The sequence below is a fragment of the Nomascus leucogenys genome, chromosome 2, assembly GCF_006542625.1.
Source record: "Nomascus leucogenys isolate Asia chromosome 2, Asia_NLE_v1, whole genome shotgun sequence".
NCBI classification, from domain to species: domain Eukaryota; kingdom Metazoa; phylum Chordata; class Mammalia; order Primates; family Hylobatidae; genus Nomascus; species Nomascus leucogenys.
The window spans coordinates 140,826,308-140,897,921 of NC_044382.1; the positions used below are offsets into that span (position 1 = coordinate 140,826,308).

Below are 71,614 nucleotides of genomic sequence, written 5' to 3' on the forward strand. Positions count from 1 at the left end.
GCTGGTGAGGGTGCGATCTTAGACTCTTGACAGAACCCGACATAAGGGCCGCGTTCCAATGGCGGCCTTCTCCCCTACCGGCCAACCTGCCCCGAGAAGAGCAGAAAGCACCCTGTGGGATCTGCAGATCAGCTTGCGTCTCATTCTGGGGGACCGACACGGTGGAATGCAAGGCACCCTAAGAAAAACGGGGGAAGTAGGCGGCAGCACTTTCTCAGTATAGTGCCTCGAGCTGGCTCGCCTACTTTCTACGGTAAAGGGAGGTCCTCCACATCTCTATGCAGCTGTGCAGCGCCGCAGGTTCCATGCGCAAGCTCGGTTGGCCAGATCCGCTTCCCAGCCATCTTTCAGCCACCCAGCCCTTTCCCAAGTTCTCGAGCCAGGACGTGACGTATTCATACGTACTGGGGGCGGGGCCTGAAGGGGAAAAGCGTCTGAGCCGGGATATCGCGAGAACACTCTGTTCTTTCGTAGCTCTCGTGCTGCGGCTCAGCTCTCGTCGCAACGAGATCTTTCGAGATCTTCTCCGCCCCCGCTACCGGCGCCTCCTCTGCGGCCAGTGAGCCGGAGCCGGCCTGAGCAGCGCTCTCGGTTGCGGTCCCCACTGGAAGGACTTAGGCGCTCGCCTGGACACCGCACGCCCTTTAGTAGCCTCGGCCCAAAAGGCCTGCTTTCCACGCGCTAGCCCCGCCGGGGGTCCGTGTCCTGTCTCGGTGGCCGGACCCGGGCCCGAGCCCGAGCAGTAGCCGGCGCCATGTCGGTGGTGGGCATAGACCTGGGCTTCCAAAGCTGCTACGTCGCTGTGGCCCGCGCCGGCGGCATCGAGACTATCGCTAATGAGTATAGCGACCGCTGCACGCCGTAAGTGTGGGCCGGGCCGGCCGCGTGCACTGGGGTGAGGAGCTAATGCTTGTTCCAGTCTGGGACCCTCGCTGCTTGGGGAACGCCGGCCGAGGAGTCACCTCCGTTCCGAGCCGAGGTCCCGGTGGGTCAGGGACCCCAGTAGGTACTAGGACACTAGGGGCCGCGACCCACCATCAGCGTGGGTGTGTGCTACGTGCGAGGCCTTTTCCCCGGTGGCCCGTCGGCCGAAGGAAGGGCTTCTGGCCGGTACTCGGACCAGCGGAGGGCACGGGTAGGAACTGGAAGGACTGCAGGCCTAGGGTGTAAACGGATCGCGGTCCTTTTCTGGAGGGCGGAGACCAGGCCCAGGTCGTACTGAGTCTTTTGAGCCCAACAGAAAACTCAGAACTTTGCACACAGCAGGCCCTTAATAATAGTTGAATTGAACGGGTTCTGGGGCTTGCCAGCCGCGAGACCGTGGAGCGGTGAGCGTCCCACGTGAGTGGGGGCGGGGCAGCGCCCGGAAGAGAGCGAGCTGGAGCAGCCTCAGGCTCGGGTTCCGGATGGACTCGGGCTCTTGAGATTGGGGTGGCACGGATAGGAATTTAATAAAATCGGTGCTCGTATGATAACTTTGCAATCGCTTTTGTTTTCCACATTATTTCGGGATATTGTACTATATTGGGTCATTCTCTGTTTTGTGCGCGTTAACCCCTCAATAGGGTTGCACTTTAACGATAATGCATTCTAACCAGCGTGTTGGCCACAATTGTTAGTGGCTCAAGGGCCCGCCTTGACTTCTAGAACCCATAGTAAGTTTTGGGACCAGCATAGACACAGCTCTAAAAAATGGTGAGTCACTCAGGTCTTTCACTGGTTACAGTAAGAGTCTGCCTTTTGAATACATGTAGATACGTTTTAATCCATTGTCATGTTCTTAGGCAAAATCTTGTAAGAAGTTCTGTATTATTTGCCATTCAGGGTCTCAATTCTTTTTTTTTTTTTTTTTTTTTTTCTTTTTTGAGACAGGGTCTCACTCTGGCTGCCCAGGCTGGAGTGCAGTGGTGCGATCTTGGTTCACTGCAGCCTCGACCTCCCTGGCTCCTGGCTCAGGTGATTCTCCCACCTCAGCCTCCTGAGTACCTGGCGTTACAGGCGTGGCTAATTTTATTTATTTTTAGTAGAAATCGCTATGTCACTCAGGCTGGTCTCGAACTCCTGGACTCAAGCAGTCCTCCAGCCTCGGCCTTCCGGAGTGCTGGGATTACAGGCATGAACCACCGTGCCCTGCCCAGGGGCTCACTTGTTATTGATTGATTGAGATGGAGTCTCGCTCTGTCGCCCCAGGCTGAAGTTCAGTGGCATGATCTTGGCTCATTGCAACCTTGGCCTCTGGGGTTCGTGCGATTCTCCTGTCTCAGCCTCCTGAGGAGCTGGGATTACAGGCGCGTGCTACCGTGTCCAGCTAAATTTTGTATTTTTAGTGGAGACGGGGTTTCGTCGAGTTGCCCAGGCTGGTCTTGAACTCCTGACCTCAAGTGATCCTCCTGCCTCGGCCTCCCAAAGTGCTAGGATCACAGGCGTGAGTCACGGTGCCCGGCCCCAGGGGCTCAATTCTAAGGTCCATTATTTTCACCCTCAATTTTTGTCACATTTCTTCAGCAGTTTCAGCCAAACTAGATTGTTCAGAAGTCTCACATTTCCCTTCCACTTGTCAAATTTCTGCACCCACCACCTCCTAACCCAGGTGCTTCCCCTGAAAACTCATCCCAGAAGCCAAAACTGTAGTTTGCTGTCCCTTTGCTGAGTTTAGTCTTGTTAACAGCCCTATTAAGTTTGTTTGTTTTTTTTTTTTTTTTTTTTTTTTTTGAAAAGGAGTCTCACTCTGTTTCCTACGCTGGAGTGCAGTGGCGTAATCTCGGCTCACTGCAGCCTTCGCCTCCTGGGTTCAAGCGATTCTCCTGCCTCAGCCTCCCGAGTAGCTGGGATTACAGGTGTGTGCCACCACGCCTGGCTAATTTTTGTCTTTAGTAGGGACAGGGTTTCACCATGTTGGCCAGGGTGGGCTCGAACTCTTGACCTCAAGTGATCTGCCTGCCTTGGCCTTCCAAAGTGCTGGGATTACAGGGGTGAGCCACCGCACCCGGCACAGCTTTATTAAGGTTTAATTCATATAGTATAGAATTTAACCAGTTGGATTGATCGTTTTTAGTGTAGTCACAAAACAGTGCAACCATTACTGCAATCAATTTTAGAACATCTTCATCACTCCCCCAAAGCCCTGTGCCTTTTAGCAGTGTATTTTCCCTGTTTGTACTTTTTAACAATGGGTAGTCTAACTTGGCATCTCCAGGGGAGTGTATTGTGCCCTGAAGTTTTTTCTAAGCATTGAAGTTGGTTTTTAAGCATTTTAGTATTTATTTGAGAATATCTTTGGATCCGTGTTTTCTTGGTCTGTAAAATGTCTCCCATAAGGAATTGAAAAGGCTAAAGCGCTGAGTTAATATATTTAGTGTTTTGGTCCTTTCCTGCCCTGTGATTGAACACACTTTAGCTCCAAAGGGCGCACAGGAAGAGAATCCCAAGTATTGGGAAGAACAGTGTTCCTATCCTTTCTTTTAGATTATTATGACATGCTCCTGTTTTTCTTTTAGAAAGACAATAGCTACAACAATTATACCATGAATTCTATTTGAAACTGAGTTGCTTCAGATAAAAAGTTTGCCTCAAAGACACTGTGATATATGACCCCATACACCATGGAATTGTGATAAGAAAATTCCATTTAAATAATTTTCCTTACATGTTTTCTTTATATTTTCCTTCATAGTTTTCATTAACTTACAGGCATGCCATACATTTCAAGTAATTTCTGAACTGTATGATTCTGATTCACTTTGATTACTCTGTTTTGGAGTCTTGGGCTAAATAGAAAATGGTAGCAGGAAGGTTGAATTTTTTTTTTTTTTTTTGGTAGCGGTTATGGAGGAATGGATTTGGAGCTCATACATACAAAAAGACTGCGTGTTGTGGGTTTGTTTTAATGTGAGAGTGGAAACGAGATGCAAGTCTTAGAGGGTTTATGATGGTGGAAGTGCCTTGTTTCAGATTGTGGGTGTAACAATCTGGATTAGATTTTTGAGGAGCCAGAGGAGTCTCATCCAGAAGAGACCCTTGATTTTCTACCCAATTTAGGCTTCCTTCATTTTATCAGATGTTGAGTGCCTCTGATGTGGTAGCCATTTTTCTAAGCACTGGAGGTACTGTGGTGAACAAATAAGGTCATGCCATTATGGACATGGCTGGTGGATTAAACCAAATACTAAACAAAAATATATAGTAATTACTAACTGTGGTAAAGGGCAAGGTGGAAAAGTACAGAATACAGTGAGAGTATAGAATAAGCGGGTCTAATTTAAATTGGATGGAAGGACCTGGCACGATAGCTCATACCTGTAATCCCAGCACTCTGGGAGGCCGAGGTAGGAGGATCACTTGAGGTCAGGAGTTTGCAACCAGCCTGGCCAAAATGGTGGAACCCTGTCTCTACTAAAAATACAAAAATTAGCTGGGTGTGGTGGTGGGCGCCTGTGGTCCCAGCTACTCTGGAGGCTGAGGCAGGAGAATCGCTTGAACCTGGTAGGCGGAGGTTGCAGTGAGCCGAGATCATGCACTGCACTCCAACCTGGGTGATAGAGCGAGACTCTGTCTCAGAAATAAGTTGGATAGAAGGTCCTTTGAAAGAAATACCATCTGAGACCTGAGGATGAGTAGGATTTTACCTTGGAGGTCACAGTAGGTTTGAGGAAGAGTTGTTCCAGGCAGAAGGAACAGCAAGTGGGAAAGACCTGAGCAAGAAGAGCTGCATCCTTGATAGATTGAAGAGCAGCCATGACAGCTGCTTGAGAGAATGCTGTGAGATGAATCTGAGGAATTAGGCAGAGCCTTGTAAATAATAATAAGGATTTTTACCTAGGTGCAGTGGGAAGATTATTTTTTGAGACGGAGTTTGGCTCTGTCACCCAGGCTGGAGTGCATTGTTGCGGTCATGTGCGTACACGCGGCTAATTTTTGTATTTTTAGATAGACGTGGTTTCGTCATGTTGGCCAGGATGGTCTTGAACTCCTGGCCTCAAGTGATCCACCCACCTTGACCTCCCAAAGTGCTAGGAATACAGGCGTGAGCCACTGTGCCCGGCCTGTAAAATTCTTTATTATGGCTCTAACACGTTTTCTTCAAACAAGTTATTTCTAACTTTTTGCTGTTATAAATAGTTCTTCAATAAGTAGCCTTACATATTTGTGTTATAATGTTAATGCTTTTATTTTTGTTGTATAGATTTCCAGAGGTGAAGTTGCTAGGGTAAGGGATATACTGTATATACTTAAAGTTTCAGTAATATTGCCAGAATTCTTTACACAAATATAAGGGATTAATTTGCAGTAGGAACAGATGTGATTTCTCTACTTCATTGGAGATTATGAGAATTATGAGTTCAAACTATAACTCATACCTTTTTTTTTTTTGCCATAGTGCTCGGGATTCAGTAAATACTGCCAGAGTATTTGCTACTAATACTATTACTTTTTGTATTTTTTATTAATTTTTTATGAGATTAGGACAGTAAGATGAAATCTATGGAAGTTTACCTTTTGGGTTCTACAACTGTGTACTTTTAAAGTGCAAAGGTTAATTACTGAGGAATTTGCTGTTTTTAGGAACTGCAAATCTCAAAAGTATGAGTTGTTTGGTCTGTTGGGTATCAGCTCTTTTTGGTACTTTCTAGTCCATGGCTAATGCAGTAACCAGAGAGTACTCTGATTAATGTCTCTATTTCCATTCCAGTTTTGCCTGTCAGTTGTATTTGATAGTCTGATTATTGCGGTTTCTCTGAAAAGTTCATTTTCTCCTATTGTTGAAGAAAGTGAATTAGAGCAACGGCTGTTGTAATATCCTGAGAGTAGTTCTGCGTACCTTTTTTTTTTTTTGAGACAATGTCCCACTCTGTTGCTCAGGCTGGAGTGCAGTGGTGCAATCTTGGCTCACTGCAACCTCTGCCTCTCAGGCTCAAGCAGTTCTGTTGCCTCAGCCTCCTGAATAGCTGGGACTACAGGTGCATGCCACCGAGCCTAGCTATGCATACACTTATAGAAATGAAACTATACCTTTTAAAGGACCTATGCCAATTGCAGCTGTTCATAATATCCTCTCAGAGTGTGCAGAAATATTTGGTCAGTCTCTTTTAAGAAAGGGAAAACAGTGATATTGTCTGGCTGAAAAAGGATGTAATTTCTAGGACTTAAAGATTAGAACAGAGGGATCTTAAACTTGATTTGAATTGAGTCCCTGCAATTTGGAATGGAGGAAAAGCAATGTCAGTCAAGCAGCAAATGTGTGAGTACTTCTTATGGATTAAGCAGCATTGACTTTGCATTGTGTGTAGTATAGAGGAAGTGTAAGATAGAGATTCTTGCTGTCTAGTTGTAATCAATATAGTTAAAATATGAATAACATCAGCAGTAAATAGAATGAGTCCAATTATGGACAAGGCTGTGTGATACAGACCTAAAATATCATGTTCAAAGGAGATGTAAGCAGTGGAGGCTAAACTGATGAGGAAAGGCTGGAGTGAGACTTGAACAAATAGGATTAGATAATACATGGAATAAAGGATTCAGATAGTTTGAGTGAAGGATAGAAGTAGGAATGAATTAAGGCTGGCTGTGGTGGCTCATGCCTGTTATCCCAGCACTTTGGGAGGCCGAGGCAGGAGGATTGCTTGAAGTTAGGAGTTTGAGACCAGCCTGGGCAACATAGCGAGACCTTATCTCTACAAAAAATTTAAAACATTAGCAGGCTGTGGTGGTATGCCAGCTACTTGGGAAACTGAGGTGGGAGGATCACTTGAGGTCAGTGATCAAGGCTGCAGTGAGCCATGATCGAGTACTACACTCCAAGCCTGGGCGACAGAGTGAGAACTGTCTCTTAAAAAACATAACGGGGCTGGGCACGGTGGCTCACACCTGTAATCTCAGCACTTTAAGAGGCTGAGGTGGGCGGGTCACCTGAAGTCAGGAGTTTGAGACCAGCCTGGCCAACCTGGTGAAACCTTGTCTCTACTAAAAAATACAAAATTAGCTGGGTGTGGTGGTGCATGCCTGTAATCCCAGCCACTCAAGAGGCTGAGGCATGAGAATTGCTTGAATTCGGGAGGTGGAGGTTGCAGTGAGCTGAGGTCATGCCCTTGCACTCCAGCCTGGCCAGCAGGAGTGAAACTCCATCTCAAAACCCCAAAAACAAAACCAAAACAAAATAGGGCCGGGTGTGGTGGCTTACATCTGTAATCTCAGCACTTTGGGAGGCCGAGGTGGGGGGATAACTTGAACTCCGGAGTTAGGGACCAGCCTGGACAACATGGTGAAACCCCATCTCTACAAAAAGTACAAAAATTGGCCGGGTGAGGTGGCTCACCCTTGTAATCCCAGCACTTTGGGAGGCCGGGGTCGGGGGATCACTTGAGCTCAGGAGTTCAAGACCAGCTTGGACAACATGGCGAAACCCCATCTCTACAAAAAGTACAAAAATTGGCCGGGTGTGGTGGCTCACGCCTGTAATCCCAGCACTTTCGGAGGCCGAGGTGGGTGGATACCCTGAGGTCAGGAGTTTGAGACCAGCCTGGACAGTGTGGTGAAACCCTGCCTCTACTAAAGATACAAAAATTAGCTGGGTGTGGTGGCACACACCTGTAATCCCAGCTCCTCAGGAGGCTGAGGCAGGAGAATCACTTGAATCCAGGAGGCGGAGGTTGCAGTGAGCTGAGATGGTGCCACTGCACTCCAGCCTGGGTGACAGAGTGAGACTCCATCTCAAAAATAGTAATAATAATAATATAATAATAAAAGAGGCTGGGTGTGGGTGGCTCGTGCCTGTAATCCCAGCACTTTGGGAGGCTGAGGTGAGCGGATTGCCTGAGGTCAGGAGTTTGAGACCAGCCTGGCCAACATGGGGAAACCCTGTCTCTACTAAAAATAAAAAAATTAGATGGATGTGGTGGCAGGTCCCTGTAATCCCAGCTACTTGGGAGGCTGAGGCAGGAGAATCACTTGAACCCGGGAGGCAGAGGTTGCAGTGAGCCAAGATTATGCCATTGCATCCAGCCTGGGTGACAAGAGTGAGACTTCGTCTCAAAAAAAAAAAAAAAATTAGCTGGGCATGGTGGTACACACCTATAGTCCCAGCTTCTTGGGAGGCTGAGGTAGGATTGCTTGAGCCTGGGAGGCGGAGGTTGCAGTGAGCAGATATCGAGTCACTGCATTCCAGCCTGGGTGACAGAGTGAGAGACCCTGTCTCAAAACCAGAAAAAAAATCCAAAATGTGTGTATACATGGGGTTTGGAGTCTGACGGTCCTAATTTTGAATCATAGACTCTAATACGTTTCTGGGCACACTGACTTGACTTGAATCAGCTCTTCCTCTATACTAATCCCATTTCTCAGAGAATTTAAGATTATCAAGTGTAGGATGCTTAGCACACCACCTGGCACCAGAAGGCTCTGTAATGATAACTATGAAACAAGGGAGCTTGACCTGCTTATGGGGATCAGGGATGTAGACTGTGAAAAATTTGAAAGTTCTTGTTGACTGGAAAGTAGTAGATATATTTCCTTTAAATATTCTTGTCGTGCTTATTCCATGTCAAAATCCTCAATAATTCAGCCATTGAAGGCTTTTCAGAGCATTTGTTGAGGAGAAGCAACCTGATTGTGGTATATCAGTTTTACTTTTTTTTTTTTTTTTTAGGACTTACTAGATTTATTAGGATTACATAGGAGTATTTACCTAAATAGTGGCCCTCTATCGTGGGGGGAGGGGTGTGGAAGTATATATAATTTTTATTTTTTTCTTAATACTTGTCTGTTTTCTAATTTTCTACAGTAAACTTGTACCAAAAAGCATTAACCTAGGTTCTAGTGCTAGCGCTAATATTCAAGTTAATCTTTTTGAGTATTCATCTCATTTAAATATTAGGTTTCTTTCCGTAAGCTTTTAGTTTTCAAAATCCTTCAATTTGCGCTGTTTTACTCTTTTTTTTTTTTTTTTTTTTTTTGCGACGGAGTTCGCTCTGTCACCCAGGCTGGAATGCAGTGGTGCAATCTCGGCTCACTGCAATCTCTGCCTCCCGGGTTCAAGTGATTCTTCTGCCTTAGCCCCCTGAGTAGCTGGGATTACAGGCGCACGCCACCATGCCTGGCTAATTTTTGTATTTTTAGTAGAGACGGGTTTCACCATGTTGTCCAGGCTGGTCTCAAACTCCTGACCTCAGATGATCTGCCCGCCTCGGCCTCTCAAAGGGTTGGGATTACAGGCCCCGAGCCAGCGCGCCTGGCGCTGTTTTACATACTGACCCAATTCAGCAAATTGATCGTATTCTGTTTTCAGTTGTTGTTTTTTAATTGAAGTAGGACTTTTTTTTTTAATCTCACATCAATAGATAATTTTAAAGGTAGCTGACTGGATTTCAGCTCCAGTAGGTGAAACAGGACATTTTTTTTTTTTTTTTGAGACAGGGTCTCAGTCTGTCACTCAGGCTGGAGTGCAGTGGCATGATTATAGCTCACTGCAACCTTGACTGCAAGAACTGAGTTTTAAATTTTATTTAATTTAAAATAATTTAAATTTAAATAGCCACACGTGGCTAGTGGCTACTTCATTAGACAGCATCTATCTGTAACCGAAGACCTCAGATTTTACATTTTTCATTAAGACTTGATACGTGCACACACACAACTGAAAAGCTTCATTAAACAACAATACTTTCACATGCAATGCATGCATGTGTTTTCTTTTTTTTTTTTTTTTTTTTGAGACGGAGTCTTGCACTGTCACCCAGGCTGGAGTGCAATGACGTGATCTCTGCTCACTGCAAGCCCCACCTCCCGGGTTCACGCCATTCTCCTGCCTCAGCCTCCCAAGTAGCTGGGACTACAGGCGCCCGCCACCACCACGCCTGGCTAATTTTTTGTATTTTTAGTAGAGACGGGGTTTCACCGTGTTAGCCAGGATGGTCTCGATTTCCTGACCTCGTGATCCACATGCCTCAGCCTCCCAAAGTGCTGGGATTACAGGCGTGAGCCACTGCGCCCAGCCGTGTTTTCTATTTAAGTTGCTGTTCATGACTTTTTCCAACCCCTGATTGATTTTAGACCCACACATGGGTTGTGACTTACGACTTATAAAACGTTGTTTTAGCAAGGGAAATAAGTGTGTTAGCATTGATAATGTAATTCGGTTTGTGGTTGGTGTTAAGTAGAAATTAAACCAAGTCCAATCAGTTTTAAGAGGTAAAAAGGATTACCACCCCTACCCCCCACCCAATTGAGTCTTGCTCTCTTGCCCAGGCTGGAGTGCAGTGGTGCGATCTTGGCTCACTACAACCTCCACATCCTGGGTTCAAGCGATTCTGGTGCCTCAGCCTCCCGAGTAGCTGGGACTACAGGCGCATGTCATCACGCCTGGCTAATTTTTTTGTTTTTTGTTTTGTATCTTTAGTAGAGACAGAGTTTCGCCATGTTGGCCAGGCTGATCTTGAACTCCTGACCTCAGGTGATCTGCCTGCCTCGGCCTCCCTAAGCGCTGGGATTAGAGGTGTGAGCCACCGTGCCGGGTAAACAATTACTTTTTATTTGGGAGTTGGGGTGGGTTGAGAAGGCTTTACAGACAAAATAGGTGGAATTTCTAGAGAATACGTGAAGGTACTGGGTATTTCAGATGTCAAAAGTGACATAAGCAGAGCAGGAAGATTGAGATATTTTATTCAACTTACGTTGATTGTGTGGATGAAATACAGCTGGAAAATGGGATTGGGCTGGGAGAGGCCTTAGGTTCCATATTAAGGAATATAGGTTTTATTTGTTGGTAGTTGGTTTTGTTTGGAAGGTAATTAGAAGCAAGACAGTTTCAGAGTTACTGATGTAGAATAGGAAATTAACCCTTCAGAAGGATTTGCAGGAAAGTTGGGAATTGTAATTGTCTTGAGGAGATAAAGGTTTGAAAAAGGGCTGCAGGAAACAATGGAAGATGAGTAACATTGCCTTTTAGTTATGTTGTGATTGGGGTCATGGTAGGATATACCTTAGAAATTTAGATGTGGTGGTATTTAGAAAGATGGAGGTATGCCAATTATTAGGCTTATGCTAGGCAGCCTTTTTGAGGTGGAGGAAGTGGGTAAGATTGCCTTGGGCAATTTCCTAAAGGGTAATACCGGCTTTGAGAGGAGAGACATTTACATGGTACTGAGGATTTTTTTTTTTTTTTTTTTTTTTTTTGCATCTAGTATCTAAAACAGAGATTTTGTTTTAGTGATTGGTGGCGTAGTTGCAGAAAGGCTGAGCTTGACAACCTTTGCTTTTGAGGGGCTACTCCCAGCACTTTCTAGGCCCAAAAGCTTAGGATTTGGAGGAATTCTGATGAGGTGCTAGGGTATACCATGTTTGTTCTTCCTGTCATTTAATAGAAGTCATGGCTTCCTGTAGCTGCCCTGGGAGATTGGCTCACAGGGGTTCTTATCCATTGGTTGTAAAGGACCACTGAAGCCCAGGGAGGCCCAGCATTCTGCCAGTTTCCACAGGGCTCTTAAGTTTATGTTTCTACCAAATCAATAGTTCATCTAATTTAGTCAGATTTGGACCAAGGCAGTATGGTTCCAGAGCTCTTATTTACTCTGTTGACTTGGAAGAATTAGGAGTTCAGGGAGGATAAGAGTCAAAGCTTCAGACATCACCTAGAGTCCTGACTTCGTTGCTTTCAGATTGCATGATGCTGGATAAATTTATTTACTATCTTTTTTTTTTTTGAGACAGGGTCTCGCTCGCTCTGTTCCCCAGGCTGGAGTGCAATAGCATGATCACAGCTTACTGCAGCCTCAGTCTCCTGGGTTCAGGTGATCCTCCTGCCTCAGCCACCCCCACCCCATGACTCCCCCATAGCTGGGATTACAGGTGCTCACCACCATGCCCAGCTAATTTTTTTGTATTTTTTTTTTTTTATAGAGACAGGGTTTCGCCATGCTGCCCAGGCTGGTCTTGAATTCCTGGACTCAAGTGATCCACTTGCCTTGGCCTCCCAAAATGTTGGGATTACAGGCTTGAGCCACTGCGCCCAGCCAAATTTACTCTTCGTTTTGTTTTGTTTTTGAGACGGAGTCTCGCTGTTGTTGCCCAGGCTGGAGTGCAGTGGCGTGATCTTGGCTCACTGCAACCTCCGTCTTCCAGGTTCAAGTGATTCTCCTGCCTCAGCCTCCTGAGTAGCTGGGATTATAGGCGCCCGCCCCCACACCCAGCTAATTTTTTTGTATTTTTAGTAGAGACGGGGTTTCATCATGTTGGCCTGGCTGGTCTCGAACTCCAGACCTCAGGTGATCTGCCTGCCTCGGCCCCCCAAAGTGCTGGAATTACAGGCGTGAGCCACCACGCCCAGCCAAAATTTACTTAGACTTATTAATGCCTTTTTTTGTTTGTTTATTTTGATTTTGAGACAGGGTCTTGCTCTATTGCCAGGCTAGAGTGCAGTGGCACGATCTCGGCTCACTGCAACCTCCGACTCCTTGGTTCAAGCAGTTCTCCTGCCTCAGCCTCCTGAGTAGGTGGGATTACAGGCACATGCCACCATGCCCAGCTACTTTTTGTATTTTTAGTAGAGACAGGGTTTCATCACGTTGGCCTAGCTGGTCTCGAACTCCCGACCTCAGGTGATCCGCCTGTCTCAGCCCGCCAAAGTGCTGGGATTACAAGTGTGAGCCACTGCGCTTTTTAAGCATAAGCACAGAGTTTTTATTTAACCTTCAAGCAGGTTTCAGTTTCGCCTTTCTAAAAGAAGCAGCAAATGGATTAAATCAGGAGATAGTGTATGAATTGGTGATTTAGAAGAATGTTCAGAAGTGGGGTTAAAGATTCTTGTCAGAAATTCTGAGTCCTGGCCAGGTGTGGTGGCTCACGCCTATAATGTCAGCATTTTGGGAGTCCAAGGTGGGTGAATCATCTGAGGTCAGGAGTTGGAGACCAGCCTGACCAACATGGTGAAACTCCATCTCTACTAAAAATACAAAAATTATCTGGGCGTGATGGTGCATGCCTGTAATCCCAGCTACTTGGGAGGCTGAGGCATGAAAATGACTTGAACCTGGGAGGTGGAGGTTGCAGTGAGCTGAGATAGGGCCACTACAGTACTGCCTAGGCGACAGAGTGAGATTCTTAAAAAAAAAAAAAAAAAAAAAAAAAAAAAATTGAGTGCCTGCAAACTAGTTGTAGAAACATTACTTTTTTACTTATTTAATAGGGCGAGAGTTGTTTTCAGGGTTTGTAGACTATATTCTTGGTGAAGTTGTGAGCTGTCTTAAAAATGTTAATTGATACATTGATGCGAGGGTACATTATTTTATACTGGGATTTTGAACAGGAGACTTGAAAAATAATTAGAGGATGGTAGAGACTGTCTAGTCCACCTCTTCAGTATTCTAGACAGGTAGTTATCACATCAGATCTGTGCTCCAGCATGTAAATGACAGGACTCAGTTGTAAGAGGCAACCCATTCCGTGGACAGATTTACTCAATAGAAAGGTCAAAATCATAGATTTGTACCATTAAAATATATGGCATTTTAGCTGACACTCAGGTCTTGCCTGCTATGCTTTTGGATTTATTATTGCAGTAAGATTTAATTCTTAAGTGTTTTGTTTGTCTTCTAGGGCTTGCATTTCTTTTGGTCCTAAGAATCGTTCAATTGGAGCAGCAGCTAAAAGCCAGGTAAAGTTTCATTTTTTTTCCTAAAATGACTTATTTCTCCTCTTCATCCATGTGTTCAGCAAGTAGTTGAATGCCCATTATGTGCCTATGACTGGTAGGCCCTGGGTATACAACTGACAGATACAGACCTCTTCTCTGTTCTCATGTACAGTCAGCCCTCAGAATTCCATGAGTTCTGCATCTGTAGATTCAAACAACTGTGGATCAAAAATATTTTTGGGAAAAAATACAACACTGTGACAATAAAAAATACAAATAAAAACAATCCAGTGTAACAACTACTTATATAGCATTTACGTTGTATTAGGTATTATAAGTAATCTAGAGACAACTTCAAGTATACAGGAGGATGTGCATAGGTTATAGGCCAATACTATGTCATTTTGTATAAGGCACTTGAACATCTGTGGATTTTGGTCTAATTCAGGGGGTGCCCTGGAATCAGTCCCCTGCAGATACCCAGGAACCACTGCTTCAGTGAGAAGCACATAGCCTTAAAATAGCATTAGCAGTATAATCTGTTTAATGCAAACTGCCAGGGTGTATTTTGTCCAGATCTTATTAAGCAAGGCTTGCTTGTTCCTTGATATTTTACATGTTCCTTAAGTCTGTCTTGTTGGGCCTTTCATCTTATATGTAAGGTAAGTGTTGATCTTGTTAAACAAGTTTCTCAAGGAAGGAAAGCATACCTCTAGAAATACATTAAAGGACTTGCTGGTAGTTTACTCTGTAAACCAGGAACCTGACATAGTTGCTGGTTTCTGAATAACCAGAGCAGGAGAACCCCAAGTGTTCTGTTATTCTAAGTGTCTGAGATATCTGTAAAATTAAGGAGTTGCATGTTTGACCTTCTTATGGTTCAGCCTGGAGCAACCCTATAGGGTGAATCTGTTTTTGAATGGGGCAGGGCCTAAAATTTATTTTTTTTTTTTTTTGAGACGGAGTCTCGCTCTGTCCCCTAGGCTGGAGTGCAGTGGCGCGATCTCGGCTCGCTGCAAGCTCCGCCTCCCGGGTTCACGCCATTCTCCTGCCTCAGCCTCTCCGAGTAGCTGGGGCTACAGGCACCCGCCACCACGCCCGGCTAATTTTTTGTATTTTTTAGTAGAGACTGGGTTTCACCGTGGTCTCGATCTCCTGACCTCCTGATCCGCCCGCCTCGGCCTCCCAAAGTGCTGGGATTACAAGCGTGAGCCACCGCGTCTGGCCTATAGTTCATTTTCACAGCGTTCAAGATCTTTTAGGAGACAGCAGGTAGAAAATATTGGGCCATTTTGAAATCTCTTCCTTCTAAAATTTGAGCAAATCGCTCCTGTTTTTTAAACCTGCTTTTCATGATTGAGAAACAGTTACTATACTAAACTGGCTGCCCAGTTCTAGGTTGATACAGTTATTGTGTTACAGAGTTTCTGTTTGGCACCTTACTCGAGGAAGGCATGATTTGGGAGGCCTCATCTGTTTCACGAAAGGACTTCTGTTCCCTTTCATCTGGTTGATACAGGAGCTTACTACATCTCCTGCATTGGGAGGAGGAGCCTGTAAATCTTAAGCGGAAGGTCATTCTGGAATTTTTTGAATGTTTTTGTCAGCATTTTCCCCTCATAAATTGTGATAGTTTATTCTAGAGGAATTAGAAAACATAGATAAAATTAAGTGTAAGGAATTTGAAAGTCACTTGTTCAACCATTATCCAAAAATCATATAGACATTTGTCTTACCACCTTCTGAAAACTTTTACCTGTTGATATTTCATTGTATGAATATCCCATAATTTATTTAAGCATTTCTCTGTTATTAACCATTTAGGCTGTTTCTAGGCATCTACTATTACAAATAATACTCTCCCAATATCCTTTTCTGTTCATTTTTGTTTACTTAGTATGATTTTTTTTTTCCCCTTTATGAGAAATTTGTTTCACTGGAATTTTTTTTCTTTTCTTTTTTCTTGTTTTTTTTTTTTTTCTTTTTGAGAGTGCAGTGGCCCTATCTCAGCGCAACCTCCACCTCCCAGGTTCAAATGATTCTCATGCCTCAGCCTCCTGGGTAGCTGGGCTTACAGGTGCGCACCACCATGCTCGGCTAATTTTTTGTATTTTTAGTAGAGACAGCGTTTCACTATGTTGGTCAGGCTGGTCTCGAACTCCTGACCTCAAATGAGGCCCTGGCCTCTTTCAAAGTGCTGGGATTACAGGCGTGAGCCATGACACCCGGCCTTAACTAGAATTTCTAAATCAATTTATGTATTGCTGAGTTGGTTCCTGGAAACTTTCAACCATAAACTATGGGCAATTTTTAAAGGCTAAAAATTATTTTATGTAAATGTTTATTAGAAGTTTAAGAACAGAAAATACTTATGCAAGTGTAATGACCTGACTTCATGGGATATAGGAAGAGCAGGGCTCTATGTTTAGCCCTGCCACTCTGAGACCGGTGCAAATCCCTCATCCCTCACTTCGCATGCTAGTGGGCACCATTTATCTAGTTAAAATGTTGCTAATTTAATCTGAGGCTGTTGAAATAAAAAAAAAAATTAGTAGTAGTCTTTCCACTCTTTGATGTTCTTTCTCTTAGGTAATTTCTAATGCAAAGAACACAGTCCAAGGATTTAAAAGATTCCATGGCCGAGCATTCTCTGATCCATTTGTGGAGGCAGAAAAATCTAACCTTGCATATGATATTGTGCAGTTGCCTACAGGATTAACAGGTATAAAGGTAAGGTTGTCAAGTTAATGCCTTATAATTAAAATGCATTATTATATTTTATCAGTTCAATATCTATCTGTACCTTTCTGATGTCAGATTGTAATGAAAATGCTTACAGATGCTTAGGGAAAGCTTTTTTCTAGTAAAGACTATTTGACATTTTTTGAATGATCTGGATTTTGGTTGGGAGCCGTGTGTGGTGCTCTTAATATGGGTTGGAGGCCTGGGTAGTGATGGTTTGAAATTAATACTGCCATTGCTGCTTGTTTTGCTCACTGATGCAGTGGGCTTTTTAGCATGATTTTAGGGAATGACTTCTGGAAGAGCAGGCAAAGGAATCACAGTTTTTTTTTGGTTTGTTTTTTTTTTTGAGATGGACTCTTGCCCTGTCACCCAGGGTTGCGGGCAATGGCGTGATTTTGGCTCACTGCCACCTCTGTCTCCTGGGTTCAAGCGATTCTCCTGCCTCAGCCTACCAAGTAGCTGGGATTACAGGCGCATGCCACCACGCCTGGGTAGTTTTTTGCATCTTTAGTAGAGACAGGGTTTCACTGTGTTGGCCAGGCTGGTCTCGAACTCCTGACCTTGTGATTTGCCCGCCTCGGCCTCCCAGAGTGCTGGGATTACAGGCGTGAGCCACCGCGCCTGGCAGGAATCACAGTTGTAAGTCACTAGCAGATAGATGGGCATACTTCTTGGAGATAGGTCTTAATTTAGAAAGAGATGTTCTTTTGGGGAAAAGTGAGTTTGATCTTTATCTCTGGTACATCTAGTGGAGTCTCTGTGAAGTATGCAGTGAACTGATCACAGAAAAGAGCTAAGAGGCTGGGAGATGGATAGGGTGGACACATTTGCCTTTCTTGCACTCAGAGGTAGTAAGAGGAATTCACTAGGCGGGGTGGGGGCGTGATTGGCTTTCCAGGCAGGTGAGTTTATGGAGAGATTTGGTTTTGGAGGCCAAGAATCAGGAGAACAGGCTGGAAAGCCAAGAGATGTTGAGAACCATGAGAAAAAGGTAATCTGCTGTTGCAGTGTAGCCGATAATTTAGTTGTATTTAGGAGTGAAAAATTGTGAAAACTAAAGAATGGTGACTTAAAATATCTGTGGTAATTAAGGACAGTTTGAATGGGATAGTAAAAGGTGAAGCTGAAGCACAGGAGAGAGAAAGGGGTTAAAAAGGGAGGTGAAGAAATGTGCAATACTTACTAGAAATAATAAATAAATAAAATAAATAGGATAGGTATTGTCAGATTTAGTCATAAGCATTGCAAGAACCAAAGGAGAAAAAGACTAGGAAGAAGATTTGGGAAACAAGTAGATGCAAGTCTGAAAGCGGTGGAATTGACCTCAGAATTAGGCAAATAGCAGGGAAGAAAGAGATAATTTAGAAAGGGCACCAGGAGGGATATTTCCCCATCTTTATCATGCAATAAAGTAAGAACTGTTCAATTCTAAACCGTAATAAATTGTGGTTGGGTTGGGGAGTGAGAAGGTGGCACGCAAGCTGAGTTAGGGCAGCAGCTAAAAGAAAAGAGCAACATGTTCTATTCTGGATTGTAATTGGGGAATATGGGCGTGTGGGATGGGTTGGTATTGTTTTAGGCAGTCTTTCAACATTTAAAATTCGTAACTGTTATCAAAGTTGCAGACTTTTATCTGGAATAGGGCTTTATCTTGAAGCTTTGTTCATTCATTATTGTTACTTACTTTAATTTTTTTTTTTTTTTTTTTGAGACAATCTCACTGTGTCGCCTAGGCGGGAGTGCAGTGGCATGATCTAGGTTTACTGCAACCTCCTCCTCCTGGGTTCAAGCAGTTCTCATGCTTCAGTCTCCCTAGTAGCTGGGATTGCAGGCATGGACCATCACGCCCAGCCAATTTTTTGTGTTTTTAGTAGAGATGGGGTTTCACCATGTTGGCCAGGCTGGTCTTGCAAGTGATTGGCCCACCTCAGCCTTCCAAAATGCTGGGACTGCAGGTGTGAGCCACTGCACCTAGCCCATCTTTTATTATTTAATTCAACCAGTATTTATTGTGCCAGGTCCTGTTCTAGGTGCTGGAGCTATGGCAGTGAACAATCAGACAAATGCATGTCCTCGTATTAGATTGAATCCTAATTGTGGAGATGGATAATAAACAGTAAACACATTAAAATACACATAGTATGTCAGACATTAAAATAGTTTCTACCAGCAGCCTCTTTATGGAGGGGCAGTGTGGGTCATGGTGAGCTACACTGATTTGTCTTTGCAAAGGAACTTTCCTTAAGATTTGTTGTTTTACACTGCTCATTCATCTGCAAGTATCGTGTTTGGTTGAAAGCTAAAATAGGCTAGGCATTGTGGCTCATGCCTGTAATCCCAGCACTTTGGGAGGCCGAGGCAAGAGGACTGCTTGAAGCCAGGAGTTTTGAGACCAGCATCGGCAACAAAGCAAGAACCCTGTCTCTACAAGAAAAAAAGAAATTAGCTAGGTATGGTGACATGTGCTTTTGCTCCCCGCTACTTGGGAGGCTGAGGCAGGAGGATTGCTTAAACCCAGGAAGTTAAGTCTCCAGTGAGCTGTGATCATGCCACTGCGCTCCAGAGAGAGAGAATGACAGAGAGACCCTACCTCCAAAAAAAAAAAAAAAAAAGAAGCTAAAAGTGACCTTCAAGGTATTACTTCAAAAACTAGCTTTTTTTTTTTTTTTTTTTCAATCCCCTCTTGAGATAATGTTGCTTTGATAATGGGAAGCATTGTTCATCTAGGACATGAAGAAAGAAATATAATAAGTCTAGGCCCCTGTGTTGTTTTCTTGCAGGTGACATATATGGAGGAAGAGCGAAATTTTACCACTGAGCAAGTTACTGCCATGCTTTTGTCCAAACTGAAGGAGACAGCCGAAAGTGTTCTTAAGAAGCCTGTAGTTGACTGTGTTGTTTCGGTGAGTTTGATCCATATACATTATTGGGAATTTGCATGAAGAAGCAGAGAGAAGAAAGCTGCTAATTTCAAGTAAAGTTGTTTTTTGTCTCAGGTTGTAATGGTTATTTAAAAAATTTGTCAGGCTGGGCGTGGTGGCTCACGTCTGTAATCCCAGCACTTTGGGAGGCCAAGGTGGGTGGATCACCTGAGGTCAGGAGTTCGAGACCAGCCTGGCCAACATGGTGAAACCCCATCTCTACTAAAAATACAAAAATTAGCTGGGCGTGGTGGTGGGCACCTGTAATCCCAGCTACTCGGGAGGCTGAGGTGGGAGAATCACTTCAACCCGGGAGGCTGAGGTTGTGGTGAGCTGAGATTGTGCCATTGCACTTCGGCCAGGGCGACAAGAGCAAAACTCTGTCTCAAAGAAAAAATTTTATGAAACTAGTCTTCATTTTCTTACTCTCTTCTGCTGCTTAGCTTTTGCTCAGGCCTCCTTTGTTATTCTGCCTATTTAAATCTCTTCTGTTCTTCAAGGTGCATTCATCTCAGCCTGCCCACTTCTTCCTGGATTTTTTTCATGGCCTAGCATAGCACAGGGTAGCCACTCATTTGTTGAATTAGTTGAATACCCCTAATTGTAAATGGCACTTGTTCTCTATTTGTATTTGCTGTTGGTATCTAGAGTTAAAGACAAAGGCAAGTGTTGGGCATGGTGGTTTAATCCCAGCATTGTGGGAGGCCAGGGCAGGAAGATCATTTGAGACTAGCCTGGGCAACACAATGAGATCCGTGTCTTCACCAAAAAAAAAAAAAAAAAAAAAATTAGCTGGGCATGGTAGTGCACACTGGTAGTCCCAGCTACTTGGGAGGCTGATTCGAGCCCAGGAGTTTGAGGCTGCAGTGAGCTGTGATCACACCACCGCATTCTAGCCTGGACAACAGACTGAGACCCTGTCTCAAAAAAATTATCCAAAACACAAAGACATGGCAGCAGTTGACTTTATCTTTTGCATATCCCTGTTAAGATGGAAGCCTGGCTACTGTAGCCTTGTGCTTTAGTATGGTGGAATCCTTAGGGACTGTTGAAATATGTGTGGTTACATTGGCTTTGCCACCGAATCTCCTCATTCTGCAATTGTTACCTGATACTTTAGTTTTGTGGCCTCTTTTGTCTTAATGTTGGTGCATTGATTGGCAAAGCAAGGACTGTTAGGTGGCTTTTTCACTCTAGAGTCTGTTGCTTGGCGGATTCCTTGGTCCTTGATTATCGTAAAGTAGAATTGACACTTGTCAGAAAGAATTGGATTATAGTTGTGTACACCATTCTGGGGATGGGCTTTATTCTTTATAGAAGAATGAAAATGCTGTGTTCCTTTAAAAAGCTCAGATTCAGTGACCTTGATTCCCCAGTGGCTGATAAACCAGATCCTGTATTTCTTAGATGTTTCCTACCTTTCCTCAGCTCTCCATTGGTCTCCCAGATTTGTTTCCCTTCCTCCATCTAGTGCCCCTAGCTTTGATCCTGCATAACACTCTGTGTGGGAGTAAAATTTATGTAAAATACTGGAATGCCTAAGTGTCTTTTCCAGTTTTGGGTATCAAGTTAAAAGGTGTTGAGTCATGTTTGGGCGGGGCCTCAAGATCACACTTGAGTTTTGGTAATTTGCTTAGGAGGGTTCACAGCCCCTAGCATATAGCTATTCTCATGCTAAGATTTATTGTAGTGAAGGAATACAAAGCAAAATCAACAAAGGGAAAAGGGCCGGCCGGCCGGCCGGCCTGCCTGCCTGCCTGCCTGCCTGCCTGCCTGCCTTCCTTCCTTCCTTCCTTCCTTCCTTCCTTTCTTTCTTTTTTTCCCTCTGTGGCCCAGGCTGCATGTGATCTACTCGGCTCGCTGCGGCCCCGCACCGCGGACTGCCTGGGACTGCCAGCGCTCGCCACCCTGCTTTTCCTCCTTTGGCTGCAGGCGCGAGTTCGCCATGTTGGCCACGCTGCTCTCCGGCTCCTGACCCCGAGTGCTCTGCCCGCCTTGGCCTCCCGAAGTGCTGGGACGGCTGGTGGAGTCTCGCTCACTCGGTGCTCCGTGTGGCCCGGGCTGGAGTGCAGTGGCGTGGTCTTGGCTCGTGGCAGCCTCCGCCTCTCAGCCGCCTGCCTTGGCCTACCAGGGTGCTGGGATTGCAGCCCCTGCCCGGCCGCCGCCCCTTTTGGGAGGTGAGGAGTGCCTCTGCCCGGCCAACCATCGTCTGGGAGGTAAGGAGCACCTCTGCCTGGCCGCCCTGTCTGGGAAGAAGTGAGGAGCGCCTCTGCCCGGCCCCCTGTCTGGGAAGGTGAGGAGCGCCTCTGCCCGGCCGCCCCGTCTGGGAAGAAGTGGGGAGCGCCTCTGCCCAGCCGCCCCGTCTGGGAAGTGAGGACCGCCTCTGCCCAGCCGCCCTGTCCGGGAAGAAGTGAGGAGCGCCTCTGCCCGGCCGCCCCGTCTGGGAAGAAGTGAGGAGCGCCTCTGCCCGCCTGCCCCGTCTGGGAAGAAGTGAGGAGCGCCTCTGCCTGGCCGCCCCATCTGGGAAGAAGTGAGGAGCTCCTCTGCCCGGCCGCCCCGTCTGGGAAGAAGTGAGGAGCTCCTCTGCCCGGCCGCCCGTCTGGGAAGAAGTGAGGAGCGCCTCTGCCCGGCCGCCTCGTCTGGGAAGTGAGGAGCGCCTCTGCCCGGCCTCCCCGTCCGGGAAGAAGTGAGGAGCACCTCTGCCCGGCCGCCCCGTCTGGGAAGAAGTGAGGAGCGCCTCTGCCCGGCCACCCATCGTCTGGGAAGTGAGGAGCGCTTCTGCCTGGCCACCCATCGTCTGGGAAGTGAGGAGCGCCTCTGCCCGGCCACCCATCGTCTGGGAAGTGAGGAGCGCTTCTGCCTGGCCACCCATCGTCTGGGAAGTGAGGAGCGCCTCTGCCCGGCCACCCATCGTCTGGGAAGTGAGGAGCGCCTCTGCCCGGCCAACCATTGTCTGGGAAGTGAGGAGCACCTCTGCGCGGCCGCCCCGTCTGGGAAGTGAGGAGCGCCTCTGCCCGGCCGACCCGTCTGGGAAGTGAGAAGTGCCTCTGCCCGGCCACCAATCATCTGGGAGGTGAGGGGAGCCTCTGCCTGGCCGCCCCGTCTGGGAAGTGAGGAGCGCCTCTGCCCGGCCACCCATCGTCTGGGAAGTGAGGAGCACCACTGCCCGGCCACCCCGTCTGGGAAGTGGGGAGCGCCTCTGCCGGGCTGCCCCATCTGGGAAGTGAGAAGCGCCATTGCCCGGCCACCCATCATCTGGGAAGTGAGGGGCGCCTCTGCGCGGCCACCCATCGTCTGGGAAGTGAGGAGCGCCTCTGCCCGGCCGCCCCGTCTGGGAAGTGAGGAGCGCCTCTGCCCGGCCACCCCGTCTGGGAAGTGAGGAGCGCCTCTGCCCGGCCCCCCATCATCTGGGAAGTGAGGAGCGCCTCTGCCCGGCCACCCATCGTCTGAGAAGTGAGGAGCGCCTCTGCCCGGCCACCCATGGTCTGGGAAGTGAGGAGCGCCTCTGCCCGGCCGCCCCGTCTGGGAAGAAGTGAGGAGCACCTCTGCCCGGCCGCCCTGTCTGGGAAGTGAGGAGCGCCTCTGCCCGGCCACCCATCGTCTGGGAAGTGAGGAGCGCCTCTGCCCGGCCACCCATCGTCTGGGAAGTGAGGAGCGCCTCTGCCCGGCCACCCATGTCTGGGAAGTGAGGAGCGCCTCTGCCCGGCCGCCCCGTCTGGGAAGTGAGGAGCGCCTCTGCCCGACGCCCCGTCTGGGAAGTGAGGAGCGCCTCTGCCCGGCCACCCATCGTCTGGGAAGTGAGAAGCGCCTCTGCCCGGCTACCCATCGTCTGGGAAGTGAGGAGCGCCTCTGCCCGGCCACCCATCGTCTGGGAAGTGAGGAGCGCCTCTGCACGGCCGCCCCGTCTGGAAAGTGAGGAGCGCCTCTGCCCGGCCACCCGTCATCTGGGAAGTGAGGAGCGCCTCTGCCCGGCCGCCCCGTCCGGGAAGTGAGGAGCGCCTCTGCCCGGCCGCCCCGTCCGGGAAGTGAGGAGCGCCTCTGCCCGGCGGCCCCTTCCGGGAAGTGAGGAGCGCCTCTGCCCGGCCGTCGGGAGTGAGGAGCGCCTCTGCCGGCCCCCGTCCGGGAGAGGTGAGGGGGGCGCCCGCGGGGGGGGGGCGCCGGGCCCCGTCCGGGAAGAGGTGAGGAGCGCCTCTGCCCGGCCGCCCCGTCCGGGAAGTGAGGAGCGCCTCTGCCCGGCGCCCCGTCCGGGAAGGTGAGGAGCGCCTCTGCCCGGCCGCCCCGTCCGGGAAGAGGTGAGGAGCGCCTCTGCCCGGCCGCCCCGTCCGGGAAGAGGTGAGGAGCGCCTCTGCCCGGCCGCCCCGTCCGGGAAGAGGTGAGGAGCGCCTCTGCCCGGCCACCCATCGTCTGGGAAGTGAGGAGCGCCTCTGCCCGGCCACCATCGTCTGGGGAGTGAGGAGCGCCTCTGCCCGCCCCTCTGCCCGGCCCGTGGCCCGCCGCCCCGTCTGGGAAGAAGTGAGGAGCGTCTCTGCCTGGCCGCCCCGTCCGGGAAGAAATGAGCAAGCGTCTACCCGGTCGCCCCGTCTGGGAAGTGAGGAGCGCCTCTGCCCTGCCGCCCCGTCTGGGAAGAAATGAGGAGCGTCTCTGCCTGGCCGCCCGGTCTGGGAAGTGAGGAGCGCCTCTGCCTGGCCGCCCCGTCTGGGATGTGGGGAGTGCCTCAGCCCGACCGCCCCGTCTGGGAGGTATACCACGGAGGCCAGAAGGAATCTGGGGGCTGGACGTGGTGGCTCACGCCTGTGGTCCCGGCACTCTGGGGGGCGGAGGCGGGTTGATCACTTCGGGCTAGGAGTTCGAGACCAGTCTGGCCAACATGGCGAAGCATATGAAAAATGCAACAGACAAACCAACCAACCAACTCAGTGACAACAGGGCAGGTCTATCCTGGAGTCATACTCTAACTTTTTCTATTTTCCTCCCTTTCTGATCCTTTATCCCACTTTCTTTTTCTTCCTCTTCCTTCTCCTTCTTCGTCAAATAGAGGATTGAGTTATTATCACTGATCCATATAAAGTCCCTCTCTCATTTATTTTGATTCCCACTCCCCATTTCTATTCCCCGTCTTCCCATGTGCCGCCTTCCTGGTATGTTTGATACGCGTCTTTTTGTTTGTATGTATTTTTAGAAAATGTTTAGTGTTTTTGTGTGCAAAAAAAATTAATAAAAAAAAAAATACAGCAGAAAAAAAAACAAAGGGAAAAGGCACATGAGGCAGATTCTGGAGGAAACCAGGCACAAGCTTCCCAGAGTCAGCATGTGCTTAACTCCAGCAACAGGTTGTAACAATACGGGTGAAATGTCCTCTACTACAGGAGTTCTGCCTGAACCTGGTCCAGGGATTTTGTTTGTTTGTTTGTTTGTTTTGGAGACTGAGTTTTGCTCTTGTTTCCGAGCTTGGAGTGCAGTGGCATGATCTTGGCTCACTGCAGCTTCCATCTCCCAGGTTCAAGCCTCAGCCTTTGGAGTAGCTGGGATTACAGGCATGTGCCACCACACTCAGCTAGTGGTTTTTTTTTTTTTTTTTTGTATTTTTTATAAAGATGGGGTTTCACCATGTTGGCCAGGCTGGTCTCAAACTCCTGACATCAGGTGATCCATCTGCCCCGGCCTCCCAAAGTGCTGGGATTACAAGCGTGAGCCACCACGCCTGGCTAGTTCACTGTTTTTATCAGGGGTCAGTCACATTGGTACCCTATACCTAGCATGAACCAAAATTCCAACTCCCAGAAGGAAAGCCGGTAGTCAGCACAAGCTACATGTTTATATAAACAGCTTAGGTACAGTGAACCACTCTTAATCATTTAGGGAAACTTTTTCTATTGATTTAGTGAACTGTTTGTGAATCAAGATCCTAGATGCCAGGCAAGGACCAACATGCAAGCAGGCGTTTTCTAAGGATAGCAGTTTCTGGCCTTTATATTAACTCTTCTCTGTGGTCACTACTTTAGCTGTTGGTATTTTGGTCTGCCATGTAATGAGTATATGTAAGGTAATGGTATGGCTATTTGTTTATCCTAATACTGCTTACTAAATGTTCTAACTTTTCCCTACTAGTTTGAAATATTTTCTTGATCATATACAGAATAAATTGCTGTAGGTATTTGATGGCGTTCCTGGATTTTACTAACTAAAATTAGAATCTATAATACAGTAAACATTCTTTTTTTTTTTTTGTAGGTTCCTTGTTTCTATACTGATGCAGAAAGACGATCAGTGATGGATGCAACACAGATCGCTGGTCTTAATTGCTTGCGATTAATGAATGAAACCACTGCAGGTAAGGAGGACCGTTGATTATTTTTTTGACTTGGTTAATCTTGAAGGTTGTGAAATTTTAAAACCCTAGGGTTTCTTGCCCTTTATTTTGCTTTCAGCACTGCTGCTCTTGCTTACCACCTGTGTTATGGTGTTTTTGGATACTGTGTCACTTGTGAAGAATTAATCTGACCAGTGCTTTTTGTGTACCTTTATAGCATGCATTTTGGTATTTAATCACATGCTTGTTGGGGAAGGAGCACACTTAGCGTGTGGAGCAGTGCTTTGGGTTAAAGACTGGTCTTCTCTTAGACTTGTGGACTGGTAGAGTCAGAGGAATGGGACATAAAGCAGCATCTCATGGACAGAGCATGTGGGGTGTTAACATAGCGTAGGGGTAGAAGAGATCCAGGAAAATATATTTGGAAAATGGGGGAAATGGCTTGGGGAAAATTGTGCCAAAGTCCATTGGCAACTGTAAGGAAGTCTAAGTGAATGTCAGTATTTAACTCTTGGAAGATAATCTTTTTCTTGAATAAATTACACAGTGCTTATAAAGAATTTGATTTCTAAAACATAACACATGTAGTTGCATTCGTTATATATAAAACCTCTTTTTTCCTGCTTAAATGAATTTTATTTACTTAGATGTTGTTATGTTTAATTTTTGTGTTTTTTCTTCTGTAGTTGCTCTTGCATATGGAATCTATAAGCAGGATCTTCCTGCCTTAGAAGAGAAACCAAGAAATGTAGTTTTTGTAGACATGGGCCACTCTGCTTATCAAGTTTCTGTATGTGCATTTAATAGAGGAAAACTGAAAGTAAGTATATGTTTTTTTTCCAAAAGACTGTGTTAGTAGTATGGTAATTATAAAATTTTGAGAGACAACAATTTTTTCTCATCTACAATATGGGAGAAACAATGCATACCTTACAGGGTTATTCAGAGGATTTTTTTTCTTTTCTTTTTTTTCTCTCTTTTTTTTTTTTTTGAGACAGAGTTTCGCTCTTGTTGCCCAGGGTGGAGTGCAATGGTGTGATCTTGGCTCACTGCAACCTCCACCTCCCAGGTTCAGGTGATTCTCCTGCCTCAGCCTCCCTAGTAGCTGGGATTACGGGCATGTGTCACCATGCCCGGCTAATTTTGTATTTTTAGTAGAGACAGGGTTTATGCATGTTGGTCAGGCTGGTCTCGAACTCAGGACCTGAGGTGATTTGCCTGCCTCGGCCTCCCAAAGTGCTGGGATTACAGGCGTGAGCCACCACGCCCAGCAGGAGGATTTTTTAACATGTAGTTCCTTGGTGAATTTTACACTGGGGATTGAGAGGGTGGTACAGGTGCTCTGTTCTCTTGCTTTTGAGGTTTTGAGTGTTCTGGAAAAGGGGTTTCTTTTGGATTCCAAAACAAACTGGACTAGGAATTATAGATTTCTGGAAAGCCAAAAGTTTAAGCAGTTTTGTACACACAGAAGTATAGAAGGCAAGGAGGGGCCAGAGGGTGATCTCTGTCATAGTTGAGTTTGCTGGTTTATGCTAGTTCCACCGTAGGGTATAAAATTCTCTGTCTAGATGATTTTATCTAGAATTTGGTGAAGAACCAAGGATTTCTCAAGTGTTTGCGTTAATTATTTGAATTGTATATTAAAATTCTTGGTGCCAAGGTCTAAATTCACCGCCTTGTACCCATTGGAGATTGGTGGAGAGGGATTACCCAAAACTAAATATTTGGTAATTTTGGAGGAATTTTGAGACTTTATTTGTTATGGTCTTGTTTCTTTGAAAAATAGACGTTTCCACTTTATTTTCTGGTTTATATTGTTTCTAGGTGGTTTTGTTTTTAAATAAAAGAAAGCGAATCTTTTAGATAATTGGGAAATGAGAGATTTGTGATTATGCTTTTTGATAGCTGTAAATGGTGGACCAAATGTAATTCTCAGTGTTTAAACTTTAATCACTAATAGAATTTCTAAGATCTATGCTATGCTTTCATCTTTTTAAACAGAAGACTCTGGTTATAATTTAGCCTGGCTTTGGCTCAGAATGATGTGTATTAGTAGCCATCTGCTTCTGTTTTTCTAAATTGTCCTTCAGTGTTACCTGTCACCTGTCAGTTTTCCAATCCTTTTGATTAGTTTTAAATTATAAAAATATTCATTACAAAAATCTCCCCAAATTGGAAAACATTTATGTGTAAAGAAAAGTCTGGGCAACATGGTAAAACCCTGTCTCTACAAAATTAGCTGGGTGTGGTGGTGCGCCTGTAGTCCCAGCTACCCTTCAGGCTGAGGTGGGGGAATCGCTTGAGCCTGGAGTTTGAGAACAGCCTGGGCAACATGGCGAAACCTCATCTCTGCAAAGAAAATATGAAAATTAGCTGGATGTGGTGATGTGTGCCTGTAGTCCTAGCTACTTGGGATGCTGGGGTGGGAGGATTGCTTGAGCCTGGATGGTCGAGGCTACAGTGAGCTGAGATTGTGCCACTGCAGTCCAGCCTGGGCAACAGAGTGAGACCCTGTATCAAAAAGAAAAAAGAAAAGTTATTTACAATCTTACCATTCTTAACAGCTTGGTGTGTTTCATTCTAGTTTTCTAAGAAAACAGAATTGGAGTCACTATATTTAGCTCTGTGTCCTGTCTTTTTTTTTTTTTTTTTTTTTTTTTTCAGTTAACATACTAAGAAAATTTCCCTCATGACGTTTAGCATTCTTTGAAGAGATTGTTTTTACTGGTTTTATTCCTTCATAAGGATGTCATCACTTACATAGCCTAACTTCTATTACTGAATCTAATTAGATCTAGTTTGCTTCTAATCTGTTAGAGATTTGGAAATGGGTAACCCAGGCTAATTAGACTTCCAGGTTAAATAGAAACACATTGCTGTGAGCTAAGGCTTTAAGGAGTCCTTTGGTAGTAAACTGCAGAGAGTTGAGCCTTTGGTATTACTCAGTTTTGTGATAGTGAGTAGACTAGAAGTATGTACGTGACATGTTAGTATATTTTACCTTGGACATGTCACTGCTAATGGGAGTCAGACTGGTACAGTGGGGAGGGCATGGACTTCGGAATTAAGGAGATTTGGCTTTGAATTCCACTTCTACCACTTACTAGCTTTGTGAACTGCAGTTTATCTCATCTGTCCAGGTCTGTAGCATTATCTGTAAATTGGGGATTATAGTGCCTATTTTTACAGTGTGGGGTAATAAGGATTAAATGATGTATACGTTGCTTTATTTTAACCTTAATGTAACCCTCCCTCTTTTTTTCTAAATAAACAACTTACCAGGCAAATATATATCATCTGTTTCAAAATCGATTGGTTGTTTGATTAATTCTCATTTTTTCCTTAAGGTTCTGGCCACTGCATTTGACACGACATTGGGAGGTAGAAAATTTGATGAAGTGTTAGTAAATCACTTCTGTGAAGAATTTGGGAAGAAATACAAGCTAGACATTAAGTCCAAAATCCGTGCGTTATTACGACTCTCTCAGGAGTGTGAGAAACTCAAGAAATTGATGAGTGCAAATGCTTCAGATCTCCCTTTGAGCATTGAATGTTTTATGAATGATGTTGATGTATCTGGAACTATGAATAGGTAAGTATATTAATATTTCGATGTTAAAGTGAAGAGTGAGTCTTCTCCACATACATTAACCTTTAATTGGCTAATTGTTAAAATCATCATGGGGGTTATATGATAATTTTGGTTCCGTTTAAAAAATTCGAAGCCATTCAGGACCCTGCTTTTTATATAAAGTTGGGTCTGGTTATTCTAATAATGTAGACTAATGTTTTTGTTCTGATTAATTGAATATTCCAATGTGTTGGTAGTTCTTTACGTATGCATTTGTTATACAAGAGATTTCAGTTTCCAAAAAATCAGGGCAAAGGGCTGTAATGCAGAATTGAATTTAATTTACCCAGTGATTAAGAAATTGTAATTTTTTTTTTTTGAAATGGAGGTTTTTGCTCTTTTGCCCAGGCTGGAGTGAAGTGGCACAATCTTGGCTCACTGCAACCTCTGCCCCCAGGTTCAAGCGATTCTCCTGCCTCAGCCTCCTGAGTAGCTGGGGTTGTAGGTGCCTGCCACCACGCCCAGCTAATTTTTGTATTTTTAGTACGGACGGGGTTTCGCCATGTTGGCCAGGCTGGTCTCGAACACCTGACCTCAGGTGATCCACTCACCTCAGCCCCCCAAAGTGTGAGGATTACAGGTGTGAGCCACCGTGCCCAGCCTGAAATTTTTCTTTTTGAAAGATTCGGATTCACTTGAGGGTGACAGCTCTTTTTGTATAGTGCTGTGGGAATTCTGGATAATTGACATTTCGGGGTTATCCTCAGAAACACCCAGAGTGTTATTGTTGCCTGGTTCGGTTGCTTGGATGATGGGAGTAAGATATTCTTTTGGCTGTGAACTCTACTGGTAGAATTCAGGCAAGACTAATGGTGTATTTGGAGACATGTGCCTGAGCTATCCGTAAAAAAATTGAAATGGTGTTTATTTTGCCTTGTATCCAAATTTTTAGTCACCTCACCCACTACTTGCAAGAGATGGCTTTCATTTTTGTTAAGCAGCAGTCTTGTGTGTGTGTATGTGTGTTCCATGAAGTCTGGAGGTAAGCCAATATGTTTCAGAAATTGTTAGTGAAATGTTACGTGTTTGTAAGAGCTAAGTAGATACTTATTAAGTAGTTTAAATTTTTTAAAAACTGAATTTGCCTGTGTGCTGTTGTTTAAAAATAGTTGTGGCCAGGTATGGTGGCTCACGCCTGTAATCCCAGCACTTTGGGAGGCCGAGGCGGGCGGATCACGAGGTCAGGAGATGGAGACCATCCTGGCTAACATGGTGAAACCCCTTCTCTACTAAAAATACAAAAAATTAGCCAGGCGTGGTGGCGGGTGCCTGTAGTCCCAGCTGCTGGGGAGGCTGAGGCAGGAGAATGGTGTGAACCTGGGAGGCGTAGCTTGCAGTGAGCCGAGATCGCACCACTGCACTCCAGCCTGGGCGACAGTGAGACTCTGTCTCAAAAAAAAAAGTTGTACTGTGATGGGGCGTGGTGGCTCACTCCTGTAATCCCAGCACTTTGGGAGGCAGGCGGATCACTTGAGGTTAGGAGTTTGAGACCAGCCTAGCCAACGTGGTGAAACTCTGTCTCTACTAAAAATACAAAAACTAGCTGGGTGTGATGGCAGGCGCCTGTAATCCCAGGTACTCGGGAGGCTGAGGCAGGAGAATCGCTTGAACTTGGGAGACGGAGGTTGCAGTGAGCTGAGATTGTGCCACTGTACTCTAGCTTGGGCAACAAACTGAGACACTGTCTCCAAAAAAAAAAAAAAAAAAGTTGTACTGTATTTACATCATCAGAATACATAGTTCTTATATGTTCTATATTATAGCCTTCATTTAGGGTGATTATTGTTGTTATTCTTTTGAGACAGGATCTTACTCTGTCACCTAGGCTGGAGTATAGTGGTGTGATCTTGGCTCACTGCACTCTCTGTGTCCTGGGCTCAAGTGATCCTCCTGCGTCAGTCTCCTGAGTAGCCGGGACTACAGGCACATGCCACCATGCCTGGCTAATTTTGGTATTTTTGTAGAGACTGGGTTTCACCATCTCGCCCAGGCTGGTCTTGAACTCCTGGACTCACGTGATCTACCTGCCTCAGCCCCCCAAAGTGCTGGGGTTACAGGCGTGAGATACCGTGCCTGGCCCCCTTCATTTAGTCTTTAACATTCACCTTCGTTTAAATCGATTAAACCAGATTATTTGACATTATATTTCTTTTAATTAATGGTTTCTTCACTTAAAAAAAACTTGAGGTGAAATTCACGTATCATAAAATTAAGCATTTTAAAGTAAACAATTCACTGGAATTTAGTACATTCACAGGGTTATGCAATGGCCACCTCTATGTAATGGAAAAACGTGTTCATCACCCCAGAATAAAACTTCATACCCAGTAGGTGATTATTTCCTGTTTCCCCGTACCTCTGGTCCCTGGTGATCAACAGCCTGTTTTCTGTTTCTGTGGATTTATTTATTCTGGATATTTCATATAAGTGGAATCATGTAATATGTGTCTGGCTTCTTTTGTTCTAATTTCTCAGTGTAATGTTTTTGAGGTTCATCCACATTCTGTATCAGTACTTAATTTGTTTTTTTGGGCGGATATTATTTTCTTGTATGGATATACCATATTTTATTCATCCATTCATTTGCTGATGGACATTTGGGTTTCTACTTTTTAGCTATTGTGAATAGTGCTGTGGACATTTGTGAACAAGTGCTTGTTTTCAGGTCTTTTGCTTATATACCTAGGAGTGCAATTGCTGGCTTATACAGCAATTCTATGTTTAACTTTTTGAGGAATCTCCAAACTGTATTTCTCAGTGATTACCCCACCAGCGCTGTACTGGGTTTCAGTTTCTCCACGTCTTTGTCAGCACTTATTTTCAATTTTTTGGATTATTTTAGTAGATTACTAGCAGCTTTGTGTTAATTCATCGTTTTGATGGTTGGAAGTGCATTCTCCTGCAGATTCCTAAGGGATAGCACATGTGAATAGTGTTCCTTAAGTTCTTGCATGTTGGTGACAGTTTGCCATGTTTGTACTTAAAAGTCACTTTAGCTGGATAGAACATTCTTAGCCTTTCTTTCCTTGTTGAGGATCTTAAATGCAGTAACAATCTATTTTCTTTTGGTGTATGACATTGCTGTCAAAGTGTGACAGCATAGTATTTAGATATTTGTCACTTGTTCTTTTTGCTTAGATGCCCAAATGTTTTTGATTTTTTTTTTTTTTGAAAGTCCATTTGGGTGTGGTGGCTCACACCTGTAAACCTAGCACTTTGGGATGTTGAGGCAGGTGGATGGCTTGAGCTCAGGGGTTTGAGACCAGCCTGGGCAACATGGCAAAACCTCGTCTCTACCAAAAATACAAAAAAATAGCCTGATGTGGTGGCGTTCGCTTGTCCTGGCTACTCGGGAGGCGGAGGTGGGAGGATCACATGAGCTTAGTAAGTTGAGGCTGCAGTGAACCATGATCGCGCCACATTGCACTCCAGCCAGGGTGATGAGAGTGAGACCCTGTCTCAAAAAAAAAAAAAAAAAAAACTCAATAATTTTACTACAGTATGTTTTGATGTTGGTTACTTTGCATCAGTTTTTTTCCAGTACACAGTGTGCCTTTTCAGTATGTAGTCTGACATTACAAATTAATTAAAATTTCTTAAGTTTTCTTGAATTATATTTTCTGGTATTCTGTTGTAATGCTGTGGTTTTCTCTTTTGGGAATTCCTACATAATTATGTTGGATCTTGCTTATCTTACATATTTTTTTTTTTTAGTTTGCCTGTTTTTTATATTTTCCATTTTTGGTCCAGTCCTTCATGGCATTGCTCTTGTGTACTGTTTAGTTTTCATTTCTGACATTTATTCTCATACTTCTAATTCTGTTCTAGGTCTTTCTAATGCTGATTTGTTCTTTCATTTCCTGTATCATTTTTATTGAGATATAATTCACGTACCATAAAACCTTACTATTTTAAAGTGCACAATTCCAAGGTTGTGCAACTGTGACCACTATTTAATTCTAGAAAGTTTTTGTCACCCCAAAAAGAAACCTTATACCCATTAGCATTTACTCTTCATACCCTAGGCAATTACCAATATGTTTTCTGTCTCTGTAGATTTGCCTGTTCTTTTTTTTGAGACAGAGTCTCAGTAGGTCACCCAGGCTGGAGTGTAGTGGTATGATCTTGGCTTGCTTCAACCTCCACCTCCCGAGTTTAAATGATTCTCATGTCTCAGCCTCCTGAGTAGCTGGAATTACAGGTGTGGGCCACCATGCCCAGTTAATTTTTGTATTTTTAGTAGAGATGGGGTTTTGCCATGTTGGCCAGGCTGGTCTTGAACTCCTGACCTTGAGTCATCCACCTGCCTCTGCCTTTCAAAGTGCAGGGATTATAAGTGTGAGTCCCTCTTTTGTTTTTGTGAAATATTTTAAAAATGTGGCTTAACTTTCTGAGATGTTTTCCCTCCCTCTTCTTTTGTGTTCACTGTGTTGTCCTGCTTAGTTTGGATTTTTTAATCAGTAGTTTTTCTTCAGTGAGTTCTTTTTTCTTTGAAGATAACTTTAGGTTGGGCCCAGTTTGCTGTGGTCCCTGAATACCTTATTTTAGGGCCTTTTATACTTGTTTTGGAGCATGCCAACCCCTGCTGATTTCAGCTGCTGTTTTCAATTTGGCCCTCTGAGTTAGGTTATTCTGGAGTTTTCAGGTCAATTATATGCCCTTTTGTTTACTTCTGTTTATTTTACACAGAGCTGATACTAAGCAGGAATTGTAGCTGTGGATGGTTTGTCTCTGCCTATATGTATTTTGAGGTTTGTGGGTATATTTCATTACCTAGTTTTGTTGTAGGATTGTTTAAGCCCAGGAGATGCAGGCTGCTGTGAACCACGATCGTGCCACTGCACTCCAGCCTGGGCGACAGAGGGAAAGCCTCTCAAAAACAAAACCAAAAAAATCCGCATCAAATTATCACATTATTCAGCAGTTGTATGTCTAGATACATATTCAAGAGAAATGGAAACACATGTCCACAGAAAAACACATATGTGAATGTTCATTGCACTACTCATAATAGACAAAAAGTGGAAACAACCCAAATGTTCATCAGCTGATCAAGTGGATAAATAAAACATGCTATGTCCATACATTGGGATATTTTTGGTACTTGAAAAAAATGTAATACAGATACATACTGAAACATGGGTGAACCTTCGAAAGTTCATGCTGCTGAAAGAAGTCACAAAAGGCCACATTTTGTATGATTCTGTTTATATGAAATGCCCAGAATTGGCAAATCTGTAGAGACAGAAAGTAGATTTAGTGGTTGCCTAGGGCTGTGGGAATTGAGGAAAGTAACGGTTAAGGGTGATGAAAATGTTCTTTTTTAGACTGAAAATGTTTTAAAATTGATTGTTGCGATGCTTGCACAACTCTGTATATATGAAGTCACTGAATTGTATACTTTAAAAATATTTTTGTACCAAAACCTCATGCCCAAAAGTCAATAATTACATAATTTATTTTTATTTTTTTAATTTATTTCTTTTTGAAACAAGTTCTCACTTTGTCATGCAGTCTGGAGTGCAGTGGTACGATCTCAGCTCACTGCAGCCTCACTCTTTCAGGTTCTAGAGATCCTCCCACCTCAGACCCCCAAGTAGATGGGAGTATAGGTGTTTACCGACACTGTCGCCTGGCTAATTTTTGTATTTTTTGTGGAGACAGGATTTTGCCATATTGCTCAGGCTGGTCTCAGATTCCTGAGCTCGGCCACCCTCCTCAGCCTCCCAAAGTGCTAGGATTACAGGTGTGAGCCACCTCACCCGGACGGGAATTATATACTTTCAATGGGTGAATTCTGTGGCATGTAAATTATATTGCAATAAAACTTTTTAAAAAGAAACTATCAAAAAACCTCTACTGTCCAGGTGTGGTGGCTCACGCCTGTAATCCCAGCATTTTGGGAGGCTGAGGTGGGTGGATCACCTGAGGTCAGGAGTTTGAGACCAGCCTGGCCAATATGGTGAAACCCCATCTCTACTAAAAATACAAAAATTAGCCGGGTGTGGTGGTGGGCGCCTGTAATCCCAACTACTTGGGAGGCTGAGGCAGGAGAATTGCTTGGACCCAGGAGGCGGAGGCTGTAGTGAGCCGAAGATAGTGCCACTGCACTCCAGCCTGGATGACAGAGCAAGACTCTGTCTCAAAAAAAAATACAAAAAAAAAAAAAAAAAAAATTAACCTGGGCTTGGCGTGCACCTGTAGTCCCAGCTACTCAGGAGGCTGAGGTGGGAGAATTGCTTGAATCTGGGAGGCAGAGGTAGCAGTGAGCTGAGATCGTGCCACTGCACTCCAGCCTGGGTGACAGAATGAGACTCCATCTCAAAAAAACAAATAAAACAAACAAAAAAAACTCTACCGCTGTAGCTATCTTCTTAAAATCTTTTCCTTTGCTTTTCACAATTTTGATTTCAGATAGTTTCAGACATGAACAAAGTTGGAAGAATTTTACAGTGAATGTCCTTATCCCACCACTTAGGTTCTACTGATAACATTTACTGTACTTGTTTTAGTACATATTTGTTCATATATCCTATAAAGCCATCAATTTTTAATTTATTATTATTTTTTTTTTTTGAGATGGAGTTTTGCTCTTGTTGCCCAGGCTGGAGTGCAATGGCGTGATTTTGGCTCACTGTAACCTCCGCCTCCCGGGTTCAAGCAATTCTCCTGCCTCAGCTTCCCAAGTAGCTGGGGTTACAGGCATGCACCACCATACCCAGCGAATTTTGTATTTTTTGTAGAGATGGCATTTCTCCGTGTTGGTCAGGCTAGTCTCCAACTCCCAGCCTCAGGTGATCCGCCCGCCTCAGCCTCCCAAAGTGCTGGGATTATAGGTGTGAGCCACTGCGTGGCCTGGCCTCAATTTTGTTTTTAGCATATCTCAAAGTAAATTGCATCTGTATACGTCTTACAGAAACTTAAATTGCGGCCATCTATAAATGTAGACTTCTCCCCAGATACTGAGTAAGGTTTGCCTATTAACCAGAATTCATTGTTTTTTGGATATATTTTTATATGACACACTCAGGTTTTAAGTGCTCATTTGCTGAGCTTCAGCATACACATATATCTTTGTAACTAATGCCTTTATTATGAAATAGACCATTATGTTGGAACGTTTCCTCAGGCTTCCATAACCACTGATGTGCTTTTTGTCTTTTTCAGTCCATAGATTAAATTTGCCAATTCTGTAACTTCTTGTAAGTGGAATCATGTAGTGTGTAGTTTTTTGTGTGAGGCATTTTTTAGTCAGCATAAAATTGAGATTCATTTGTTTGTTTCATGTGCCATTTGTTGTTCTTCTGTATTGCTAACTACTGTGCCATTGTAGGTTTGTTATTGATGGACAGTGACTCTTCAGCTTTTTTTTCTATTAGAAGTAAAACATTTTAAACTTCTAACATGTAAGATCTCTGGTTGCTACACATCTCACCAGTATTGATGTTAGCAGTCCTTAAGTTTTGCATGCTCTGGTGGGTGCATTCTATACTTTACTATTCTTTTTTTTTCTTTGAGACAGAGTTTCACTCTTTTTGTCCAGGCTGGAGTGCAATGTCCTGATCTCAGCTCACTGCAACTTCTGCCTTCCAGGTTCAAGCAATTCTCCTGCCTCAGTCTCCCAAATAGCTGGGATTATAGGCATGCACCACCACGTCTGACTAATTTTGTATTTTTGGTAGAGACGGGGTTTCCCCATGTTGGTCAGGCTGGTCTCAAACTCCCGACTTGAGGTGATCCACCTGCCTTGGCCTCCCAAAGTGCTGAGTTTACAGGCGTGAGCCACTGCACCCACCCTACTATTCTTTTTTATTGAGATGTAATTTAATAAAGTTACCCCCTTTTCCCCTTTTTTTTGGAGAAAGGATACCTATTGCCCAGGCTGGAGTGCAATGGGTTGATCAGGGCTCACTGTAGCCTCGACCTCCCAGGCCCAGGTGATCCTCCTGCCTCAGCTTCCTGGGTAGCTAAGACTACAGGTGTGCGCCACCATGCCTGGCTGATTTCTTGTATGTTTTGTAGAGATGAGGTTTTGCTGTGTTGTCCAGGCTGGTCTTGAACTCCTGGGCTCAAGCCGTAGCTTCATGATGTGTTGGGACTACAGGCGTGAGCCACTGCATCCAACTAGAAGTCACCCTTTTAACGTGTATACTCAGTGATTTAAAAAAAAAAAAAATTTTTTTTTTTTTTAGTATTTTTGTAGAGCTCAGCAGCCATCATTACAACTAAATTTTAGAATGTTTTCATTACTTCTTAAACCCTAAATGAGTGAGTAATCAGGCTGTGAAAAGACATTGAGAAACCTTAAATGCATATTGCCAAGTGAAAGAAGCCAATTTGAAAAATCTGCATACTGTAGGATTCCAACTATATGACATTTTGGAAAAGGCAAAACCATGCAGACGACCGGGTGCGATGGCTCATGCCTTTAATCTCAGCACTTTGGGAGGCCGAGGCGGGTGAATCACTTGAGGTCAGGAGTTCAAGACCAGCCTGACCAACATGGTGAAATCCCATCTCTACTAAAAAAAAAAAAAATACAAAATTAGCCGAGCGTGGTGGTGCACACCTGTAATCCCAGCTACTCAGGAGGCTGAGGCAGGAGAATTGCTTGAGCCTGGAAGGTGGAGGTTGCAGTGAGCTGGGATTGCACCACTGCACTCTAACCTGGGCAACAAGATTGAAACTCCATCTGAAAACCGTCCCGCCCCCCAAAAAAAAAAAACTATGCAGACAATAAAACAGTCAGTTACCTGGAGTTTGGAGCAGGGAGGGATGAATAGTTGGAGCACAGGGATGAATAGGGATGAATAGTTGGAGTACAGTGAAATTATTCTGTATGTTACTGAAGTGGTGAATACATTGTTAAAACTCATAAAACACTAATAGGAACTATCATTTGTCAGCATTGACTCATTAATTGTAACAAATATACCATACTAATGCAAGATGTTAATAGAGGAACTGGGCTGGGAGTGAGGAGGGGATGTATGGATATTGTTTATGTTCATTTCTCTGTAGACCTAAAACATCTAAAAATGTGTATTAATATAAAAGAAAGAGACATGGTTGTGCATGCCTGTTGACCCAGCTACTTGAGAGGCTAAGGTGGGAAAATGACCTGAGCCTGGGAGCTCACTGCTGAGGTTGCAGTGAGAGTGAGCCAAGATCGTGCCAGTGCACTCCATTGTGGGCAATAGAGTGAGACCCTGTCTCAAAAACAAACAAACAAAAAACAAACTCTGTACTCATTAGGTGTCCTTCCCATCTCTTCTTCCCTTTAGTCATTGGTAGCCACTCGTCTCCTTTCTCTGGATATACCTATTCTGAATATTTCACATAAATTTTTGTTTTTGTTTGAGTTCTTTAACCCAGCATAATGTTTTCATGTGTTGTAATATGTATTAGTTCCTCTTATTGTATTCATTTATTTGTATTGCTTTATACAGTTGATAGGCATCTGGGTTGTTTCGGCTGCTTGTGAACGTTGATATACCAGTTTTGTGTGTGAACATGTGTTTTCTGTTCTTTTGGCTATATACCTAGAATGGAATTGCTGAATCATATGCTAACTCTCTAACGTCTTGAGGAACTGCCAAACACTTTTCCCAAGTGGCTGCACCATTTTCATTTTCTATTACCTGGGAATGTATGAAGGATCCACTGTCTCCCACATTTTGCCAGCACTCGTTGTTACCTGTTTTTTATTATAGCCATCCATTCCACATAAAAGTGGCATGTGATTTAATGTACTGTGTTTTTTTGTTTGTTTGTTTTTTGTAGAGGCAAATTTCTGGAGATGTGCAATGATCTCTTAGCTAGAGTGGAGCCACCACTTCGTAGTGTTTTGGAACAAACCAGTAAGTATTTTTGTGATTGAATTTGTTTGCGTATCTCAGACTCTTTGGAAATTGTTATTTATTATCTTACTTTTGCAAGCAGTGATAGAAATTTTTATTGTATGAACTAGTTCAGTAGTATATATTAAACTTTTTTTCAATCTGTATCTTCCCCCTGCCCAAAGTAATCTTTTGAAATGTCTAGGGAAATCTAATAAAAGTTTCTCCAAGAAACTGGATTCAGACTGAAAGTTGGATATAAGCCTCACAATTATTTAATGGTGGTAAATATTGTCTTTTGCGATGCTGATATGGTAGTCTTACAAGCTTTTCTGTCAGTGAATTCTTGCCTAGCTGGATGAGAGCTACAGCAAAGGGGGAAGGTAGGATAACCACATACTTATTTAACAAGATGCTTTAATTTTGTCTCAGGCTAAAAGGTGACTGTTTGATTTAGGAATATATACTAATTTTCCTAAAATCTTTCTTTGACAAACCATTTACCTGGACTTCACTGTTGTGTTGATTGCTATTTCAGAGTGTTGAGATATACTGTCAGCTTGGCACAGGCTTTCCTCTTTAATTAGTGATGATGGCAAATGGGCTTATTTCCACACTGGGAAAGCCCATTTCTTTAAATAGCCCTTCCCAAGAAGTTATCAATGGTTGTTAGATAAAATGTGACCAGGAAATCAGGTGATATTAAGAAGTATTTTATGAGCAACAGCAGATTCTTGATACACACCTTCTTTCTGATACGAAGAAACTGTTCCTGTATTTTATTTTTTATTTTATTTTTATTTTTTGAGATGGGAGTTGTGCTCTGTCACCCAGGCTAGAGTGCAGTGGTTCAATCTCAGCTCAGTGCAACCTCCGCCTCCTGGGTTAAAGCAATTCTCCTGCCTTAGCCTCCTGAGTAGCTGGGATTACAGGCATGCGTCACTGCGTCTGGCTAATTTTTGTATTTTTAGTGGAGACGGGGTTTTACTATGTTGGTCAGGCTGGTTTTGAACTCCTGACCTCAGGTGATCCGCCCACTTCGGCCTTCTAAAGTACTGGGATTACAAGCATGAGCCACCATGCCTAGCCTCTACCCGTGTTTTAATGTGGACTATGTTTATGCCTTGGATTAGAACACTGGAGTAGCTGGATGTGATTCTTCTTTTTTTTCCTTTAATGTCAGGTCAGAGTAACTCAGTGCTTTGAGGCCCTTTTATTTTCCTGATGGCTAGTGTATTTGAATGTTTGGTCTGTTGATGTTTTAACACTTGTTTGTGTGAGATTGTGTAAGAAATTCAGGACTTGTACACTGCAGTACATTTGAGTATTCCTGGCCCTCACCTCCTAAATCCCGCTAGCTACCCTTCCCCCATTATTTTGAGAATTAAAACACCTACTTGTTTCCAGATGCCACATGCCTCTGTGAGTGTGCGCATGTGTATATGTGTTTGTGGAGGTGGGTGAGGGAGTGGAGGAGTTTCGTTATACATCTGAGTTATTTCATCATGGTACGATGTTACTGTCCTTTCATTAAAAAAATCTGTCTAATTCTTTAAAAATAGAGTTAAAGAAAGAAGATATTTATGCAGTGGAGATAGTTGGTGGTGCTACACGAATCCCAGCGGTAAAAGAGAAGATCAGCAAATTTTTTGGTAAAGAACTTAGTACAACATTAAATGCTGATGAAGCTGTCACTCGAGGCTGTGCATTGCAGGTGAATATTCTTTCCTTTGTAGGTAACCATTTATAAATCATTGTAACAAGATGGCAGTGGTTTATGTATCTAACAACCTGGGGTTAGCTCAGGGTGATTTCAAGGTGTTGAGATTCCAAAACCTTTGTTTTAAAATAGAGGTGATGTTCCTAAAAGTAACTGTACTCTATAGCACATAAGATGAATTAATTGACTAGAAACATAGGTAACTCTGAGCCTGAAGTTTGACTAGAAGTCTGGCCTGTTACCTATGTCTATATGAAATAGTGTACATCAATTAAATAAGGGTTGGGGTTAATAGAAAAATAAGGAATAGCTAGATTATATAGGTAATTGACATGATAGAAGTTTGTAAAACTGTTCAGACACCATTAAATTACTAATATAAATATTTTAAAAAGACCATTGATTTTCTGAAGTAATTTGTAGGTTTAGTGATATTATCCGTTTATAATGTCTATACTTGTTGAATGGAACTTTTGAAAATTATTATTCTAGTGCGCCATCTTATCGCCTGCTTTCAAAGTCAGAGAATTTTCTATCACTGATGTAGTACCATATCCAATATCTCTGAGATGGAATTCTCCAGCTGAAGAAGGGTCAAGGTATGATGTTTATTAATCATTTATATACCTAAAGTTAGTTGACTATTAGGTCTGAATAATATGTTACTCTTCATTTCAGTTACACAAATCTGTAACATTTTATCATAGTGCATGAAGGAAAGTGGTCATTTATTTTAGTCAGAATAAATTTGTGTCCTTAATTAGTTTCTCACACTTGATTCTGCTGAAATCATTGGTGCCTTTTATGCGCAGATTGACATATATTCCTTTTTTACTGACTTTATATATAAAGATTCTTGGGAACTCTTATAATCTGGAAATAATACCAATTGAAAGGAGAGAGAAACTAACTCTATACAATAATTACAATCCTAGAACACATGGGTAAAAGTGTTAGGAATATCCTGAATTTGTATTTTTGTCTTTTTCCTCCATTCAGTGACTGTGAAGTCTTTTCCAAAAATCATGCTGCTCCTTTCTCTAAAGTCCTTACATTTTATAGAAAGGAACCTTTCACTCTTGAGGCCTACTACAGCTCTCCTCAGGATTTGCCCTATCCAGATCCTGCTATAGGTAAGTAAAGAGTTGGGAATTTAAAAAAAAAAAAAAAAAAAAAAACACAGTGGCTCACAACTGTAATCCCAACACTTTGGAAGGCTAAGGTGGGAGAATCACTTGAGCCGAGGAGTTTGAGATCAGCCTGGGCAACATGGTGGTACCCTGTCTCCATTTAAAAACAAAACAAAACAAAAAAAAACTTATCTACTTGGGGAGTTGGCATAGTAGAAAGAACAAGTACGGTATTCTGAAATTTAGGGGCTTTAGATTGCAAAAGAAAACCTCTTCCAGTCTCGTTAGCAGGTTTAGAACCAGCCAAATGGCTACTATTTAATTGGATCTCCCGTTGTATCGGCAGTTTTTCTTGGTTAGCGCACATTGTAGTTACAGCTTATGTATAAGATGGTGCTGTATACTATAAGGAGTTAACGAAATTCAGTTTGGACCCTAACATACAGTTATAAGATGTATGCAGAAAATCGCCAGGTGCGGTGGCTCACGCCTGTAATCCCAGCACTTTTGGAGGCCGAGGCGGGCAGATCACGAGGTCAGGAGATTGAGAGCATCCTGGCTAACATGGTGAAACCCCGTCTTTACTTAAAAAATACCAAAAAAAATTAGCCAGGCGTGGTGGCAGGCGCCTGTAGTCCCAGCTACTTGGGAGGCTGAGGCAGGAGACTGGCGTGAACCCGGTAGGCAGAGCTTGCAGTGAGCCGAGATCACGCCACTGCATTCCAGCCTGGGTGACAGAGCGAGACTCCGTCTTAAAAAAAAAAAAAAAGATGTGTACAGAAAATCATTACAAGATGGTGATACAGTATCAAAACATCCTAGGTTTCAGAACCGTGTTATCTGGAGTAGTTGTAGACTCTGGGAAAGTCTTATCTGGAAATAATACTAGTTGAGAAGAGATAGAAACTAGTTATACTATAAAGACCTAGAATATACGGGTAAAGAATTAGGAGTATCCTGAATGGCATTTAGAAGCTGTGGAAAGTTAAACTATTCTTTTTTCCCCATCTGTAAATCTGTAAAACCAGGAATAACATTGATGATTCATACTTTGCAGAGTTCTGGGAATGAAGAAAATGTAAATAAAAACCTTGTACAGTAACTGGATCTAGAAATGGCAATTTACTGATAAATGACAAGCAGAGTGGAATCATTTTTTTTTTCTGTTTTGTTTTTTCAGTAGAGAATGTGACAAATCTGTTTTAGGAATTAATCTGAAAGTAGCATATAAAGATAAATAGAAATAAGAAATTGGAAGAAAGGAAAGAATCGGGAGATATTTGAGTTCTTAATTGGGGCAGGATAAGAGACTGAAAGAAGAAAGAAATCTGATGATTTAGTAAGATTCTAAAAGGACCAATTTTGCTTATTTTAAGCATCATGTTACTGAGCTATCATTGAAAGTAGACATAATCTAGCAATGTAGGCATATATTCATGCTTGAATTCATCCTCTTAGGTTATGTGTTCTTTTGTCTCTCGTATGTCCCTAGCTCAGTTTTCAGTTCAGAAAGTCACTCCTCAGTCTGATGGCTCCAGTTCAAAAGTGAAAGTCAAAGTTCGAGTAAATGTCCATGGCATTTTCAGTGTGTCCAGTGCGTCTTTAGTGGAGGTTCACAAGTCTGAGGAAAATGAGGAGCCAATGGAAACAGATCAGAATGCAAAGGAGGAAGAGGTAATCTAGACATTGTATACCATTTGTGATGGCCCAGAGGTGACTTGTCTAGAAATTATAGCAAGTAGACTTGGTGGCAAGGCAGGAGCATTGTGACAGAGCTGCTGAGTGAGAGTGGGTTTGTATGTTTGCCCTTCCCCCAATATAAGTGAACCAGTAGTAGATTTTTATGCAGAATTTGTATGGAAGTGGAACACAAGTTGATTTCTCCTTTCAGATCATACACTTCTCAACTTGAGTTATTCTTGATGCTGGTTATTGAAGAGTGCTCTGAGTCTCAGTTAATTATTTTCAAAAGTAGAAAAGATTGTACACTCATTTGTTGGAATTATGCACTGGGTCTTGTCTTCACTGTGCATCAGAATCAAAGCTTTATGAAACTGCAAATTACCTATTATTCCAGCACTTTGGGAGGCTGAGGCATGAAGATTGCCTGAACCCGGAAGTTTGAGGCCAGACTGGGCAACAAAGTGAGACCCTCATCTCTACAAAAAGTAAAACAAAAAACAAAAAAAACTAGCCACGTGTGGTGGCACACACCTGTGGTCCCACCTACATGGGAGGTTGAGGCAGGAGGATTGCATGAGCCTAGGAGGTCAAGGCTGCAGTGAGTCCTGTTTGCGCCACTGCACTCCAGCCTATGTGTCAGAGTGTGACCCTGCCTCAAGGAAAACAAAACTACAAATGCTTGGGTTTCATCCCCACAGATTTTATTGGAGTTGGTCTGGGCTGAGACCCAGGTAGCAGTAGTTTTAAAAGCCTCTCAGGTCATTCTAATATGTTGCAGGCATTGAGAAGCCACTGGTTCAGGCTCTCCACAAACCTTCTTTCATAGTTATTTTTAGGCTTTATAATTTTAACGTGTTCACCTCCCTGAGCACATGCAGTGGTCATACGTTTGAGGATGAAGAGAGGCTGACTTAGGAACTATTTGAAAAAGTTGGAACTTTTGAGAGAAAATACCTTTGAGGAAGCCTGGAGAAGCTTATGCTCTCTTCAGGTTGTATTTTGTAGATTGTATTAAATGATGCCACATTGTGAACTGTGAGTACTTAATGGTGTACAAAGCAGTTCCACGGTCATTCTTGTGTATGTAAGGGTAGGGCAGGGCAAATGTTATCCTCGTTGTACAAATGTATTAACTAACATCCACAGCGGAAAACTTCTGTGTTCCAGGTAATGTGGCCTACCTGGAATTTTAGCATAGGCCTTCTGATTGCTGGTAATTCAGCAGGAATTACATAACCATGTGACTTTGTCAATGTGTAATGAAGGTTGTTTAGTCTTCCTAATTGCAGGATTTAATTTGATCTGTTTTTCAGAAGATGCAAGTGGACCAGGAGGAACCACATGTTGAAGAGCAACAGCAGCAGACACCATCAGAAAATAAGTCAGAGTCTGAAGAAATGGAGGTATGAGTTGTGTGGTGTTTTTTTTTTTTTTTTTTTTTTTTTTTGGAGACAGAGTTTCACTCTGTTGCCCAGGCTGGAGTGCAGTGACATGATCTTGGCTTGCTGCATCCTCCACCTCCTGGGTTCAAGTGATTCTCCTACCTCAGCCTGCTGAGTAGCTGGGATTACAGACACCCACCACCATGGCAGCTATTTTTTTTTTTTTATATATATTTTAGTAGAGATAGGGTTTCACTATGTTGGCTAGGCAGGTCTCGAACTTCTGACCTCAGGTGATCCACCTGCCTTGTCCTCCCAAAGTGCTGGTATTACAGGCGTGAGCCACCACGCCCAGCTGAGTTGTGTTTTAGAGTATGCACTGCAGTCTTTTTAAAGTACATGGTTTTGGTTGAGGGGCAGTGTCTTGAAAGATAGTTGTACTAGAAACTCTTAATTTATTTGAACAATTTTTTTAGCAAGATTTTGTAGTGATTTGTAATGTGCTATTTGCAAGATGGCCTTTAAACTCTCTCCTGGTTGATACATGGGAAGAAAACACTCAGGAATCCTAATTTTACTAGGCTAGTGATTTATTTATGCTAGTTTCTGAATGGCTTATACTAAGTCATTCTACCCATAATTTAATTCATTACTGATAAACCAATAATGAAACTGAAAAAATTTTCAAAATCATCGATGATCCATGCCTTTTACTTTTTAATTTTTTTATTTTTTTGAGATGGACTCTAGCTCTGTCACCCAGGCTGGAGTACAGTGGCATGATCTTGGCTCACTGCAGCCCCCGCCTTCCAGGTTCAGGCGATTCTTATGCTTCAGCCTCCTGGGTAGCTGGGACTACAGGCGTGCACCATCATGCCCATGTAATTTTTGTATTTTTAGTAGAGACAGGGTTTCTCCATGTTGGCCAGGCTGGTCTCGGACTCCTGACCTCAAGTGATCCTCCCACTTCAGCACCCTGGGATTACAGGCATGAGCCACTGTGCCCGGCCAAAATAACAACTTTTAATAAAAAGGCATGGGGCCCGGTTTGGTGGCTCATGCTTGTAATCCCAGCACTTTGAGAGGCCGAGGCGGGTGGATCACTTGGGGTCAGGAGTGAGACCAGCCTGGCCAACATGGTGAAACCCCATCTCTACTAAAAATACAAAATTTATCCGAGTGGGGTGGTACACGCCGGTAGACCCAGCCACCCAGGAGGCTGAGGCACGAGAATTGCTTGAACCTGGGAGGTGGAGGTTATGTGAGCTGAGATTGTGCCACTGCACTCCAATCTGGGCGACAGAGCAAGACTCCGTCTTAAAAAGTTATTTTAAATAATGGAATAATGGATTTAAATATACTTTGTGAATAATGTAAATAATGTATTTATTTCAAAAAGAGTAGTAACATTTTTGAATCCTTTACAACCTATTCTTTAATTTTGAGTTGTCATGTTTAAATTTTTTTATCATTGAAAATATCTTTTATTTGTAAAATTACAATGTATAATCTCACCATCTTAGGAGTTTCCAATTTTAAAAAGTTTCTAATTTTTAAAACTTTCTAATTTAAAAGTGGCATTTAAAAAAGTTGGACAGAACCTTAAAGTGGCTTAAGTCTGTTATATATTTTCATGTCAATTAACAAAATTTAATTGCTTTCCTTTAGCTGTGCAAGTAATATTAAAAAAGAAAACGGACAGGAAATGGTGCTTACAGATTCTTTAGTTGGGTCAGGCCTTTTTCAAGATGGAAGACCCTTTATGTTGTTGGGTGGGATGGGGGCAGCAGTGGCAGAGACAAGGACTTGTTCTCCTATATGTTTGTGGAAGGTGGCTGAAGAGAAGGGGGAAGTGACAGCTGCTTCCCCAATGCCCTTGAGCTGTGGGGGCTCTAGAGGTATTAGTTTTCTAGGCTTCCTTGGGATGGCTCAGAAACTAAAGTGCCTTTTGCATCATATTGCTTCTAAAGGCAAGTGAAATAGAAATGATAGATAAATTTCAGCAGCCGACTTAAGTTAGTTTGATAGGAGGTGGGAAATGACATTAAGATTTTGCTTTATCATAGAACAAATTGAATTCTAGATGAATTCTGAAGTTGAGAGTTGAAAAAGCTTGAAGTGAATATTTTTCTAATCTGTGGATGAGGAAGGGCTTTCAGAGTATGAAAGCAACATAAGTAATCTCAAAGGAAAAGATGGGTGGATTTGACAGTCAAAACTTATATATAGACAAATAATATCGTTAGAAAAAACTAGAAGAGTCGCTGTGGCTCACACCTATAATCCAGCACTTTGGGAGGCTGAGGCAACAGATCACGTAAGGTCAGGAGTTCGAGACCAGCCTAGCCAACATGGCGAAATCCCATCTGTACTAAAAATACAAAAATTAGCTGGGCATAGTGGCGGACGCCTGTAATCCCAGCTACTCAGGAGGCTGAGGCAGGAGAATCTCTTGAACCCTAGAGGCAGAGGTTGCAGTGAGCTCAGATCATGCCATTGCACTCCAGCCTGGGCTACAGAGCGAGACTCCATCTCAAAAAAACAAACAAAAAAACTAGAAGAGTCAGTTGTTTGTGGGGGAAAAAAACACTGCAATCCTAAGAGAACAGTGGATAAAATATTACTAGGCAGTTTGAGGAAATAGTTAAGTATGGCTTGTAAGTGTCTGAAAAAGGTTAAAAGAAACTCATACTGAATAACAGTGAGATGATGTTAAATGAATTCTCATTTGTGGACAGGGTGCAGTGGAATGAGTTTTTTCCTTGCGAGAATGTAAATAGTTACATTATAGAAATCAAATTACCAGTATGTTACTGATCTATAAAAATTTCATACCCTCCTCCTCACTAACTTCATTTGAATGTCTATATGTTTAAATATAGAAAAAATTTTAATAGTGATTATATATTGATATGGGATTGTAGGAGATAGGTATTTTATAAAATTTACAATCTTAACTGCTTTTAAGTGTACAGTTCAGTAGTGTTAAGTATATAGACATTGTGGTGTAACCAATCTTCAGAACTTCATCTTGAAAAACTGAAACTCCATACCCATTAAATAACTTTCCATTATTCCCCTCCCCCATCCCCTGACAGCCACTATTCTGCTTCCATTTTTATGAATTTGACTGCTCTAGATACCTCATCGTATTTACTTATTTTTTATTTTCTAGATGTTATGGTAGTCCTAAGTTACTTAGATCATCATCAAAAGAGAACGAAGTAAAAAAAGCAAAAACAGTTTTTCAAACATGACTCATTTTGAAGTTTAAGGTAGTCTGTATATGTGTTTGTTCTTAATGATTTCTATTGTTTTAGACCTCTCAAGCTGGATCCAAGGATAAAAAGATGGACCAACCACCCCAAGCCAAGAAGGCAAAAGTGAAGACCAGTACTGTGGACCTGCCAATCGAGAATCAGCTGTTATGGCAGATAGACAGAGAGATGCTCAACTTGTACATTGAAAATGAGGTTGTTATTTAAAGTCTACTGGAACAATGAGCTAACAAATTAATGTTACCATAGTATTCAGACTCTGTGTCTAGTGACTTTATGCATTTTTTATTGTTTGGACTTAGAGAAAATAATTTAGACTTTTGTGTGGTATTGTAAAGGCAAGTTGAAGCAATAGATCCCATGTTTTGTCAGTTCTTTTATGGTGGTACTAAGATGTCTGTATTGCTAGAAGCTTTGTTATGAAAACTTTGACATATAATGTCTTTGGTGTAGGGGAGGTATTGTTTATTTTTGAATACGTGGGTATATTTGTTCACTAGAGATTGGGATATTTGAGGTTGGTGGTCATGGAAGTTACTCAGTAGGAGAAATCATATGGCACTAATGGTGGCAGTATTTTGCTTATTCCTTTCCGTTGCCAGTCAGTATGTAAATATAGTAACTCTTACTGAGATGCAAGGTTTGGGATTTGTGAGCACATTTATTGAATTAATTTTTGTCTATGAGGTTTCTTACCAGGTTTCCACTGGATCTTAGAATAGTTTTGTCTTATAGAAACTTCAGCATTTGGGCCAGGCGTGGTGGGCTCACGCTTGTAATCCCAGCACTTTGGGAGGCCGAGGCGGGCGGATCACAAGGTCAGGAGATCGAGACCACGGTGAAACTCCGTCTCTACTAAAAATACAAAAAAATTAGCCGGGCGTGGTGGCGGGCGCCTGTAGTCCCAGCTACTCGGAGAGGCTGAGGCAGGAGAATGGCGTGAACCCGGGAGGCAGAGCTTGCAGTGAGCCGAGATCGCGCCACTGCACTCCAACCTGGGTGACAGAGCAAGACTCTGTCTCCAAAAAAAAAAAAAAAAAAACTTCAGTATTTATACTGTGTGAATGAATTTGATTTTTCTTATAATAATACAGCAGAGGATATCACTTAGTGACATTGAACCAATAGTTTTTAAAATTTCTCTTAAATTCTTTAATTTTGCTTTTGAGTGTCTACACCTTGATATTTCTATTGTTCTTTTTTTTAATCCCACCGACAAAACTTTTTGATATTCAAAGTCTGTCAAGGATTAGTCTTCCTACTTGCCTTTGTTATGTGACTTGCAGAACTAAAAGGATTTGGGGAAGAAGGAGTCTCTACTTTTATAATTATATTGGTATTTAAGAGGAAGTTATTTCAGTTGTCCTAATGTCTAATTTATACATAATATTTATTCTCAGGGTAAGATGATCATGCAGGATAAACTGGAGAAGGAGCGGAATGATGCTAAGAACGCAGTGGAGGAATATGTGTATGAAATGAGAGACAAGCTTAGTGGTGAATATGAGAAGTTTGTGAGTGAAGATGTAAGTCTGCCGCAATATGCCTAACTACTGTGTGTCTTCTGTGAACATCTTTAAATGGGTTAGAAGGGAAGTGTGCAGCTATATGTGTATAGTAGAATTATTAAAAATGGAGTTTTTTTGGTGGGGGGCAAAATTTTATATTTTTTAATATACTCTATTAGTACAGTGTTTTGCAAGGTTTGGTCTTTGTGCATCACGGTCACAAATCACTTTTGAGACATTTGAGTATTGTTATTTATCTTGTATTTTTCTTTTCTTCTTTTTTTTTTTTTTTTTTTTTTTGAGACAGAGTTTTGTTCTTGTTGCCCAGGCCTGGAGTGCAATGGTGTGATCTCGGCTCACCACAGCCTCCACCTCCCAGGTTCAAGCAATTCTCCTCCCCCAGCCTCCCGAATAGCTGGGATTACAGGCATGTGCCACCACGCCTGGCTAGTTTTTGTATTTTTAGTAGAGATGGGATTTCTCCATGTTGGTCAGGCTGGTCTCGATCTCCTGACCTCAGGTGATCTGCCCGCCTTGGCCTCCCAAAGTGCTGGGATTACAGGCGTGAGCCACCGCGCCCGGCCTGTATTTTTCTTTAAATTATTAAAGCTCACTTTTTCCTGTTTATTGTAACTCACAATTTTTAGTTTTTTTTTTTTTTTTTTTTTAAATTTGAATAGCTCTTGGGTACAGGTGGTTTTTGGTTACATGGATGAATTATGTAGTGGTGAATACTGAGATTTTAGTGGACCTGTCATCCACGTCCTGTACCTCGTACCCAAGATGGTAGTTTTTTTATCCCACACACCACTTCTGTCCTCCCACTTTTGAGTCTCCAAAGTCCATTATATTACTGTGTATGCTCCATAGCTTAGCTCCTACTTATAAGTGAAAACATAGCAGTATTTGGTTTTCCATTCCCAAGTTACTTCACTTAGAATAATGGCCTCCAGCTCCATCCAGTTGCTACAAAAGATATTATTTTGCTACTTTTTATGACTCAGTAGTATTCCATGGTGTGTATATACCACGTTTTCTTTATTTTATTTTTATTTTTTATTTTTTGAGATGGAGTCTTGCTCTGTTGCCCAGGCTGGAGTGCAGTGATGCAATCTTGGCTCACTGCAAGCTCTGCCTCTCAGGTTCACGCCATTCTCCTGCCTCAGCCTCCCGAGTAGCCAGGACTACAGGCACCTGCTACCACGCCTGGCTATTTTTTTTTTTTTTTTTTTTGTATTTTTTTTTAGTAGAGATGGGGTTTCACCGTGTTAGCCAGGATGGTCTCGATCTCCTGACCTCATGATCCACCTGCCTCGGCCTCCCAGAGTGCTGGGATTACAGGCGTGAGCCACCGTGCCCTGCCTACCACGTTTTCTTTATTTACTCATTGGTTGATGGGTACTTAGTTGTTTTTATTTTTTTATTTTTTTGAGATGGAGTTTCGGTCTTGTTGCCCAGGCTGGAGTACAGTGGTACGATCTTGGCTCACTGCAACCTCTGCCTCCCTGGTTCAAGCAATTCTCCTGCCTCAGCCTCCCTAGTAGCTGGGACTACAGGCATGCTCCACCATGCCTGGCTAATTTTTGTATTTTTAGTAGAGACGGGGTTTCACCATGTTGGCCAGGCTAGTCTGTCCTTACCTCAGGTGATCCACCCGTCTCAGCCTCCCAAAGTGCTGGGATTACAGGCGTGAGCCATCGTTCCCGGCAGCACTTGCTTTTACATGCAGTTTTTAATTGTGAAATTTTTTAACTTACCCAAAGCCCTCCACGTCAGGGAGAATAATATAATAAAACTCCCCATACCTATCAAGTAGACCAACATTTGCCATCCTTATTTTCTGTATCTCCCATTTCCTTACTCCCCCTGTATCTCATCTTATTTTTTTTGAAATGGAGTCTTGCTCTGTTGCCCAGGCTGGAGTGCAGTGGCCCCATCTTGGGTCACTGCAACCTCCACCTCCTGAGTTCAAGCAGTTCCCCTGCTTCAGCCTTTGTAGTAGCTGCGATTGCAGGTGTCTGCCATCACACCCGGGTAATTTTTTTTGTATTTTTAGTGGAGACGGAGTTTCACCATGTTGGCCAGGCTGTTCTTGAACTCCTGACCTCAGGTGATCCACCTGCCTCAGCCTCCCAAAGTGCCGGGATTACAAGTGTGAGCCGCCGTGCCTGGCTGCCTTCTGTATTTTAAAGCAAATCCCAGATACATCATTATATTCTATGCCTCTGACTGTATTGGGGATGTAATTTTTGATTGACCTAATTATAATATTTTCTTTGTCATTAGGATCGTAACAGTTTTACCTTGAAACTAGAAGATACTGAAAATTGGTTGTATGAGGATGGAGAAGACCAGCCAAAGCAAGTTTATGTTGATAAGTTGGCTGAATTAAAAGTAAGTGACTCTTGAGAGCAGAGGTATCCAGAACCCTTGTTGAAGCTTCCTCTGAGGAGCTCAAATTTGGGAGGAATTCTCAAAGACAGACTGAAAATGATGTTTGATGAACTAAACCCTTTATGACTTAGGCTCGTTATCATTCTCACTTTTAGAACCTTATAACAACAAAATGATTTTTCTGAAAATTGAGTTGAGGTTTGTAATGCTTCACTGAATTGGATGTTTAGTGCATTCTTGGTGTCAAGAGATAAATTACTAGCAAGACTTAGTACCTGCCCTAAAGGCACAAGGAATGCAGTTGGGGCAGGGCTGTTTCTGTTTATGTAGTTTGGATTCGCGATAAAAGCAAAGCATCTGTTTTTTTAAAAATAATTAATGAATTAATTAATTTATTTATTTATAAAGACACAATTTTGCTCTGTTGCCCAGGCTGGAATGCAGTGGCGCAGTCTCGGCTCACTGCAATCTCTGCCTCCTGGGTTCAGGGGATTCTCATGCTTCAGCCTCCAGAGTAGCTGGGATTACAGGTGCGTGCCACCATGCCCAGCTAATTTTTGTATTTTTAGTAGAGACAGGGTTTCACCATGTTGGCCAGGCTGGTCTCGAACTCCTGACTTCCAAGTGATCTGCATGCCTTGGCCTCCCAAAGTGCTGGAATTATAGGTGTGAGCCACCATGCCTAGCCAAAGCATCTGGTTTTGTATTTAAAGCATCTGATCTTTTAACATTGGGATTAAAAATGGAAAGAATTACATAAAATTGAGGCCTTTTGTTCAGAAAAGGTTGCAGATGCACAAGAATGAACTTTTTACATTTCTCTTTAAATTTAGCTTTGGATTACTTGGTTTCTTGTGGAACTGGGCCATTTTGAGTCTGTCAGTCGGGCTGGAGTTCAGTGGTGTTATCACGGCTCACTGCAGCCTTGACCTCCCATGCTCAAGCGGTCCTTCTGCCTCAGTCTCCCAAGTAGCTAGGACTACAGCTGTGTGCCATCACACATGGCTGTTTTAATTTTTTTTGTAGGGAAAGGGTCTCCCTGTGTTGCCCAGACTGGCATGGACTCAAGCACTTCTCCTGCCTTGGTCTCCCAAAGTGTTGGGATTGCAGGCATGAGCCACCGAACCTGACCAAGCATTTCTTAATATCACTGTTGTATTAAGTTTTCAAGTTCCAGTTATTTCATAAATGATTTTTTTGTTTGAATCAGTATCCATATAGGGCTCATAGATTTTATTGATGTCGCTTATAACTGTGTCTGTAGTTCTTCTTCCGTTATTTCCTGTGTCGCCCCAACCTTTCCTTATTTAGTTTATGAGGAAATGGGATCATTGGTCCTGTAGGATTTTCCTCTAGTTGGATTTTGCTGATTTTCACCTCCATGGTGGTATTTAACATTATTTGTTAAATTGATGGTTACATTTAGAGGCTCCATCGGATTCAGGTGTTTAAGATTTTAAATTAAAACATTTTTTATTTTTGGCAAGTATACTTTATATTTAGTAGTGTGTATCTCTATTAGGAGGCAGCTAATTTTTGGTGGTCTCCCTGCTGTGTTTTGAGAACTAGGGCTCAGGTGACAAATTGAAGCGATTCCACATGGAACAGTGTTGAGGTATAGTCTCATTTGCCTCCTGAAGTAGCTTCATACTTCCAAAGGCCTGGAGAAATATATTTAACTTCTTACATATGGCACATGGAGATTAAATGTACTTTATCACCAGTCTTAATGGAATCAGTACTCTGGATCGTTGAACTGCCATATGAAGACTTTGTGTATTCTTCTGTTAAGAATCTAGGTCAACCTATTAAGATACGTTTTCAGGAATCTGAAGAACGACCAAAATTATTTGAAGAACTAGGGAAACAGATCCAACAGTATATGAAAATAATCAGCTCTTTCAAAAACAAGGTAACTTTTTTCTTTTTCTTACTCTTATTTTAGTAAAGTTAACTTTTTTTTTTTTTTTTTTTCTTGAGACAGAGTCTTGCTCTGTTGCCCAGGCTGGAGTACAGTGGCAAAATCTTGGCTCACTGCAGTCTCCACCTCCTGGGTTTAAGCAATTCTCCTGCCTCAGCTTCCCGAGTAGCTGGGATTACAGGCGTGTACCACCACACCCAGCTTATTTTTGTATTTTTAGTAGAGATGGGGTTTTGTCATGTTGGCCAGGCTGGTCTCGAACTCCTGACCTCAAGTGATGTACCTGCCTTGGCCTCCCAAAGTGCTGGCTGGTATTTACAGGCGTGAGCCATTGCTCCTGGCCGTAAAGTTCACTTCTGAGGCATTTACATAGCATTTTTTTCTCTTGTTCTCATTAACTTGTTTAATAGCACTTTTTATTTTGGATATTAATGTAATGTGTAATGTTTTATAGCGTCTTAATAAGAACCATAGGTAATGTTTTATAGCATCTTAATAAGAACCATAGGATTTGCTATATCTTTTTAATAGATGGAATCTGGAATTGAACAGTGTTCAGTTTCCTTTTCGTTAGTGTTTGACTTAACATGTTCTATCCTGGTCTTTCTCAGAACACCTGAGGCCAGTAATTATCCACACAGTACCTTTATAAGGTAGAGGGTGGTATCAACATTTACAGATAAATTCCAACTTACTTAAGCCTCACTTTCCTTAAGCAACATTCAGGGTCACTAAATTGGGAGAACTGTCATTTAGCCAGAAGTCTGACTCCAGAGTTCAGACTTTGGAGTATAAAGTTCCTCCATTATACCCCAGGTTTTTGACATATTGTTAGTGTAAGAAACTTTGAATGATAAATTGAGCTTTTGTGGGGTTTTGTTTGTTTGTTTTTGTTTTTTGACAAGTTCTCAGTTTGTCACCCAGGCTGGGGTGCAGTGGTGAAATCTTGGCTCACTGCAGCCTCAATCTCTCTGACTCAAGCAGTTCTCCTGCCTCAGCTACTTTCTAAGTAGCTGGGACTTACAGGCACGCACCATCACACCCAACTAGGGTTGTCTTTTTTTTTTTTTTTGAGATGGCATTTCACCATGTTACCCAGGCTGGTCTTGAACTCCTGCGCTCAAATGATCCACCCACCTCGACCTTCCAAAGTGCTAGGATTACAGGCGTTAGCCATCAGGCCCCGCCTTTTTTTTTTTTTTTCCTTCTTTTTTGTGAGACAGGGTCTCAGTCTGTTGCCCATGCTCTAGTGCAGTGGTGTGATCGTAGTTCACTGCATCCTCAACCTCCTGGGCTCAAGTGACCGTCCTGCCTCAGCCTCCTGAGTAGCTGGGACTATAGGCACATGGCCCTCATGCCTGGCTAGTTTTTGTATTTTTTGTAGAGATGGGCTTATCGTGTTGTCCAGGTCTTGAAGTCATGGGCTTAAGTGATCCTCCTGCCTCAGCCTCCCAAAGTGCTAAGATTACAAGTGTGAGCCACCACACCTAGCCTGAAAGGCCTCCTGCTCCTTCTTTTTTTTTTTTTTTTTTTTTTTTTTTTTTTGAGATGTAGTCTTGCTCTGTTGCCCAGGCTGGAGTGGTGTGATCTCGGCTCACTGCAAGCTCCGCCTCCTGGGTTCACATGAAAGGCCTTCTTTTAAAAATAGTATACATTATAGTTTTGGTTCTGAACTAGCATGCTGAAACTTCAGCTCTCATGTCTAATGTAATTTTTTTGCATTGTGAAATGATCTTCCTAAGATTTTGTATAAATCAGGTGCTGCTGTTTATCTTGTTGAAGCCTTTTAATTGATACCTTATGAATTTTCTTGGCCTTTAAAATTTAAATCTATCCTGAATGTATTAAAAAATTGTGGTTAGGTTTTTTTTTGAATAATTCTGTTCAGATTGTGCGGCTAAATATGCTTTATTTTTTGAAAGATTATAAGTTTTTGAAAAATGGCAGAAACTAGACAGTATTTGTGGGGAGGGAGGGTGTCACCCTTTTAGCACTTGTCTGACTGTCTCCTGGTTGCAGGAGGACCAGTATGATCATTTGGATGCTGCTGACATGACAAAGGTAGAAAAAAGCACAAATGAGGCAATGGAGTGGATGAATAACAAGCTAAATCTGCAGAACAAGCAGAGTTTGACCATGGATCCAGTTGTCAAGTCAAAAGAGATTGAAGCTAAAATTAAGGTAATTTAAGACTTTTTAAAACAGTCTTTTCTTGACAGCCTTATTATTAATAGTCCTCAAGTGACATTTAGGAGGGAACTTTATTATAGTGTTTTAGCTTCTAGGTTGAGGATTGGGTGGTGGGAGAGGGTGGATTTGGGTTTAGCATGGCTTGTAAAATGTGTTAATTTTATAAGAAACCACAGTTTTCTCTCTTACTCATTCCAGGAGCTGACAAGTATTTGTAGCCCTATAATTTCAAAGCCCAAACCCAAAGTGGAACCTCCAAAAGAGGAACAAAAAAATGCAGAGCAGAATGGACCAGTGGATGGACAAGGAGACAACCCAGGCCCCCAGGCTGCTGAGCAGGGTACAGACACAGCTGTGCCTTCGGATTCAGACAAGAAGCTTCCTGAAATGGACATTGATTGATTCCAACACTTGTTTCTATTAAAACAGACTATTATAAAGCTTTAAGTTGTCAACTTTGTTCTAAATATCAACTAGAGCAAGTGAATACTGAAGATTTCTTAGTCAGTTTTTAGGGGATTTTCGGGGAGGGGAAATAGGTAATGTATGGAGCATTTTGACTTCTAAATAGTTAGATACAGAAATTAAGTGCATTGTATCTTTTTCATAATGGTACTATTTAGAAGCCCAGTTAGTCTTACTGAGCTTATGCTTCACTCCTTTATGTTTAACCATGTGTCTACAAGAATAAGTTTGTTTTGGAAAGTTGAGCTATAGCTACAGCTCTAGCTATCCAGCAGACTTTTCATTATGACTTACATGGCAGGAGCTCTAATTATGCTTTAAAAATCTGTTGTGGAGATTGCTCTAAAGGCTCCCTGCCTGGTGTGGGGATGGGGTCCCCCTCTTTGTGAGGGCCGGAACATGGCACGGCATGGATTAACACGGCAGAGGAACAAAGGTGTGCTCTGAGCTTCTTCATATTTCACCTTCACCCTCACCTGTGTTCTCTTCCCTCTCTCCCTATAAAAGGGCTCCCATTATAAATGCCATGTACTTCTCTTGGGAAAACAGACCCCCTTGCCTAGAGTAAGTTGTTAACTGAGGGCTTTAAACCTGGAGGCTCTTGCTGAAAGTATGTTCATGAATACCCCAAGCATCAAGGTCTAAATAATTTTCAGAAGATTAGAATTGGGTAGATATACTGTTGGATATAGCCATGGTAAATTTAGTAAATTTAACTGAGGAATTAAATCCTTGTTAATTTTGGTGTAAAGATTTGTATCCTGGCCTGTTTATTCAGGTGGGAGGTGTTCTGTATAATTTTGAGGTATAGCTTGAACTCCTAGAACCAGAGTTAAAAGTTCTTTTTAGCTCATTCACAATCAATCACTTGTGTGTTAAGTGTTAATATCTGTCATGAACCTGCCAATTTGTACATGTTAAGCAGCTGACAGATGATACAAAAAAACTAAGATACACTGGATTGTACTGGATGAGCCTGAAATTAGTGTTAAAGAAGTGTGGTGCCTGATGTTATAACAACACCTCATTCTTAACTGTGTGGCCAGTGTCAGGTATACCAAAGCATTCCTCTGACTGCTTTTTGGGGCAGTGTTGACAGGAGTGAGGCATTTTGGAAACTCCAAGGGAAGCCTGTGTTTGAGGCCAGAGTTGGTACCTGCTTTAAGAAACTGTTACAAGGCTTGTTGGTAATGTTTTGGATGTTTGTAAAAATTGATATTCTGTATAACAGAGTGCCTCTCTGTTACTTTTGGCCTATGTTGTTAGAAATAAGATGCTATCTTGCATAGTTAGAATTAAGCGTTTGTCCATCTCTAGATACATTGAAAAGTTTTAGAGTGTTACAGGCTCTAAAGTGCTATGGAGAACAATTGCTTAGGAGGAGGAAGGGGAAAGTATACTTATGTTGGTGTGTAAGCACGCATGGAGGCCTCGAGGCACCACAACAAGGCCATGTTCTTAGCACGTCCTCTGTTCTCTGTCATGCTTCAAGAGTTCCAGCTGGCCTGCTGTGAAGCCAGTAGCTATTTTAAAAGTGCTGGCTGCAGGATTAAGCCAACCCTTTACAACTGGCCCAGTCCTTAATGGCCATTTCTTCTTTAAAAAAAAAAAAAAAAAAAAAAAGGTGTTTTTTTTGTTTGTTTTTTTTTTGGGGGTGTGTGTGTGTGTGTGGGGAAGGGTGTGGGTGCTGGGATGGGGGTGAATTTGAAGTTGAAACAAGATGTTGTGGTCTGTTTGCTCTCTGCTTAGACAGGCTTTAAGACCAATTGGATTTTCATGGAGGCCAGGACAGAGTGGTAATGGATGGCTTGTGTACAGACAAGCATTTATCCGGGTTGCATTATCCAAACTGATTTGTTAAAGCTCCAGGTCACGTTCTTAAACACTAAGAAAATCATTCAGTAAACATGAGACAAGTTTAGGAAAAACTAATAAAATAAACCTGTCTTACACTTCAATGGTTTCCTTAATTCCATAATGAAGGCTGCTGGGTGTGTGTGTGGGGGTGTGTGTGTATGTGTGTGTGAGGTGGGGGCGGGGGGTGTGTTTTCAATAAAAACGTTCTCTAGGAGTAGGAACCCTCTGAGCTAAATTTCACTTAACATCTGTTGAAGACTTACAGCCTGAAGAGTGACAGCTGAAGCACACTGCCTACTTTGTGAGAAAATGTTGCCTAATTTTTCTGTACTCTTTCCAGTTGAGTCTTGCCCCAGTTCCTTTGGTGTTAGGAATCCTTGTCTTGCTCCTGTGACTGGGCCTTACTTTGAGGGTTTTGTTAGCAGAATGTGGGGGTTATGGCATAAAGGTAAGTGCTAGGACTGATACCTGGCCAAAGAACAGCACAGCCCAGAGTGTGCTAGAACCGTTGCCGCCACTGGATATGTGGTGTGGCTGCGTGGAATGTGTGTTGGTGTATGTATGTGGTGGTGATGGGTGTTTAAAGGGCATTAAGCCAGTGAAAAAGACCTTAACTGGACAAGGCATGGGTCTAGATGAGGAGGGGTCAGGGGTCTTGTCCCCTGGATCGTGCCCCTTACACAGTCCTAGTCCTCTGGCTGTAGGAGCAGCTTACCTGCCAGGGCCTACCCAGGGCCTATTGTAGCCATGTGTCTAAGAAACGTGTCTCTAGTAGATTTGGTTTCCTCCTGAGCATCTAAGTGGTTTCTGTAGAGGAATTGTTAGATGTGGTAGAAAGAGCTGAGATAGCTGGGTATGGTGGTGTGCACCTGTGATTCCAGATACTTGGGGGGCTGAGGCAGGAGGATCCCTTGAGCCCAGGTGGTCAAAGCTGCAATGAACCGAGATTGTGCCATTGCAACTCCAGCCTGGGTGATAAAGTGATACCCTGTCTCCATAAAAGGTGGGGGGCTGAGAGATCAGGGTTCTGTTGTGGGGCAGTGGGAGCTGTTTTGCAGGGGCACAGGGGGCCTGGGAGATGTTGGAGGTAGTGGGACTTAGTCCACCTTTGAGGGGACAGCCAAATGAAGGGGAACATTGCCGGTTTTGGTACCTGCAGGAAGAGGGAAGATGTAAGCATGGTTCCAGCTCAAAACCATGCTTTAGAAGTTGGATTAATTTCTGCATTCCCTGTTCCACTAGTTTATGTCTATTGTGCTGTTTTGGTTACTATAGCTTTGTAGTATGTTTTGAAGTCTGGTAGTGTGATACCTCCAGCTTTGTTCCTTTTGCTCAGGATTGCTTTGGCTATTTGGGGTCTTTTGTGATTCCATACAAATTTTAGGTTTTTTTTTTTTTTTTCTATTTCATTGAAGAATGTCTTTGGTATTTTAATAAGAATGGCATTGAATCTGTAGATTGCTTTGAGTGGTATGGTCATTCTAACAATACTGATTCTTCCATCTATGAGCATGAGAGGTCTTTCTGCCTGTTTTTATCCTCCTCAATTTCTTTCATCAGTGTTTTGTAGTTTCCATTGTAGACGTCTTTCATCCCCTTGGTTAAATTTATTCCTAAATATTTTAATTTTTGTAGCTACTGTAAATGGGATTGTCTTCCTGATTTATTTTTCAGGTAGTTTGTTGTTTGTGTATAGAAACACTACTGGTTTTTGTGTGTTGATTTTTGTATCCTGCAGCTTTAGTGAAGTTATCAGTTCTAAGCGTCTTTTGGTAGAGTCTTTAAGTTTTTCTATATATAAGATTACCTTGTCTGCAAACAGGGACAGTTTGACTTCATCCTTTCAAATCTGGATGCCCTTTATTTCATTCTCTTGCCTAATTGCTCTGAATCCTTTTCATCTTGATAAGGTATCTCCAAGATAATTTATCTCTACCTTAGAGATAATGAAAATGTGACATGAGAACAGCCAGATGAATATTTGTCCAAAGAGTGATCTGATTCTCATGCAGCCTTGGGGAGAAGCCATAGACAGGACTGAGGTGCCATGTTGTCTTTCCCAAAGTGTGACTGTAGCTGATCTGGTGCCCTGCCCATATTTTCTTTCCTGGGCTGGTACACCTTGCCCTCTGGCTCCTGGGTGTTGCCTCTGCTCACACCTACCTCTTTCTCTTGCTCTTGGTGGACAGAGCTGCCTTGCCTGGAGATGCCCTGAAGGCTATGCACCATCTTCAGGGCGCAGCCTGTGGTCAATGGCTAATGGAGGTGGATATGTAACAGCCCAGCCCCCTTATCTTAGCAGAGGTACAGGGGCAACCTCTGTAGTAGAGTTTATTATACTCCAGTGCTCCCTGTGGGGTCGGGCTAAGGCTAAACTTAGCCTGAACGTGCATCTTTGCTTGGCTTATTCCCTGCCCTATATAAGTTTCTCCAGAGACCCCTCCCTCAAAAGTCATGTACACAAGAATCACCATTTCAGTTCTTGCTTCTAGAAAACCCAACCTATAACAGTGTTCCGCCCGACGCCAGTCCTCTGAGATGTTGATGAGAAATAAATTTAATGGCCAAGTAAATTTGAGCAACTCTGCAATTTTATTCTTCTAGAGAGTCAAAATGCCTATTGAAGGTCCTGAAAAATCCTGCAATGAAGAAACCTGCTTATCCTTGCTCCGTCCTACCAATGTCAGACACTTTAGGGAGACCCATCCAGGCAGTGTGCCTCAAGGAGCCAGTCAATCTCAGAAGGAGTAGGAGAGGGGATGGGAAAGGGGTACTGGGCAGAATCACTATTCTAGAGTATTCTAAGAAAACAGTCTATTCTAAGGCTGGCTTTAAGGTTTAGATTGGGTTTGGTTGAGGATTAGAGAGAGGGTTTGTTCTGTGGCTGGCCTGTAACCCTGGGGAAGCTTCCAGACCAGTGGTCTCTCAAGTCCAACCCTGAACACAAATGATGAGGTTAGAGCCAGCCCAATCCCCAGCGTATGGGTGTGGAAGCCTCATGTGTCCTGCCCTGCTGGCTTCACTGTTAACCATTGTCATGACTCCCTCGGACCTCACTCTGCCCAAAGACTACACAGCATGACCATCTCTCCTCCTTTCACTGCCAAGCTGGAAGAATATTGCTTGACTAGAGAAAATTGGTAACTTTTTGTTAACTGACAAAGTCCCAGATCCAAATTCAGTCTAGGAGACCAGTTTATCATAATCCAGCTTCTCTTTTCTCCATGAGGGTGTGTGGGACTTAGTGTCTGTTAATGAAGAGCGTTGACAGATTCGTGGTGATGGGGAAAAGTGATACCAACACAAACATGGCGGATCTGTCCATCGTGGTAATCAGGTCACAATGTATACAAATATCAAAACATCATGTTGTATACTTTAAATAAATATATACAATTTTTATTTGTCAGTTATACCTCAAGAAAGCTGAGGTGGCTGGGCGTGGTGGCTCATGCCTGTAATCCCAGCACTCTGGGAGGCCGAGGTGGGTGGATCATTCAAGCCCTGGTGTTCGAGACCAGCCTGGCCAACATGGCAAAACCCCATCTCTATAAAAAATTACAAATATTAGCCTGGCATGGTAGCAGGTGCCTGTGATCCCAGCTACTTGGGAGGCTGAGGTGGGAGGATTGCTTAAGCCAGGGAGGCATAGGCAGAGGTTGCAGTGAGCTTAGATCGCAGCACTGCACTCCAGCCTGGGTGACAGAGTGAGAACCTATCTAAAAAAAGGAAAAGAAAAGAAAAAGAAGCAAGCAAGCTGGGGAAAGAATTTCACAATTCCACCTAAGATTAGAAATCACGTATGAAGCTTGCTTGAATAAGCCAGCTTATACTTCACAAATAGTTGAATTATCCCCAGATATTTTTTAAAAAGCCATGAGAATCAGTGGCTTGGATGTAGAAAAAAAATGTCCAGAAAGAAAAAATTAAAGGCCAGGCACAGTGGCTCACACCTATAATCCCAGCACTTTAGAAGGCCAAGGCGGGTGGGTTACTTGAGGTCAGGAGTTCGAGACCAGCCTGGCCAACATGGTGAAACCCTGTCTCTACTAAAAATACAAAAAATTAGCATGCACCTGTAGGCCCAGCTACTGTGGAGGCTGAGGCACGAGAATTGCTTGAACCCAGGAGGCGTGAGTCACAGTGATCCAAGATTGCACCAGAGTCCTCCTTACTCCAGCCTGGGTGACAGAGTGAGACTGTCTCAAAAAAATAAATAAAAAAATATATACTTGATGAGAATACCAGCTCATGTTGACTGATGCACTTACACAGTGAACTTGAATCATCCTGATTTTTCTAAGTATGAGATGACCGATTGCCTAGGGCAGTGCTTTCAGAAGCCTGAGACCAAGAAGATGGGAGTAACAAGAGGAAACCTGTGGTGTGGACATGGAGGCCTGTATGTACTTGAGAAGACTTATTGCGTGGACAGGAAAAGCTTTGTGTACTTGAGAAGACGTGTGGCATGGGTGTGTGAACCTTGGAGACCAGCGGTATGGACAGGGAAGGCTGTGTGCTTCTGAGGGAACATGTGGTTTGTTTCCAGAAGGCTGTTAGACACAAGGAGACTTGTGATGTGGACATGATGTTTGTCTGTGACCCGGAGACCTGACAGTGTGGACATAGAAAGGTGTGCACACCTAGGGGACTGGTGGTGTGGACATTGATGGTTCGTGTGCGGAGGGGACACTTGTGCTGTGGCCACAGAAGACAGCATGTGTTTCAAGAGGACTTGTGGTGCGGGCGGAGGTGCCCTTGTATCCCTGAGGGAACTTCTGGAGTGGAGGTAGGAGGCTGTGTGTCCCTAAAAGGACTTGTTGTTGTGAAAGTAGGAAGCTGTCCATATGTGATGTGACTCGGCCAGGCGCAGTGGCTCATGCCTATAATCCCAGCACTTTGGGAGGCCGAGGTGGGCAGATCATGAGGTCAGGAGATCGAGACCATCCTGGCCAACACCATGAAATCCCGTCTCTACTAAAAATACAAAAACAAGCCAGGCGTGGTGGCACCCACCTGTGATCCCAGCTATTCGGGAGGCTGAGGCAGGAGAATCGCTTGAACCAGGGAGGCAGAGGTTGCAGTGAGCCGAGATTGCGCCACTGCACTCCAGCTTGGCGACAGAGTGAGACTCCATCAAAAAAAAAAAAAAAAGAAAGCTATCCATATGTGATGTGACTTGTGGTGCAGACACCAAAAATCGTGTGTTCCTGAGGGGACTTGTGATGTGGACAGAGGACATAGAAGGCTGCATAACTCAAGAGTACCAGGGACTTGGGAGTTTAAAAAAACAAGGCTGTGTGGACTTGAAGGGACTTCTGGCGTGGACCCTGGATGTGGACCAAGAAGGCGGTATATACCTTCGAGGGGTCGTGACATGCACACCGAGGTATGTAGACTCAAGACAACTTGTGGAGTGGATTGGAAAGCTGTTTGTTCCCAGCAAGACTTGTAGTGTAGACACAGGAGGAGGTTATACACAAGGACATGTGTGATGTGGCACAAAGGCTATGTGCACCTGAGGAGACTTCTTGTGTAGGTAAAAGGCTGTGTATGCCTTAGAGGCTTGTGGTGTGGACATAGCAGTTTTGTGACACTGAGGAAACTTCTGGTGCAGACCAAACAAAAAAAAAAAAAAAGAAAAGACTGTGTGCATCTGAGGGGACTTTTCATGTCCAGGGGAATTGTGGTGTGTGTGGGTTGGGTAGGGAGGCTGTATGCATCTGAGGCCCCATCTGTGTTAGACGAGAAGGCTCTGTGTATTGGACACAACTTGTAGTGGGAGGTAGAGCTCTTGTGTACCTGAGGTGCCTGGTGGGGTTGGTGCGGAAGATTCTGTATACCTCGGAGTGTTTGTGCTGTGGACACAGGAAGCTGTGTTAACCCAAGGGACTGGTGGTGTAGACCCAAAGGCTGTGTGTGCCACAGGGACATATAGTGAGGAAGTTAAAACCATGAGGGAACTTGTGGTATGGACACAGCTCTTTGGTTTTTTTTTTTTTTTTTTTTTGAAACAGGGCCTCACTCTGTCACCCAGGCTGGAGTGCAGTGGCACAAACATGGCTCACTGCAGCCTTGACCTCCCAGGCTCAAGCCATCCTCCCACCCTCAGCCTCCCAGAGTGCTGATATTACAGGCATGAGCCACAACACCTGGCCTGGACACAGTTCTAATAAAAAGACAGATAATAACAAGTGTTGGCAAGGATGTGGGGAAACAGGCAGCTCTTATGCTGCTGATGGGAATGTCAAATGGTACACCCCTTTCGGAAAACAGTCTAGAAGTTTTTTAAAATGTTAAGCATAGCGTTACCATAGGATTCTGCAATTCTACTTCTAGGTGTACCCAAAAGAAGTGAAAATGTATGTCCACACCAAAACTTACCCATAAATGTTCATAGCAGCGTTTTTTATAGTAACCAAAAAGTGGAAGCAACCCAAATGTCCATCAACCAATGAAAGGACAAACAAAACATGGCAGAGTAGCACCCCCTTATCTGTAGTTTCGCTTTCTGCAGTTTCAGTTACCTATGGTCAACCATGGTCCAAAAATAGGTGAGTGCAGTACAATAGCATATTCTGAGAGCGAGGCGAGAGACCACACTCGCTCTAAGTTTATTACAGTATATTGTTGTAATTGTTGTATTTTATTTTTATTGCCATCAATCCCTTTCTGTGCCTAATTTATAAAAGTAAAGCTTTTCATAGATATGTAGGGATAAGAAAAACATAGTGTATGTAGGATTCAGTACTATTCATGGTTCCAGGCATCCAGTGAGGTTCTTGGAACATACCTCCTGCAGATAAGCGGGGACTGCTATATATCTGTAAAATGCTAACAACCCTTCATGCCGCATGCCTTGGGTTTCATAAGTCTCATCTCAGCTTCTGTTTTCATGTTGCCTTCTGTCTATTCTCTGTGTTTTCTTTTCTGTCTTTTATAAAGACACTCAGCATTGCATTTAGGGCCCACCCTAATCCAGGATGATCTCATCTCAAGCTCCTTACCTTAATTACATCTACAAAGACCCTTATTCGAAATAAGGTCACATTCTAAGATTCCATGTGGACAAAGATTTAGGGGGCCACAGTTCAACCCGCTACTAGTCATGATGGCTACAGAGTACAGGGTTTCTTAAGGGGTGATGAAAATGTTCTAAAGTTGATTGTGGTAATACCTGTACAACTTTGTGAACAGACTGCAAGCCATCGAATGGTATACTTTAAATGGGTAAATCATATAGCATGTGAAAAATAAAGCTGTTATTAAAACAACAAATAACAGCCCAGCCGTGGTGGCTTCAAACCTGTATCCCAGCACTTTGGGAGACTAAGGCGGGTCAATCACTTGAGCCCAGGAGTTTGAGACCAGTCTGGGCAACATGGCGAAACCCCATTTCTACCAAAAATATAAAAATTAGCCAGTCTCATAACCTAGCATCGAAATAAATAAGTAACTTTAAAATTAAAAATTAAATTTAAAAAATTTAAATAGGTGGAGCCAAGATGGCCGAATAGGAACAGCTCCTGTCTATAGCTCCCAGCCTGAGCAACACAGAAGACGGGTGATTTCTGCATTTCTGTTTGAGGTACTGGTTTCATCTCACTAGGGAGTGCCAAACAGTGGGTGCAGGACAGTCGGTGAAGCGCACTGTGCACGAGCCAAAGCAGGGCAAGGCATTGCCTCACTCGGGAAGTGCAAGGGGTCAGGGAGTTCCCTTTCCTAGTCAAAGAAAGGGGTAACAGACGGCACCTGGAAAATCAGGTCAGTCCCACCCTAATACTGCGCTTTTCCAACGGGCCCGGAAAACGGCATACTAGGAGATTGTGTCCCGCACCAGGCTCGGAGGGTCCTATGCCCACAGAGTCTCGCTGATTGCTAGCACAGCAGTCTGAGATCAAACTGCAAGGCAGCAGCGAGGCTGGGGGAGGGGCGCTCGCCATTGCCCAGGCTTGCTTAGGTAAACAAAGCAGCCAGGAAGCTCGAACTGGTTGGAGCCCACCACAGCTCAAGGAGGCCTGCCTGCCTCTGTAGGCTCCACCTCTGGGGGCAGGGCACAGACAAACAAAAATTCAGCAGGAACCTCTGCAGGCTTAAATGTCCCTGTCTGACTGACAGCTTTGAAGAGAGTAGAGGTTCTCCCAGCACGCAGCTGGAGATTTGAGAATGGACAGACTGCCTCCTAAAGAGCAGCCTAACTGGGAGGCACCCCCCAGTAGGGACAGACTGACACCTCACTCGGCCGGGTACTCCTCTGAGACAAAACTTCCAGAGGAACTATCAGACAGCTGAATTTGTGGTCTCACGAAAATCCACTGTTCTGCAGCCACCGCTGCTGACAGACACCCAGCCAACCAGGGTCTAGAGTGGACCTCTAGTAAACTCCAACAGACCTGCAGCTGAGGGTCCTGTCTGGTAGAAGGAAAACTAACAAACAGAAAGGACATCCACACCAAAAACCCATCTGTACATCACCATCACTAAAGACCAAAAGTAGATAAAACCACAAAGATGGGGAAAAAACAGAGCAGAAAAAGTGGAAACTCTAAAAAGCATAGCACCTCTCCTCCTCCAAAGGAACGCAGTTCCTCACCAGCAATGGAACAAAGCTGGATGGAGGATGACTTTGACAAGTTGAGAGAAGAAGGCTTCAGACAATCAAACTACTCCGACCTACAGGAGGAAATTCAAAACAATAGCAAAGAAGTTAAAAACTTTGAAAAAAAATTAGAAGAATGGATAACTAGAATAACCAATGGAGAGAAGGGCTTAAAGGAGCTGATGGAGCTGAAAGCCAAGTATCGAGAACTACGCGAAGATTGCAGAAGCCTCGGTAGCAGATGTGATCAACTGGAAGAAAGGGTATCGCTGATGGAAGATGAAATGAAGCGAGAAGGGAAGTTTAGAGAAAAAAGAATAAAAAGAAATGAACAAAGCCTCCAAGAAATTTGGGACTATTTGAAAAGACCAAACCTACATCTGATTGGTGTACCTGAAAATGACGGGGAGAATGGAACCAAGTTGGAAAACACTCTGCAAGATATTATCCAAGAGAACTTCCCCAATCTAGCAAGGCAGGCCAACATTCAGATTCAGGAAATACAGAGAACGCCACAAAGATACTCCTCGAGAAGAGCAACTCCAAGACACATAATTGTCAGATTCACCAAAGTTGAAATGAAGGAAAAAATGTTAAGGGCAGCCAGACAGAAAGGTCGGGTTACCCACAAAGGGAAGCCCATCAGACTAACAGCTGATCTCTTGGCAGAAACTCTACAAGCCAGAAGAGAGTGGGGGCCGATATTCAACATTCTTAAAGAAAAGAATGTTCAACCCAGAATTTCATATCCAGCCAAACTAAGCTTCATAAATGAAGGAGAAATAAAATACTTTACAGACAAGCAAACACTGAGTGATTTTGTCACCACCAGGCCTGCCCTAAAAGAGCTCCTGAAGGAAGCACTAAACATGGAAAGGAACAACTGGTACCAGCCCCTGCAAAAACATGCCAAATTGTAAAGACCATCGAAGCTAGGAAGAAACTGCATCAACCAATGAGCAAAATAACCAACTAACATCATAATGACAGGATCAGATTCACAGCTAACAATATTAACTTTAAATGTAAATGGGCTAAATGCTGCAATTAAAAGACACAGACTGGCAAATTGGATAAGGAGTCAGGACCCATCAGTGTGCTGTATTCAGGAAACCCATCTCATGTGCAGAGACACACATAGACTCAAAATAAAGGGATGGAGGAAGATCTATCAAGCAAATGGAAAACAAAAAAAAGCAAGGGTTGCAATCCTAGTCTCTGATAAAATAGACTTTAAACCAACAAAGATCAAAAGAGACAAAGAAGGCCATTACATAATGGTAAAGGGATCAATTCAACAAGAAGAGCTAACTATCCTAAATATATATGCACCCAACACAGGAGCACCCAGATTCATAAAGCAAGTCCTGAGTGACCTACAAAGGGACTTAAACTCCCACACAATAATAATAGGAGATTTTAACACCCCACTGTCAGCATTAGACAGATCAACAAGACAGAAAGTTAACAAGGATATCCAGGATTTGAACTCAGCTCTGCACAAAGTGGACCTAATAGACATCTACAGAACTCTCCACCCCAAATCAACAGAATATACATTTTTTTCAGCACCACACCACACCTATTCCAAAATTGACCACATAGTTGGAAGTAAAGCTCTCCTCAGCAAATGTAAAAGAACAGAAATTATAACAAACTGTCTATGAGACCACAGTGCAATCAAACTAGAACTCAGGATTAAGAAACTCACTCAAAACCGCTCAACTACATGGAAACTGAACAACCTGCTCCTGAATGACTATTGGGTACATGATGAAATGAAGGCAGAAATAAAGATGTTCTTTGAAACCAATGAGAACAAAGACACAACATACAAGAATCTCTGGGACACATTCAAAGCAGTGTGTAGAGGGAAATTTATAGCACTAAATGCCCACAAGAGAAAGCAGGAAAGATCCAAAATTGACACCCTAACATCACAATTAAAAGAACTAGAAAAGCAAGAGCAAACACATTCAAAAGCTAGCAGAAGGCTAGAAATAACTAAAATCAGAGCACAACTGAAGGAAATAGAGACAAAAAACCCTTCAAAAAATTAATGAATCCAGGAGCTGGTTTTTTGAAAAGATCAACAAAATTGATAGACCACTAGCAAGACTAATAAAGAAGAAAAGAGAGAAGAATCAAATAGATGCAATAAAAAATGAAAAAGGGGATATCACCACTGATCCCACAGAAATACAATCTACCATCAGAGAATACTACAAACACCTCTATGCAAATAAACTAGAAAATCTAGAAGAAATGGATAAATTCCTCGACAAATACACCCTCCCAAGACTAAACCAGGAAGAAGTTGAATCTCTGAATAGACCAATAACAGGTTCTGAAATTGTAGCAATAATCAATAGCTTACCAACCAAAAAGAGTCCAGGACCTGATGGATTCACAGCCGAATTCTACCAGAGGTACAAGGAGGAACTGGTACCATTCCTTCTGAAACTATTCCAATTGATAGAAAAAGAGGGAATCCTCCCTAACACATTTTATGAAGCCAGCATCATCCTGATACCAAAGCCTGGCAGAGACATAACCAAAAAAGAAAATTTCAGACCAATATCCTTGATGAACATTGATGCAAAAATCCTCAATAAAATACTGGCAAACCGAATCCAGCAGCACATCAAAAAGCTTATATACCATGATCAAGTGGGCTTCATCCCTGGGATGCAAGGCTGGTTCAACATACGCAAATCAATAAATGTAATCCAGCATATAAACAGAACCAAAGACAAAAACCACATGATTATCTCAATAGATGCAGAAAAGACCTTTGACGAAATTCAACAACCCTTCATGCTAAAAACTCTGAATAAATTAGGTATTGATGGGACGTATCTCAAAATAATAAGAGCTATCTATGACAAACCCACAGCCAATATCATACTGAATGGGCAAAAACTGGAAGCATTCCCTCTGAAAACTGGCACAAGACAGGGATGCCCTCTCTCACCACTCCTATTCAACATAGTGCTGGAAGTTCTGGCCAGAGCAATCAGGCAGGAGAAGGAAATAAAGAGTATTCAATTAGGAAAAGAGGAAGTCAAACTGTCCCTGTTTGTAGATGACATGATTGTATATCTAGAAAACCCCATTGTCTCAGCCCAAAATCTCCTTAAGCTGATTAGCAACTTCAGCAAAGTCTCAGGATACAAAATCAATGTACAAAAATCAGAAGCATTCTTGTACACCAATCACAGACAAACAGAGAGCCAAATCATGAGTGAACTCCCATTCACAATTGCTTCAAAGAGAATAAAATACCTAGGAATCCAACTTATGAGGGATGTGAAGGACCTCTTCAAGGAGAACTACAAACCACTGCTCAATGAAATAAAAGAGGATACAAACAAATGGAAGAACATTCCATGCTCATGGGTTGGAAGAATCAATATCGTGAAAATGGCCATACTGCCCAAGGTAATTTATAGATTCAATGCCATCTCCATCAAGCTACCAATGACTTTCTTCACAGAATTGGAAAAAACTACTTTAAAGTTCATATGGAACCAAAAAAGAGCCCGCATCGCCAAGTCAATCCTAAACCAAAAGAACAAAGCTGGAGGCATCACGCTACCTGACTTCAAACTATACTACAAGGCTGCAGTAACCAAAACATCATGGTACTGGTACCACAACAGAGACATAGATCAATGGAACAGAACAGAGCCCTCAGAAATGATGCCGCATATCTACAACTATCTGATCTTTGACAAACCTGACAAAAACAAGAAATGGGGAAAGGATTCCCTATTTAATAAATGGTGCTGGGAAAACTGGCTAGCCATATGTAGAAAGCTCAAACTGGATCCTGTCGTTACACCTTATACAAAAATTAATTCAAGATGGATTAAAGACTTAAATGTTAGACCTAAAACCATTAAAATCCTACAAGAAAACCTAGGCAATACCATTCAGGACATAGGCGTGGGCAAGGACTTCATGTCTAAAACACCAAAAGCAATGGCAACAAAAGCCAAAATTGACAAATGGGATCTAATTAAACTAAAGAGCTTCTGCACAGCAAAAGAAACTACCAGCAGAGTGAACAGGCAACCTACAGAATGGGAGAAAATTTTTGCAACCTACTCATCTGACAAAGGGCTAATATCCAGAATCTGCAATGAACTCAAACAAATTTACAAGAAAAAAACAAACAACCCCATCAAAAAGTGGGCGAAGGACATGAACAGACACTTCTCAAAAGAAGACATTTATGCAGCCAGAAAACACATGAACAAATGCTCATCATCACTGGCCATCAGAGAAATGCAAATCAAAACCACAGTGAGATACCATCTCACACCAGTTAGAATGGCCATCATTAAAAAATCAGGAAACAACAGGTGCTGGAGAGGATGTGGAGAAATAGGAACACTTTTACACTGTTGGTGGG

The 71,614-nt window shown here is 43.2% G+C and overlaps 1 protein-coding gene across 1 annotated transcript; it reads left to right on the top strand.

The window, feature by feature from the left end:
* The first annotated feature begins 465 nt into the window (after window positions 1-465).
* On the top strand, window positions 466-58,340 carry HSPA4 (heat shock protein family A (Hsp70) member 4). Its single transcript, XM_030818846.1, has 19 exons — window positions 466-861; window positions 13,588-13,645; window positions 16,214-16,354; window positions 19,150-19,272; window positions 25,522-25,621; window positions 26,287-26,420; window positions 28,948-29,192; window positions 39,015-39,091; window positions 40,633-40,784; window positions 41,283-41,389; window positions 41,790-41,923; window positions 43,413-43,594; window positions 44,917-45,006; window positions 48,306-48,458; window positions 49,664-49,789; window positions 52,058-52,165; window positions 53,958-54,077; window positions 56,106-56,267; window positions 56,475-58,340. The coding sequence occupies exons 1-19, from the start codon at window positions 755-757 to the stop codon at window positions 56,676-56,678; spliced, it is 2,523 nt and encodes an 840-aa protein (XP_030674706.1). The 5' UTR covers window positions 466-754; the 3' UTR covers window positions 56,679-58,340.
* The last annotated feature ends 13,274 nt before the right edge of the window (window positions 58,341-71,614 follow it).

Coding starts and splice junctions, on each gene's coding strand:
- HSPA4 (XM_030818846.1), top strand. CDS start 755: ATGTCGGTGGTGGGCATAGACCTGGGCTTCCAAAGCTGCTACGTCGCT. Junction 41,390..41,789: donor CCAGCTGAAGAAGGGTCAAG/GTATGATGTTTA, acceptor TCCTCCATTCAG/TGACTGTGAAGTCTTTTCCA. Junction 41,924..43,412: donor CTATCCAGATCCTGCTATAG/GTAAGTAAAGAG, acceptor GTATGTCCCTAG/CTCAGTTTTCAGTTCAGAAA.